Source organism: Xenopus laevis, chromosome 2L, assembly GCF_017654675.1.
Source record: "Xenopus laevis strain J_2021 chromosome 2L, Xenopus_laevis_v10.1, whole genome shotgun sequence".
NCBI lineage: Eukaryota > Metazoa > Chordata > Amphibia > Anura > Pipidae > Xenopus > Xenopus laevis.
In genome coordinates this window covers 148,499,805-148,567,195 of record NC_054373.1, presented here as the reverse complement: position 1 = coordinate 148,567,195, position 67,391 = coordinate 148,499,805, and the positions used below count along the sequence as shown (strand labels likewise).

Sequence of the window (67,391 nt, the reverse complement as noted above, 5' to 3'; positions counted from 1 at the left end):
CTATCCATCAAAATCTATCCATCCACCAAATCTATATCCATCCAGAAGAATGTATACTTGTCCATTTAAATCTGTCCGTCCATCTAAATCATAGAATGCTGCTAGATTTGGCTACACATCTGGCCAGATTGTACTGATGTGCTCAATGCTTGCACTGATGGTTTTAACAAGCAGAACTCAAGGAAATGGACTATCCCCTGTCACTTCAGGTGCTTCTCATTATATCCAGAAAGCAGTTGGCATCAGTTTACAATGTCATATTCCTGCTGTGATTGCACAGATTCTGCTTCTGTGTTTGTGTCTTCATAAATCACAATGCTACACTACTGTGTATGCCCTAACACAAAAATATTGAGCGCTTCATTTTCCAAAGTTGTCCGAAGTTGACTCATGAGGAATCTTCGGGCGACTTCAGAAAACAAAGCGCTCCGAGTGCCATCCCACCGGTGATTTAGATTGTAACTGGCAGGCAGGTAGTTCGGGGAGATTAGTCGTCCGAAGGAGAAGCGATTTGTCGTTGGGCGACTATTCTCCCCCAGTAGCTTTGTGTGCCCCTGCGACAAATGGGTTTTACCACCAGCCATTCACATTATTGTTTATGGGAAAGCTTTTACTGGAGTCGCCCGCAGAAGCAGAGATTTAGCACTAGTGATTAATCTCCTGGAGTGCCATTGCCCTTATTGTGATTGCATGTCCACCATACAGGCAAGGCTCTTATATGACTGCAAGTGCAGTGAGCAAAGGGCAATTTTGAGGCAATCATCAAAGTCCAGCTTTTTAGCTATATGGAATTACAAAAAGTTCATTTTTAAGAAAGTACCTTTAATGACTGGGGATTTACATGCAACTATGCTTGCAGTTGTAAATAGTAGTGATGGGCGAATTCGCGAATTTTTGCCTGGCGAATAAATTCGCCCATCACTAGTAAATAGCTGCTGTTGTGTTAATATTGGAAGTAATGGGAAATATAAAGCTGGCCATACATGTGTTTGTTTGGCAAGCTTGCCATGGTACTAGCTTAATAGTATGCTAGTAAGCGTGAAAGCTAAATAATGCTCCATTAGTGCATATTAAAAGAATATGCAGCAAAAGTTGTATTTATGTTGCTCATGTTCAAAAAAAGGTGTATTTAGCAGTGTTGCATGGATGTAGGACCACAGGTTTACTCACAACTCAGGCAGATCAGGCTGGTGTAACACTTACCTTACTCTGCCCACAGCCCATCCCACCAACAACCTCATGTCACAACATTTCCCCCTAATTCCCTCTACTTGCATACTCTTATACATTCATGCCATATTATGTCTAGGTAAGGTTAGGGTCCATGTGTGTCAACTATTTTTTCAACCACATTACTAGTATGTGTAGGTGCAGTCACTGGAGCTTTGGAATAAACCAAATGTGTTTATTTGATGTAATCTTTTTAGTCCCATACCTGTGGCCAGTACCTAAAGAAGCCCACAGTAAGGTAACTAAATTATTGGGCATCAAATATTGCCTGCATATATGCCTTGCATAACACTGAGTTAGGCAAATGCCACACCAGTCCTGCTGGTGTATGTACTGTATATATAGTTTTACATGAAATTAAGGAGTATGGTTTTATTTACACAAAGTTGTGTTTTTGTAATATGAAAAAAAAAATGCTTTATCTGCAAAACCAAAATGCACTGGGAAGCAAAAATTACAATGATTTAAACTTTTTGATTATCATCTGCACTTGTTTCTCTGTTTTGTGTCGTGGAGTAGAAATTAATTTATTATGAGTCATTTTTGTTGACTTTTACAAGAAAAAATGCACCCAAATATTTTTTTTATGAATTTTTTTTACAGCTGATTTTGCATTGAATTCACTTGGATGGGATCCATAAAGGAACCCCTTGTGTTTTGATCATTTCTCAATGTCTTCTGGCATTCACAGGAAGTTTAATTGCACTCTTAGATACTGGATCCAGACCTGGCAGATAAAAGATTTGATTTGATTCTTTCTTGAAAATGTGGAAAAATTGTCTGGAATGTTTAAACATATTGTTCACATACTGAGCGTGTACATATATAAGTCACAAATAAATGAATGTTCAGTATTCATGTGTGTTCTTACTTTTGTAAAGTACTATTGTTAGCCAGGGCTGGTGTGGTGTTTATACAACTGGCCTGTAGATGTCACTGTGCCCAGACTTATACTATGTATACTTCCTGTCAGCTTAAAAGTGAACTTTACTGTTGTATAATAGCTGCATTAGAGCCTGCTAATAAAGCATTTTTATACTCTACTCATCCTCGGCTACCCAAAACATAACAGCTGGGCCAAGCCAGACGGCACCCTAGGCAGCCCCACTAGCCACCTTGCCCCTTCCCCCACACATACAGTTGAGTCCATAAATATTTGGACAGAGACAACTTTTTTCTAATTTTGGTTCTGTACATTACCACAATGAATTTTAAATGAAACAACTCATATGCAGTTGAACTGCAGACTTTCAACTTTAATTCAGTGGGTTGAACAAAAAGATTTCATAAAAATGTGAGGAACTAAAGCCTTTTTTTAACACAATTGGCTCAATTGTCAACAGTCAATTGACTCAAAGGCTATTTCATGGGCAGGTGTGGGCAATTCCTTTGTTATGGCAGCGGGAATTCACCAGCACACAGGTAATACAAGCAGGATATACCTTGCTAGAAGTTTATTGCAGCATGCTGCAATAAACTTCTAGCAAGGTATATCCTGCTTGTATTACCTGTGTGCTGGTGAACAGTGTCGGACTGGCCCGGCAGGACACCGGGAAAAAACCCGGTGGGCCCCGACCCTCGTGGGCCCCCGCCGGGCCAGACCCCCTCTAATAGTATAAAAAAAATTTAAAAAGTTTTCGGCGATGCGCATCGCATCACCGCTTGCGCATGCGCATCGGCGCTTGCGCATGCGTATCGGCGCTTGCGCGCCGAGAAGTGCGCTCGCGCATGCGCGCAGTAGGGGGGCGGGGGCCCTGGACCAGCAGTCCCGGTGGGCCCCGGTCCCCCCAGTCCGACCCTGCTGGTGAATTCCCGCTGCCATTAATTCGTGAGGTTGCCGTTTCCTCATTTTCGCTGTGCACCAAGGATCTCTTATACTCGTTGGGCCAGGGTGTGCGGGTACTCACTCGACTGTTCTCCAATTCCTTTGTTATGTCATTTTTAATGAAGCAGATAAAAGCCTGGAGTTGATGGGGGGGGGGGAGTTATATGTGGAAGATTTTGCTGTGAACAGACAACATGGGGTCAAATGAGCTCTCCATACAGGTGAAACAAGCCATCCATAAGCTGCAAAAACATAAAAACAACTTTCCGAGAAATTGGTACAATATTAGGAGTGGCAAATTCTACAGTTTGGTACATTCTGAGAAAGAAAGCACTGGTGAACTCAGCAATGCAAAAAGACCTGGACATCCATGGAAGACAACAGTGGTGGATGATCGCAGAATCATTTCCATTGTGAATAGAAACCCCTTCACAACAGCCAAACAAGTGAACAACACTCTCCAGGAGGTAGGTGTATCGATATCCAAGTCTACCATAAAGAGAAGACTGCATGAAAGTAAATACCGTGGGTGGACTGCAAGGTGCAAGCCACTCATAAGCATCAAGAATAGAAAGGCTAGATTGGACTTTGCTAAAAAAAAAAAACATCTAAAAAAGCCAGCACAGTTCTGGAAAAACATTCTTTGGACAGATGAAACCAAGATCAATCTCTACCAGAATGATGGCAAGAAAAAAGTATGGAGAAGGCGTGGATTTATGGGCTTAACTGTACATGTGCGCGCATGAAAGCTTGAGCTGGTAATGAGAGGACAAGGGACAGAACTAGGGGTAAGTGATGGAAGAAGTGTCACTGCTGCTCCCTAGGCACGTGCCTCTTCTGCCTACCCTTATTTCTGGCTGTGATGTTAGTTCTCACTGTTAAATGGAATGCTAGGGAAGGTCACCTCTTATAGTAAATAATTCTGATTTTTAAATATTTGTATTTTTCTCTGTAATAATAACACAATAGCGTGTACTTGACAGTTACTAAGCTGCATGAGTCCGTATTGGTGGCAATACAATCCTATTGAGTTTATTTAATCATTAAATAGTTTTTAGCAGACTTAGGGTATGGTGATACAAATAAGGAAAGGTATGGAAAACACCAAGTACTTTGGATTTTGGATAGTAGATCCTACACAGTGCTTCCCAATGCAGGCAGCACTGTATTCATCATGGAGGTACAGGTTCTTTCTCCCCACTTTTTTTTTATTTTTACATTTAAATACACATGGTTTTTGAGTTACACTTATTTGCTATCCTATCCTGCATTCGTCTTGCAAGTTAAAACATCTGGTAGGGTTAGTGACCAAACATTATTAAAAAAAACTTCCTTTCTTAACTGATCTGTGGCACTATTAAAAGGGCAGAACATCTCTTGCTCAACATGAGTTCAATGAATAGGGCTAGGGCTGAACCTACTTTTTTACCTGCACAAAAATACGTTTTTTTTTGTAAATTCTGGATCTAAACAGGGAAGTTGAAGTTTCTCTATATAGATTATCAGTATACAACATTCTCCCTCCGCCCTTTGTTGTTACTGTTTTGTTAGCAGAAGTCTTTTATGCAGGAGGATTATCTCTGCACTGGTAATCTAATTATCTACCTCACATGAACCAACCATGGAATAGCCTCATTTTTGTTTGCCCTGTTTAGCTCAAGAAATAACAAAAACCATTGTTTTATTGTAATTAAAAAAAAAAAGTTTGATTAACACAAGCCCTGTTCAATGTAGAAAAAGATGATAAACTGCTCCTTTACAAAAGAAATTTAGATGACACCCCTGAGGAATTTAGAATATCTTGTGCAGTATGAAAAGTGCAAAAAATTGCCATACTTTTTTTGCACTATGACCACTGCATGGATATTGTACAAACAGCCCCAGGCCTCTTTGTTTCAGACTGCGCATAGAGTCTAGCATTGCCTGCTTTAGGCCACATTTAAAATGGGTAGGAAGGAGCAAAGTAGCAGCATCCTAACATTGCGCTTTTCACTGAGAATTTGATTTTCTAACTGATGCACAATGCAACAACTCAGGGGCGTGAGTGCTCCAAAAAAATATACCCACTAAACAATGGGCTCTTGAGGCTGCCCAGAGTCATTAATCTCTAATTTTTATTATGCAGCGTGCTTGTTATAGCACTGGGCATCTGTGTATACCAGAGCTGGCACACTGAAGTTATTGTGTATGTGTTCTAGCCCCACACATTGCACTTGGATTGTCTCACACCCTTGCTTCAGCCGAGTTCACTAAGGAATTTTCTCAAGAACAGACATCTGTGTAATATTCTCTCCCCCCCAGGCTGCTTCACATCTTAACTTTTAACTATCCATGTAAGCGCTTGCCCATATTACAATTAAACAAGTTGACTTGTTGATGTGTTTCTATGGAACCAGTATTACTCGTATGTGCCAGCAGTGCCTTAGGCATCCACCACTCAGCACAAAATCTTCTCTGGTCCTGAAAAGGCAAAGCCGTGGTCCCACTCTGCCCTGTTTGCCTTGGTTACCCATAACAGTGCCGTCTGCTTGGATCCGTGCATTAATGTGTTTGCTGGCATTGTTACAACCTTGCCTTTTCTTTCCTTTTTAGGTGACAGCAGTGTCATCATTTAAGGCAATTCAGAAACCCATTACTACACATTTCAGAAATCAGACATTCTGCCTTATTCAATGTAACATATTTGGGGAAGTAGATTTTTTTGGAGGGGGGTCTGGCTCTGAATCTTCCCACTGGTCCTCAAACCTACTGTATTGCTGGTGTAGAACAATACAGTATATGTCCTCTTATGTAAAACAAAAATCCACCCATAAATGGTATAACTTCCTGTCCCACCTCCACCCCACCCACTTACCCACCCCATACTCTGGCTCCTCCCACTCAACGATTCCCCCTCGGCTGGGGGGGGAGGGGGTATTAGAGGAAGCAGACCCCACAGCCCGGCCCTGCTTCCTCTATAGTTCCTCTAAGTGGGGTCTGCTTCCTCTATAGTTCCTCTAAGTGGGGTCTGCTTCCTCTATAGTTCCTCTAAGTGGGGTCTGCTTCCTCTATAGTTCCTCTAAGTGGGGTCTGCTTCCTCTATAGTTACATCACTTAAACTTGTGTATTATAATAAATTATGAACCACCTGATATTATAAGTCACCTTGGAGTTCAGTGACCCTATAAAAAGGTCATGGTCCTGGAACTCGTTAGTGACTTAAAATACCCTTATATTTTACAATAGGGGGTACATTATATAGTGAATAAAGTACCCCCTCTTGTAAAATATAAGGATATTATTAGTTACCGAGGAGTTTCATGACCATATAAAAACACGAGGCCGAAGGCCGAGTGTTTTTATACAGGTCATGGAACTCCGAGGTAACTTCTAATATCCTCATATTTTACAACTGGGGGTACTTTATTTATTATAATACACAAATTTTAGTGAGTCATGTGACAGAAATGACATCACTACTCACTGTTTATAACTGATGACATCACTACTCACCGTTTATAAGGATATAATTTACAGGATATTCATGGCTTTTGTGTATTATAAACAATATAACAGCCTATGTTTGATCTGGTCACGCCTAAAGAAAAACCAAAGCAATTTAAATACATTTAAATATAAATCGGTTCTAGGCCGTGTTTAGAAAATAAATATTTAATAGCAGAAATTCACTTTTTTTTCCTACAGATGCAGCATTGGGTTATTGGAAGCGAGAAATGAAATGATCAGCTGGGATTAACAGCATAGTGGTGGCACTGGACCTAGATGATAAGAGCCGCTGGCCATGTTTTGCTCTGCGTAGCATGCAGCATCATGTACAGTCACAAACACTTGCTCTGCACTTAGATGGTCCATGATCCCACTGCACTGCAACGTCCGGAGCACTTTTTCTGCAACAGGAGAACACTGAGTTTAATGCAATTAAATTAGAGATACAAATACATAACTACCTGAATCAATACTTGCCCCTAGCACCAAATCCCCTGATACTTCCATTGATGTGAATTAGGTACAAAGCATTCAGGACAGTGCATTGAAATACAAAGGACTTTTGTGCTCTCTGTACTAACCATGGACCCAGTAATACCTTTTGTGGCTGTGCACACCATTCTTTACTTTATGAATAATGTAGACATTGATATTCTGAAAAAAATTGCAATTAGTCTTCTTTATTTGTAGTTTTCAGTTGTTTAGCTTTTTGTTCATCAGCTCTCTTAGACGTCATAACTGAGCAGGAGGGGTAGTATTATTATGTAATTGAAACCACAATATGTCTGTTAGGTAATAGCCCACATTCCCCTGATATAAACTGGCCAAATTTGTATTGAAGTTAAGAAAGATTGACTTACCATTGCATCCAGCCAGAAGTAAATACATACCAGCCTTCTGACAATCAGTGCACATCTGTGTTGGAAAAGAAGAAATGTATTGATGACACCTCCAGAGTCAATTATGTTAAAGGGGTTGTTCACCTTTAAATTAACTTTTAGTATGATGTGTAGAGAGTGATATTCTGAGACAATTTGCAATTCGTTTTCATTTTTTTAGAATTTGTGGATTTTGAGTTATTTAAATTTTATTCAGCAGCTCTTCATTTTGCAATTTTAGCAATGTGGTTCCTAGGGTCCAAATTACCATTTGAATAAGAGACTGGGATATGACTAGGAGAGGGCCAGAACAGAAAGATGATTATTAAAAAGTAGCTACAATAATAATACATCTGTAGCCTTACAGGGCATTTGTTTTTAGATGGAGTCAGTGACCCCCATTTGGAAGCTGAAAAGAGTCAGAAGAAGAAAAAGGCAAATCCCTCAAAAACTATAAAAAATAAATAATGAAGACTGGTTGAAAAGTTACTTAGAATTGGCCATTCTATAACATACTAAAAGTTAACCACTCCTTTAAGATTGCAAATGATCTAGAATTAATACAGGGTTATGTTGTATTGCAAGCAAATTGTTCAGTTGTTGTTCACAGAGCTTTAAATCTGTACAGAGCTGGTATAAATGGACGCACATACACCTGAACTAAACAGAACAAAATTTCTATATTATAAGCATTGAGAATGGACAATTCTAAGTAACTTTTCAGTTGGTCATTATCTCTTTTTTTTTATAGTTTTTGAATTTTTTGCTTTTTTTTTACCTTTTCCAGCTTTCAAATGGGGATCACTGACCCCATCTAAAAAACAAATGCTACAAATGTATAGTTATTGATACTGTGGTGTTTATACAAATGGCCTGCTGGTGTCACTGTGCACATGAGTTATACTGTGTATACATAGTACTATCAATACTGCTTGAGAGTGATAGAGTTGGAAGTTACTGTTGTGTAATGGCTGCATGAGTCTGCTAATAAAGCACTGTTATACTCTACTAATCCTCAGCTACCAAATCATAACAAATTGATGATGAGATGGCGCTTCTACCTCTGCAGCCGTCACCTTTTCTTCCAAACCCTGGTGAGCCTACCATACCTTTTACTGCTTGGATCCGCATGTTTAAAAACTACATTATTGCTGCTGACCAAGGGGAGATTTCTGCTGCAAGAAAGCGTGCTTTACTTATTCACTGCCTGGGAGCAGAGGGACAGCGTATATTCTATACATTACCATTACCTGATGATACTTATAAAACTGCTTTAAAGAACTTTTTCGTGCCAAGAGTAAATGTGGTTGCTGAAAGATATAAATTCCGCCAACGTGGACAATGTAATGGTGAATCCACAGAACAATTTGTAGCAGCCTGCTCCTAGAGCAGGATTTAACCCTTGCAAAGGCTATTACAGTTGCTAGCCAAATTGAAACAGCAGTGGTACAGGCTAAAAATCTCAGTCAGGGAACTGCTGGGAATGTACAGATTGTGAATTCAGCACTGTGGCTTAATAATGCACAGTCACAGGCTAAGGAAAGGGATTCACTGCAACACCGTGCAGCCAAGACAAATAGAAAATACTGCTTTCGCTGTGGTTCAACACAACACACTGCAAATTATGTTACATGTCCTGCAAAAGCTGTATGGTGCTGCAAATGCAAAAAGGTAGGACATTTTGCTAAGATCTGCTGTAGTTCTGCTAAAGATGTTCATGTAGTCACTACTACAAATGTCACAGTATTAAGTGTGGATAGAGCTGGTATATTTATTCCAGACAAGTTTATATGCACTGTCAGTGTCAGTACTGCTTCTGCTGACAAGGGACACGCTATTAACCTGATGCTTGATACAGGTTCAGCTGTTTCTATACTACCAAAGGATATTTTCTTGAAATACTTTGCAAAAGATCCGCTTGCCCTGAAACTGGTCAGTTACTTAAATGATCCAATCCCTGTGCTTGGTTGCTTGCCAGTGACTGTACAATTTGAATCAAATACTGCAAAATGTGACTTTTACATTGTGAATAAGGGTACTGCTATACTTGGGAAGGGATCTCTTTGCTGCATTAAACATACAATTAGTTGATGGTCTCATTACTACAGCACCAGTGCCTGTCACAGAGCCAGTGTAAAATTTCACCACCAAGCAACACTTCACTGGGCTGTGCAATGAACTTTGTACACAAAGTTAAGTTGAGACCAGATGTAAAACCAGTATGCCAGAAATTGAGGCGATTGCCCTACTCTATAAGGGAGACTGTCTCACAGGAACTAAAGAAACTGGTAGAGCAAGATGTGATTGAAAAATCAAAATCCTCTGAATGGCTTTCACCAATTGTTGTAACAATGAAGAAAACTGGAGGTATTCGATTGTGCTGTTGTTAAATATAGACAATCATCCCTTGCCACACATAGAGTAAATATTTTCAGAACTCTGAGGAGCAAAATTCTTTTCTACTCTGGATCTTCAGAGTGCTTATCATCAAGTATTACTGCATGAGGAAAGCAGAAACCTCACTGCATTTATCATCCATGATGGTTTGTTTCGGTTCAAGCGTGTACGTTATGGACTGGCTTCAGCACAAAGTTGTTTTCAAAGTCTTCTATACTCCATGGCATACCTGGTGTAGAATGCTACTTGGATGATATAATTGTCTACGCTCCAACTATGGATCTTCACGACAAGTACCTAAAAAATGTTCTGAAATGCATTGATTCTGCAGGACTGAAACTGAACCATTCCAAATGCCACTTCAGACAAACTGTCATTTCTGGGTCATATAATTTCACTAGATGGATTACTGCCTGACCCTGACCATGTCAATGCTGTTACACAAGCACCTACTTCATCTGATTTCCAGACCTTACGAGCTTTCTTAGGTCTTACTTCATGGTATTTTAAGTTTATTCCCAAATATGCTTCAGTTGTGGAGCCATTTAGAGCACTATCACATGGAACTTTAAGTCTGGTGTTGTCAGAGTCTGCTCAACATAGCTTTGCATTATTGAAACAGCTAATTGTGAACAGTCCAGCACTAGCTTTATTTGATCCTGCACTACCCACTATGGTTACTACAGATGCTTCAGACTATAGCGTTGGTGCAGTTCTCACACAGATCCATGCTGATCATACAGAGAAAACTGTTGCATTTGCATCCAGAACACTTACAGAGACAGAGCGTAAGTATTCAACTGTTGAAAAAGAAGCTCTAGGTTGTGTTTGGGCAACAGAAAAATGGAGAACCTACCTATGGGGTAGAGAATTTACCTTATGCACTGATCATAGCCCTTTAACTACACTGCTTACAACAAAGGGACTAGGAAGAGCTGGAATGCGTATATAGATAGATGGTCAGCAAGGCTACTGAATTTCAACTACAAAATGCAATACAAACCAGGTTTGAAAAATGTTACTGCTGATGTTAAGCAGTTTACAATTTGCAGTGGCCTTTGAGGTATTCTTTTATTTCGATTTTCAATAGCTGTTAGTTGTCCTTGGAAGGCATTCATTATCAATTCAAGCAATGTTGGAAGACTGCCATGCAGGGCCGGATTTATATAGTGGGCGCTCCTAGGCCCACTGCCGTTTGGCGCCCCTGTCCCCTCCCCTTTTTTCATGCCAAATTTCCTCATCTAGACCAATGTGGGTGTGGTTGGGCAGCATGCTGCCCCCCTAAAATCTTGCTGCCCTAGGGCCGGTCGTAGGTGGCCTTTCCACAAATCCAGGCCTGCTGCCATGGTATGTAGCCAGATTTCTGTTTGTATAATATAGAATTCTGATAAATATCTATCAGAATCAAAGGAAACATGTAGATACAAATTAATAGCTTGGGGTGCTTTCCTGGGGAAAGGTGTGTTATGCAATGCAGCATTTGGGTTACCTGAATAAACAAGTGCGCACCAGCACTATCAATAAAAATTACACCAGTACAGTCAATGATGAGTGACTTGATTTCCATATCTAAAATGAAAAATATAAAATTAATTAATCGACAGTATTAGCTGTACATATATTGTATCCCAGTGACACCTCTTTAAAGCGAACATATACCCTACCATATCATATTTATATACCGTATCCTTCCCCTTTCTACCTTCAGCTGTAAAAATGCTATCCAAAAAAATTACAGAGCCTCAGGATAGAGAACATAAACATACAAGAACATATATAGTGTAGTATTTTTCTTGTACAGACCGACAGTAGGTAAAGATGCATGGAAATAATTAAAATGTTCTCTTGCAGAGTAGAAATATTAAGACTATATCTATTAGTAGTAGCCATGGGCGAATCTGTGCCATTTTGCTTCGCCAAAAATTGACCACAAAATTTACCAAAAGAATTTACCACAAAATTTGCCGTCAATGGGCGAAGTCAATGGGCTTCAATTTTGTCCAAATGCATTAATGTCAATGGGTGTCCGAATAATTTTGACGTGCGACAATTTTTATGCACGCGCCAATTTTTTTTGATGCAGCGGATTTTTCACTGCCGAATTTTCTCTGCACTAATTCACTTGCAGCGAAACACGAAAATTTGCTGTGAATTAGGGGCCGATTCACTAACTTCGAGTGAAGGATTGGGCTACTTCGACCTTCGACTACGACTATCGAAGGATTCGAAGTAAAAATCGTTCGACTATTCGACCATTCGATAGTCGAAGTACTGTCTCTTTAAAAAAAACTTCGACCCCCTAGTTCGCCATCTAAAAGCTACCGAAGTCAATGTTAGTCTATGGGGAAGGTCCCCATAGGCTTACCTAACTTTTTTTGATCGAAGGATATTCCTTCGATCGTTGGATTAAAATCCTTCGAATCGTTCGATTCGACGGATTTTATCGTTCGATCGAAGGAATAATCCTTTGATCGTTCGATCGCACTATTTGCGATAAAATCCTTCGACTTCGATATTCGAAGTCGAAGGATTTCAATACCCAGTCGAAAATCGAGGGTTAATTAACCCTCGATATTCGACCCTTAGTGAATCACTTAGTGACCCTTAGTGAATTTATTCACCCATCACTAATTAGCAGAGCTAAAAAAACATTTAAATAATACATTGAAATAAAAGGTGTATATTGCACTCACATTGGGTATCTTAAAAACTGATCATTGAGTTGGTTCTTGGGTAGGAGCAGATGCCATTCCTTCGTTCTGGGGGGGGGTGGAAGAAAACTGGATCCACTACACCTAAGCTCCAGCCTGCATATTTCGTTGGCACATGGTGTTGTACCAGTGTGTTTAGAAAATACTAAACTATTAGATGATGTGACTGCTGCCCATGCTAAGAAGCCCTGGCTGCCTCTCTTACCTTGTCTCTAGCTAGTCCTGTGCATGTCCAGCCTGTGCCAACCCACACCTTGCCAGATGAGACCCTTCACTTCTAGTTTTCCACTGTAAACATCCTAGATAGCTACCCATGCTAACTAGCTATTGTTGCCTCTTGCCTCTGAGGTGAGCAATTATATGACTATGTCTCTAGTAGAGATGTCGCGAACTGTTCGCCGGCGAACTTGTTCGCGCGAACATCGGGTGTTCGCGCTCGCCGGAAGTTCGCGAACGTCGCGCGACGTTCGCCATTTTGGGTTCGCCATTGTTGGCGCTTTTTTTTGCCCTCTCACCCCAGACCAGCAGGTACATGGCAGCCAATCAGGAAGCTCTCCCCTGGACCACTCCCCTTCCCTATAAAAACCGAAGCCTTTCAGCGTTTTTTCACTCTGCCTGTGTGTGCTGAAGAGATAGTGTAGGGAGAGAGCTGCTGCCTGTTAGTGATTTCAGGGACAGTTGAAAGTTTGCTGGCTAGTAATCGTTTTGATACTGCTCTGTTATTGGAGGGACAGAAGTCTGCAGGGGTTTGAGGGACATTTAAGCTTAGGTAGCTTTGCTGGCTAGTAATCTACCTTCTACTGCAGTGCTCTGTATGTAGCTGCAGTGGGCAGCTGTCCTGCTTCTGATCTCATCTGCTGACTGCTGCAATAACAGTAGTCCTTGTAAGGACTGCTTTTATTTATTTTTTTGTTGTTTTACTACTACTACTACTACTACTATAAGAGCCCAGTGCTATTAGTCTAGCAGTGTTGGGGAGTGGGACTGGTGTGCTAATCTGCTGCTCCTAGTAGTTCAGCAGCACCAACTTTAATTTTTTTTTTTAATATTCATTTTTTTTTTATTTTACTTTTTTTTATTTTACTACCGCTGTAGTAGTGTATAAGTTGACCTTTTAGGCATTATTTGCCCTGTAGGCATTATTTGCACACTGTTTTCTTCAACCCGCCATCTAGCTGTGTGACCTTGTTCACATTCTGTCTAAATATCCATAATATTACCGTCTCCAGAAAAAACACCGGAGTGACTTTTTTCAAGCAGCCATAATATATTTTACGTAATCCGTATCCACCGCTGTAGTAGTGTATACGTTGACCTTGTAGGCATTATTTGCACACTGTTTTCTTCAACCCGCCATCTAGCTGTGTGACCTTGTTCACATTCTGTCTAAATATCCATAATATTACCGTCTCCAGAAAAAACACCGGAGTGACTTTTTTCAAGCAGCCATAATATATTTTACGTAATCCGTATCCACCGCTGTAGTAGTGTATACGTTGACCTTGTAGGCATTATTTGCACACTGTTTTCTTCAACCCGCCATCTAGCTGTGTGACCTTGTTCACATTCTGTCTAAATATCCATAATATTACCGTCTCCAGAAAAAACACCGGAGTGACTTTTTTCAAGCAGCCATAATATATTTTACGTAATCCGTATCCACCGCTGTAGTAGTGTATACGTTGACCTTGTAGGCATTATTTGCACACTGTTTTCTTCAACCCGCCATCTAGCTGTGTGACCTTGTTCACATTCTGTCTAAATATCCATAATATTACCGTCTCTAGAAAAACCACTTGAGTTACTTTTTTTCAAGCAGCATTCATATATTTTACGTAATCCGTATCCACCGCTGTAGTAGTGTATACGTTGACCTTGTAGGCATTATTTGCACACTGTTTTCTTCAACCCGCCATCTAGCTGTGTGACCTTGTTCACATTCTGTCTAAATATCCATAATATTATCGTCTCTAGAAAAACCACTTGAGTTACTTTTTTTCAAGCAGCATTCATATATTTTACGTAATCCGTATCCACCGCTGTAGTAGTGTATACGTTGACCTTGTAGGCATTGTTTGCCCAGTTTTTTTGGCCGCAGCCACTGAAGCACAGAGGCCAGAAAAAATATGCCATATAAATGCTGAAAATAGTAATTTTTTGCCATACGTTGACTCAACGTATATGGCAAAAAATGACTATTTTCAGCATTTATATGGCATATTTTTTCTGGCAACTGTGCTTCAGTGGCTGCGACCAAAAAAATGCATATTTTCTGCATTTATATGGCATAATTTTTCTGGCCTCTGTGCTTCAGTGGCTGCAACCAAAAAAATTTATATTTTCAGCATTTATATGGCATAATTTTTCTGGCAACTGTGCTTCAGTGGCTGCGACCAAAAAAATGCATATTTTCTGCATTTATATGGCATAATTTTTCTGGCCTCTGTGCTTCAGTGGCTGCAACCAAAAAAATTTATATTTTCAGCATTTATATGGCATAATTTTTCTGGCAACTGTGCTTCAGTGGCTGCGTCCAAAAAAACTGGGCAAACAATGTCTACAAGGTCAACGTATGGCGAAAAATTACTATTTTCAGCATTTATATGGCATATTTTTTCTGGCAACTGTGCTTCAGTGGCTGCGTCCAAAAAAACTGGGCAAACAATGCCTACAAGGTCAACGTATGGCAGTTGTTTAAAGAGAACAGTAGATTACTAGCCAGCAAAGCTACCTAAGCTAAAATGTCCCTCAAATCCCTGCAGACTTCTGTCCCTCCAATACAGAGCAGTATCAAGCAGATTACTAGCCAGCAAGCTTACTATCATCTGTCCCTGAAATCACTAACAGCTCTCCCCCTACACTATCTCTTCCAAGCACACACAGGCAGATTTTTCAGATACATTTTTGCCCTTGATCCCCCTCTGGCATGCCACTGTCCAGGTCGTTGCACCCTTTAAACAACTTTAAAATCATTTTTCTGGCCAGAAATGTCTTTTCTAGATGTTAAAGTTCGCCTTCCCATTGAAGTCTATGGGGTTCGCGAACCGTTCGCGAACCGCTCGCATTTTTGCGCAAGTTCGCGAATATGTTCGCGAACTTTTTTTCCGACGTTCGCTACATCCCTAGTCTCTAGCAATTCCTATGCATAGCCAGCTTGCACCCACTAGACCCTGGCAGATGATGCCTCTAGACTCTAGTTCAAACTACACATAGATGTCAGCTTTGATGGAACTTTAATCAGTGATTTTGGCTACACCCATGGCATGCCCAGGCCATATGCTATTATGCAGAGTACATGCCCCTTGCTCCCCCACATGTCCTTTTGGCTTCCAAAAAATTTGGGAGGCTTGAAAGGTCTGACTGAATGGGACCAAGTCAAAGAGACCTTTCCCATTCCCGTCAACTTTTATAAGTGTCAGGCCAGAAGAACTCAATCCTTCAGTACCATTCTTGGGAAATTCCAGTTAGAGCCAAATTTTGGGGTGTCTGCCGTTCTGTGACCAGTGTAGAAATTGAAGCTAAGCACAACATTGTTTGACAAATATTTCAGCATTTTTGTATAAGAATCACAAGCCATGATCTCAAGGTTTACTGTACCTGCTTCAGGTGTTAGGATGCACCCATCTTGTTGGAACACTGGATTTGCTATTCCTGAATCCTGCAATTGTAAACATGCATTATGTAAATGAATACTAGAAATTTGTCATTTTTATAGACAGTATATTTATGTAAAATACAGTTAAAAGTTATTCCCTTAAGTGATGTAAGATAATACAATCTATAGTACTGACATGTTTGCGGTTTCTGTCTTCCCATAGAATGCATAATAACTCATTATTACATGATACTAAGGGGCCGATTCACTTACTTCGAGTGAAGGATTCGAAGTAAAAAAACTTCGAATTTCGAAGTGTTTTTTGGGCTACTTCGACCATCGAATGGGCTACTACAACCTTCGACTACGACTTCGAATCGAACTATTCGAACTAAAAAATCGTTCAACTATTCAACCATTCGATAGTCGAAGTACTGTCTCTTTAAGAAAAAACTTCGACCCCCCTAGTTCGCCATCTAAAAGCTACCGAACTCAATGTTAGCCTATGGGGAAGGTCCCCATAGGCTTTCCTAAGTTTTTTTGATCGAAGGATATTCCTTCGATCGTTGGATTAAAATCCTTCGATCATTCGATCGCACTATTTGCGCTAAAATCCTTCGACTTCGATATTCGAAGTCGAAGGATTTTAATTCCCAGTCGAATATCGAGGGTTAATTAACCCTTGATATTCGACCCTTTGTGAATCGGCCCCTAAGATGTATTGGCACAGGGTGTGTTGTATGTACTGTGTAATTATTTTATTTGTGTATTACACAAGAGAACATGTACTGTATATCTGTCACTCTCTCACATTAGAAATATAATAAATATAAACTCCAACTCCCAACTGTATTCCTATGGAAAAAAATTCATTTTGACTCCTTCAAACTCAAAATTCTTACTCATAATTCATAATTATGGCTTTTACAAGTGGAGTTTTTTTTATTTTTGAGTTTTACAGGAGAGAAGAGTAAGGCTTTTTTTGGACAAAAACTGCTGTGCAAAATTTTGGGTTTAAAATTCAGAATTTCATTTATAAGATTTGGGGGCCCATTTATTAAACCTCTATTTTTTTCTGGTCGAAGTTTTTAGGGGGAAAATTCAAATTTTTTGTAGGAAAAAAAACCAGAATCCAAAAATTCGAATCCAAATTTTAAACCTGTTGAGGTAATGTAGAAGTCAATGGCAGATGTCCCTTTTACAAGTTGAAGATGTTGTGATCTGCGCTGGATAATCCAAAAAAGTCTAGTTTTCTAGTGAAAATTCGATAAAAACGAGTTTTCAATGAGTCAATCGTACTATATGATTTGCCACTCGATTTTGTTATGATGTTTTGTCGCTTTGATTTTTTCAAGAAAAATTGAGTACAAATCGTGGAAAGGAGTTTGGTTGGATTTTTTTTCATAAAAATATGAGGTAAATTAGAATTTTAGTAAGAATTTTGACTTTTTGAAGTGATAATTATAAGATTTTGGGGGTTAAATACTAAAATCCAAACTTATGCAATTTTTTTAAATAGAAAAAAAAAACCACAACGAAAATCTCATACCCGATTTTACCTTATTTATTATTAAAAAGGCTTGATTTAAACAGTTTGGGTAAAAACTTGATAAAATAGAGTGAAAACCCGAATTGTACAATTGTTTACTGAATCTGTCTATTTTTTCAGGCTTTTTTCCTTAAAGGGGACCCGTCACCCAAAAAAAATATTCAAAATCCTATTTTATCACATTAGTCAAGCAAAAAGAACTTTAATTACACTGTATACATTATTTGAATCTTGTTTCCTTCAATCTGGGAATTCATAATTATAGCAAGCAGTCATTAGACATTTTGTGGACACTGTTATTAAGGCAAGTCTTGCGTCATCTCAGAATCTTGTTTGTGCACCAGAATGTGGGACCTGATGTCCATCCCCATGCCCTGGCTACACAATTAAATGGTGAAGGGAACGGGGGAATGGGTGGAAAGCAGGGACATCTAGGAAGTGCTGAATGGAAAGTGAAAGTAATTATCTTCCCCGCCTCTATGCCTAAGGCAATGTTTGATTGATAGCTGAGATTTGTAATAAAAAATAGAAATTGGATTTTATGTTTAATTTGAAAAGGACTTTTATTATACATATTTTTGTGTCTGTGTGACAGGTCCCCTTTAAAAGCCTGAAATTTTCGAATTTTTGCCCAAAAATCCCAAAATTTTTTGGATTTTCCGGCTAATTCCAGTGCAGACCACAGAAACTTCAAAATAGGTTAGGGGCCTCTGCCATGCCTTTATATCATATCCCTAGTTTTTGCATATTAAAGGTGAAGGAAAGCTACGGAGGCATTTTATTGCCAATAGATTAGATGCAATAGTGCAAGCTAGAATGCTATATTTATTCTGTAGAATGTTTTACCATACCTGAGTAAAAAGCTCTAGAAGCTCTCTGTTTGTTTAGGATAGCAGCTGCAGTATTAGCTTGGTGTGACATCACTTCCTGCCTGAGTCTATCCCTGCTCACTTATAGCTCTGGGCTCAGATTACAGCAGAGAAGGGAGGGAGGGGGGAAGAGGAGCAAACTGAGCATGCTCACGCCTGGGGCAAGGAGGTTTAAGCTGAAGGCAGGAAGTCTGATACAGAAGCCCATGTGTACACAATAGAAGGAAAGAAATGCAGTGTTTCTTTTGACAGAGTTCTCAGAGCAGCACTACTTTGAGGGTTTACTGGTAGGTAGACCTTTCTGATGGGGCTTACTTCATTTTAACCTTTCCTTCTCCTTTAAGTAATAATGTCCCTATGACACTAAACTGAGGAAGCTCTGGTAAAAGCACATTATTAAACGTGAATCATGAATAATAAAACTTCTTACTTTAATGGAGTGCTTGCTAGTAACTTTGTAGATTGTTGCCTAACCATTAAACTTCAAGTGATAGGATATTATTTTGACAGGGAGCTGATTGCTCCAAAGGAAAATATATTAAGAAATGTTCAGGTCCTGACACCCCCCCATTCAAACTCAGTGTATTAGTAAGTTTCCCTGTGCACTAATAACATTTTGTGGCCAAGAGAAACCCTCTTAGACTGGTGACAAAAGCAAAACCCCTTACTGCCCTCTCCTAACACAAATGATCTCCCTGTGTACCAAGATTTTTGATGCCATAACAATGGTATAATTATGTGAATAAGTCCATTTACCACAACTGAGATGTTCATCTTCCTGGCCTGCTCCAAAACAAGTAATGCCTTCTCCCTCTTTCTTATCTTCTCCTGCGTCAGTCCCACAATGCGACTCACAGCTTCCTTGAAGATGTCCCTATTGCCATAATAAATGGGGGAGTTGTATGACAGTATCTTCAAGCCTGGGATTTCATAGAGCTGGGATATACATGGAGACAAAGAGAGATTTTATTTTATATCATATTCTGTTGGTTAGACATGGTTATCAAATACATTTTCTTCATAAACTGTTTAGGGATGGGACATTATAATAGCATATTAGGGGTTCCCTCTGTTTCTTTTTCAAAATCTGAACAAATTAATCCGCAGTGTGAATAAGATCAGAGTTGTATTAATGTATCACTAGCTTTTTAAATAACAATGGGATATAGAGATAGTTCATATTAGGGCAAAGCTTCCTGAGAGTTGTAGGGTTGCCATGTTCTGCAATTATACACTGAAGGCAAGAAAAATTGTTATTTGTATAATGAATCAAAGCACAAACCATTATCCCCTCATTCAAGGTGCACCTTTAGTCAATATCCATGGCATTATATATATAATTATATATAATATATAATATAATGTTGCAATATATGGACAAATAATCACTGTTTCTGGGTAAGATATTTTTTAGTAGTTTAAGGCACAGAATGTTTCAATGTCCTTAATATATTGATAATGGGTTGAGTGCAGAGGATCTCTTGTATTTGCCTTAGCTCATGTGATAAGTGCCCAGTGCACAGTCTCCTGGATGAATCCAGCACATACTGGACAACCTGGGATTTTTAGATATTCTTATATAGTAGCTTCTCTAAACATAAGGTGTGGTACGGTTTAGCCTGGGGCATTGTAGGCAGGAGCCAAGAAATGTGCTCCTCAGATCTTACATGTAGTTTTGTTTTGACTGAATTCAATCTCAGATCTTTCCTATTATTTTTGCAGCATTGTGTTATTTTACGTATACTTTGACAAGTGTTTGCAGTAAACATACATTGCCCTTAGAAAGATAGAAGTAAGATAACGGCCCAGAAACACTATTTTGGCAACATAATACCTAAAATAATTCCTAAATTCCTACTTGACTGCATGCAATTCTCATATGATGTAAAATTTCAATGAATACTGCTTTCCGTTACCTGTGGCTGATAAACAATTCACTCTCGGCCCTAACAATACCAATTATGCAAATATAGCTATGGGAATGTATTGTTCTGTTAAAGGGCACCAATCATAACTAAAATAATTTTCTAAGTAAATACACTGTGTGAAAGTTCAAGAAATCTGATTTTTAAAACAGAATTGTTTGTATAATGTAAATGATCAGCTCACTATTCCTTCTGCAAGATCTCCCCTATCTCCACTGCAGTTCTAGCTGAGGCAGCCATCTTCGATTTCACTGGCTCCTCCTACCTATATCTTCCCAGCCAACTGCAGCTCTGAAATCTCGCACATGCTCAGTTGAAATTCATTGTTGCTTATCAACCCTTCTAAGCTATTTTCAAATCAGCCAATTTTTTAAAACCTGCAGTTTTTTTCAAAAAACTATATATGTAGTTTGATTAAACGTGTTTATGTTGTACTGGTCAGATTGTGAATATGTATTTGATTTTGGCTGTGATAGGTGCCCTTTAATGACAATAAAACTGTCATACAATTCTTACCTTATCATTTTGCTCAACTGGTCTGTATATCTCAGTACTGACTGCTCTTCCCATAACAGTACATTGCGCCCTACATAATACATAAACTCAGTTGTTGAAAACAAAACAACACATATTTCTGTATCACATTTAATCCAACATGCATATTAGAGGTAAGGCATATGCAACAATAGATTAAATTGTATTCATACCCAGATGCAAGAAGTAAAAACATAAGGTTACTGAATGATATGAAAGATTAGCGGCATATCTAGAAACCCCAGCTAGAAAAGCTGCATGGATTGCATTTAATTTAAATCAGCTTGCTCTGCTCAGAAAAAAAGTTCAGAAGCCCCAGATGTCATCCCTTTCCTGAGCAGAGCAATAACAGAACACTTTCTTATTTTCCTTCTGAAGGTACTGTATATCTCTTTAACTGTACAGTTACAGAAACTGGCCAGCAGATGGCTCTGTTGTTATGAAATTCATTAAATTGGCAGTTGATGAAAACATAAATAGCTCTGAAACTGAAAAACAAAAATTGCAAAAAGCACCCAGAATAATTTTACATTCAGATTCTTTTTAAGGTTTACTTATCCTACAAGGCTAAAAAATTTGAAAAAAAAAACCCAGATGAGTCATGGAAGTGAATTCCAGAGAATGGGTGCAGTTAGAGTAGTCTTCAAGTGGCCATGTGAAGAGGTAATAGGGGAGGTGGTTAATAACAGAAGTCTTGAGTGAAAGGAGCAGTCAGTGGAATGCTCACAATGCTCCCCAGAATCATTTCTATGAAGGTTTTGCTGACAAGCTAACTGGTCACAGCTTTTCTATTGCGTTATAATCCCCAACAAAATAATAAATAAACAAGATTAAGAGGGAAAATAGCCCAGTATAAATGGCATGTGTCACAGCCAAATGGAACCATAAATAAAACTTAGCAGGAGAAAAACTCTTGTACTAACTTTCAGGAAAATGTGAGGGTTTGATTCTCATTAAAGTTTAAGCTTACATATGCAACTGTTGGCAGCTCTTTGTATGATTGTGTGGTTTAGTTAAAGGCTAACTATTACTTATAATAGACACTAAAAAACACAATGCGTATCTGCATACAGGAGATATTTTGAATGCGAGAATGGCGTCAACAAGCATGCCTGGAAGGCTGGGTGTGTGTATTGGTGTGTATAAACACAGAAAAGCAAAGAACATGTTCGGGCTCAAACACCCTTTGGTGAAAAGCATCAATACACACAAACATGTATGTCCCTTTATTAAACTTTTTTTGCTGTCAGATGCACAAACTATGATATTCAGTCCCGGGCCAATCGGACCGAGTGCCTTAAGCAAACTGATCAGATCTTTGCACCTCTCATGCATGTGTGAACGAGCGCGTGTACGTTTGTTGTCGATTAAGGGAGGTGAGTAAAATGACTCGAGGGCAGTGGGCATATAAGGGCCTGGACTAGCGGTAGGCTACATATATGCCAAGCACTGTTATGCCCTGGGTGCGTTCCTCTTCTGCATCCCACTAGTTCATACCCTGCTGATTTTTAATTACTCTCTGCTAAAATTTTCTCACTGTTTCACTCCCGGCATGTCATTTTTCATGTAATAGCTGAAATGTACTTTTAATACCACCAGAGTAAATCTATACTGGATTCTGGAGGAGTTATCCCATCCACATTTACAATTATATTATTTATGTGTATATATTTCCCTCCACTTGAGGGAGACAGAAGCTGGCAGATAACCCAATAAGTGGGGGATCACTGTATGCTGAATACCAAGCATTTGTACAAAACCTACAATACACAATGTAAGAAGACTGACTGATCCATTCTGGCTTGCATGGGACCCCCCCCCAACAGAATCGAAAAATGTAAAATGGCGATGTTGCATGCCACAGAACAAAAGCATTATCAATGGCATGAATAATATTAAAGTAGCACTGGGCCCATACCTCTGTGTTCGACAAACAACAGTCATCATTGAGAAGACGACTCCCACGGCCAGACCCACCTCCACATTGAGAACGACAACAGCCATCCAAGTTACTACCCACACTGACTGCAACAGAAGAGAATATTGTTATATGCCACATGCTGAAAGAAGCCTAAGGGACTTTTATACTTAGTGACAACAATTTGTGGAAGTACAGTTTGTTACTTTATGAACAGAGGCAGTGTTGCAATAATTACAAGTTTATGTATATTTTATAAAGATATGTAGGGAGCCATAGGGTTAATGTGCCCCTATGGCTTTAAATCCCTACACTTCCTGATCTCCCTAGTTGTTGGGCAGATGTGCATGTAACTAGTTGTAATTTACATATTCAAGTTATTGGCCAGGAGGCGCTGTGACCACATCCTGTCACACTTTGGTATAGTGAGTGAGAAGGGGTGGGTCTTCATTTTTGGCTTTTGGTTGCTGATCCAGCTGACTGTTTCCAGGGAGCCTGGATACACCAAGGCCCAGTAAAGCCAGTTTGCCCTAGAGGGACCTGAACCTCTATTGTTTAAGTCAGGGAGCAGGGACCCTTTGAATGAGACCAGTGAGTGGCAGATATATAATTGTTGTAGACTCTCTAGAAAAATAAGACAGTGAGGGAAGAGAGAAAGAGCAGTTTGTGCTCCATCAAGGAGGTGTAGCAGGGAGCAGGCCCGGACTGATAATCTGTGGACTCGGGCAAATGCCCGAGGGGCCGCTCTGCTTTGTATATAAGTGGGCCGCCCGATGTCTGATGATGTGGAGCAGCGCTTCACTTGTTTGCTATTAATCACAGCCAGGCAGCAGCATCTGTACCTGTCCTGAACAGAACAGCGGGTCCACTTAATTAGTTTATCTTTAAACTAATCCCTGACCCGCCGTCTGCTTTTGTGTTCTCCTTTCATCCCTCTGCTATTGTCTCCGGTTCCTCCCTCCATGGCAGGAAGAACTCCCACGATTGCAGCCCCTCCCACCTCCACATAGCAGAGCAATGTAAGAGAGCAGAGAGAGGGAGGGGGGAGGACTGCAGAAAAACTTTGAATTTGTGGGCGGGACAGCTGCGTGTCTTCAGCACACGCTGCTTTATTTACAAATAAACTGGGGAGCTGTTTTATTCCTGGGAAGCTATGGAGAAGTATTTTTTTCTGGGGCCAAGGAGAGCTGATACTGAAAGGGGACCTGAGGATTACACTGAGAGTGGAGCAGCAGTGTCAGCAGTGTTTAGAAACAGCACAAAGCTCTCAGGTGAGCAGTATTTCAAATTCTTTGGTGGGGGGGGTGCATTTCTACTGAACATTGTGAGCTGTGTGGCACTTTGAATTGTTTTTAGTCTGCTTCAGCCACAACTTTTCCCATACAGACAACCCTTGATTTTACATGTTCCAGTGGAAAAGGAAAAAAAAGCAAATCTAAGAAAATGTAAAGGAGTTATGTAAAATTATGGTTTAATTGTAATTTAGAAGGGGAGGCAGGGAGCAGTGTTTTTTTATCAGGAAGACAGAAGCTGTGACACACATATTAGCCCTAATGTTCTAGTCATAAGTGTGACATGGAGGCTGCACAGTTTTAGAGGAGTGTTTTATAGAATTTATAGCAACTTTGCAATTGGTCTTCATATTTTAACTTTTTATTAATTATTTACTACCTATCTCTGCTTTCAAATGGTGGTCACTTAATATTGCTCTGAAAGGCTACAAATGTATTATTATTATTAAGTAACTCATGTATTGCTATTCATATGGGCATAATTACAGTAGTGTAACTAGAGGGGAGCGGGCCCTGGCACGGGACGTGCAGCCGGGCCCCCCGCCCCCCTCTGTACGCCTGCAATTACTGAAGAAGTAAGTGGCACATTAGCTGCCGGGGGGCCCTGAGGGGGTGCGGGCCCTGGCCCAATCGCACCCCCTGCTCCCCTGGTAGTTACACAACTGCATAATTATCAAAAAGTGAAGTTAAGAGATCACCACAGTTCTCTAGAGTGAAATTCCGCCACTCTCCATTCATATCTATGGTATTCTTATTTTTCAAAGGGTGAAACTTCACCCTTTGATAAATATGACTTTAAAAATCCTATAGAAATGAATGGAAAGTGGAGGAATATCACTCTAGAGAACTGCGGTGATCTCTTAACTTCACTCTTAAAAAACTCTTAAAAATATGACTCTCTAAATATGCCCCAAGTCTCTCATTCAAGCCACTGCCTGGTTTCTAGGCTAAATAAGACCCTAGCAACCAGATAGCTGAAAAACTACAAATAATGAATAACGACCAGTTGATTTTTTTTAACAAATTATTCTGTATGATCTGTGGAATTATGGACATACTGTACCTTATTATTGGAATTGCCTTTGGCATCTTGCCTTTAATAAATAAACTGGGGCTGATTTACTCACTAATGCTGAATTGCAGTAAAAATTAGAAGTCAGCACTCACCCACAAAATTCAGTAGAAGAAGGTGCAGGTGGCCACTTCCACCTGTTCTGTATACACGATCAGCAAGTAGACAGCACCACATGTGAAGTATTTTCTATTAAAGGCATTTATTGAAAAGGGCTTTTTTGGACAGATATATAGCAGCGACGTTTCAGGCTGCTCACATCAGTCTTTCTCAAATATATATATACAGTGGTGTGAAAAACTATTTGCCCCCTTCCTGATTTCTTATTCTTTTGCATGTTTGTCACACTTAAATGTTTCTGCTCATCAAAAACCGTTAACTATTAGTCAAAGATAACATAATTGAACACAAAATGCAGTTTTTAAATGAAGGTTTACGTTATTAAGGGAGAAAAAAAACTCCAAATCTACATGGGCCTGTGTCAAAAAGTGATTGCCCCCCTTGTTAACACCTGAGTTCAATTTCAAAGGTTATAAAGCCATTTCTAAAGCTTTGGGACTCCAGCGAACCACAGTGAGAGCCATTATCCACAAATGGCAAAAACATGGAACAGTGGTGAACCTTCCCAGGAGTGGCCGGCCGGCCGACCAAAATTACCCCAAGAGCGCAGAGACAACTCATCCGAGAGGCCACAAAAGACCCCAGGACAACATCTAAAGAACTGCAGGCCTCACTTGCCTCAATTAAGGTCAGTGTTCAAGACTCCACCATAAGAAAGAGACTGGGCAAAAACGGCATGCATGGCAGATTTCCAAGGCGCAAACCACTTTTAAGCAAAAAGAACATTAAGGCTCATCTCAATTTTGCTAAAAAACATCTCAATGATTGCCAAGACTTTTGGGAAAATACCTTGTGGACCGACGAGACAAAAATTGAACTTTTTGGAAGGTGCTCGTCCCGTTACATCTGGCGTAAAAGTAACACAGCATTTCAGAAAAAGAACATCATACCAACAGTAAAATATAGTGGTGGTAGTGTGATGGTCTGGGGTTGTTTTGCTACTTCAGGACCTGGAAGACTTGCTGTGATAGATGGAACCATGAATTCTACTGTCTACCAAAAAATCCTGAAGGAGAATGTCCGGCCATCTGTTCATCAACTCAAGCTGAAGCGATCTTGGGTGCTGCAGCAGGACAATGACCCAAAACACACCAGCAAATCCACCTCTGAATGGCTGAAGAAAAACAAAATGAAGACTTTGGAGTGGTCTAGTCAAAGTCCTGACCTGAATCCTATTGAGATGTTGTGGCATGACCATAAAAAGGCGGTTCATGCTAGAAAACCCTCAAATAAAGCTGAATTACAACAATTCTGCAAAGATGAGTGGGCCAAAATTCCTCCAGAGCGCTGTAAAAGACTCGTTGCAAGTTATCGCAAACGCTTGATTGCAGTTATTGCTGCTAAGGGTGGCCCAACCAGTTATTAGGTTCAGGGGCAATTACTTTTTCACACAGGTTTGGATTTCTTTTCTCCCTAAATAATAAAAACCCTCATTTAAAAACTGCATTTTGTGTTTACTTGTGTTATCTTTGACTAATAGTTAAATGTGTTTGATGATCAGAAACATTTTGTGTGACAAACATGCAAAAGAATAAGAAATCAGGAAGGGGGCAAATAGTTTTTCACACCACTGTGTGTGTGTATATATATATATATATATATATATATATATATATATATATATATATATATATAGTGGATAATGTACCCCCTACTGTAATTTATAAAGATATTATAAGTCACCGAGGAGTTATTTGACCATACAATAAAAGCACGAGGCCGCAGGCCGAGTGCTTTTATACAGGTCACATAACTCCGAGGTGACTTCTGATATCTTTATAAATTTCTAGTAGGGGGTACATTAAGCATTATAATCTACATTTTGTGGGGGGTTGGAGGGATCAGTGTCAAAATTTTGGTCGCCGGAGTCAAATTTTGGTCGCAGGCGTTTTGGACGTGCGGCGTCAAATTCCGAGACGCTGCGTCAGATTCGGCGACCTGGGGGCCACTGTTATAAACAGCTTTTATAAGGATATAATTTACAGTCTGGTCCCATAGCGAATATATATATACATATACACACACACTTATGTGTAAGTACATTTCTGTGTGGGCTGCTTTGATTTTTTTGCCAGGGCTGCTTTTTACTCCCAGTCCGGCCCTGGCAGGGAGTAGCTTCCCAGGCTATAAGATTTGCCTACAGTGAAGGCACCACGGTGGATAGGGTGTCAGGCTTTAGGTTCTCCTCCCTGACCACTCCACTGGGTGAGATCCAGACCATGTGTGAGGTTTTTCTGCTTGGAGGTGCTGTACTGCCTTGACTACATCCTCAGGGAATGCACCTGCATCTGCCTCTGATATACTGTCTGAGCTTTGTGCCTATATATTCTGCAAATGCCTCTTACCATTGTAAGTAGCCTGTGGATTATTTGTCTCTGACAAATAAAGTTATTTTGTTGTTTGATTGCAAGAACCTCCTGAAACCCATTTCTTTATTGGTTAAAGCACAGTAGCCTGTGAGAGTTGTAGTTACACTACACCACACCTTAATTTCTTCCACTTTGCAAAGGCCCTGTCTTAAGAGTTAGAGTCCAGTGTAACCCATGTTCTAGTTTACTAGCTGGTTAACCCAGTTGCCTGGATAGTCCACAAACGTGTTACAGATATATAAAGATAACCATGATATATTAGAGGACTCACAAAATCAGTTTTGCTGATTTTCCACAGCTCTGGCAGCTCTCGGAATTGTAGGAACATCTGTCTGAGGCTGACGACATTTATACAGCCCAGCACTGCCTACAGATCAGGAGAGACAAATTGCATCACCTTTCTCATAGAAAACACTGACAAATCATCATTTAATGCTCAGATCATGGGAATATCACTCCACTTTATTCACTGTATTCCTAGAGGCACAGAACTGCGAATGCACCTTACTTTGCATAGATTATTTATAGACTATTGTCAGGGCTACAGGCCACTGTTCAAGCCAAAACTGTAAATCTTCCAGGCTACTGTAAATGAGCACTCTTCTGCTCCTTGATTCTGGTACTACTGTACATGTGCTTCAAGTGCTTTGCACCTCTCTAATAAACATGGCCACTAGATGTCAGTGTTGGTATGTATAGGAAGCACAGAAAGAAAATGAGAGCAGCAATCTAGAATGCTCAGGACCTGGAGTTTTCTGGATAAGGGATCTTTCCGTAATTTGGATCTACATACCTTAAGTCTACTAAAAAAAATCATTACAACATTAATTAAATTAAATAGAATTGTTTTGTTTGCAATTAGTATTAATTATAGCTTAGTTTGGATCAAGTACAAGGAACTGTTTTATTATAACAGAGAAAAATGAAATCATTTTTTAAAAGCTTGAATTATTTGATTAAAATAAAGTCTATGGGAGAAGTCCTTCCCGTAATTCAGAGCCTTCTGGATAAGGGTTTCCAGATAATCGATCCCATACCTGTAATGTATTCATAATAAGTTCGTTCCAGATACATTTTGTTCACAAAAAATACATTCTGAAAGTATCCCCAATACATTTTTGGACACAAAATTGATTTCTCTCAGGATATATATGTGCTGTAAATGTGGTTGTAAAAATATACAAAGGAGAAATTTTATCAAGAATTAGTGATGGGCGAATTTGCGCCGCTTCGCCGAAAAATTCGCAAATTTTGCGCGACGTCGGCGTCCGTTTTTTCCAAAACTGGCGGAAAAAATTTTTTTACGCCGCCGAATTTTTGCCAGGAATTTGCGCGGCCGTTTCGCGAATTTATTAGCTGGCGGCAAATCGCGCAAATTCGCGCCTGCCAAATAAATTCGCCCATCACTATTAAGAATGAGAACAAAATGAACAAAAGGATATTATAATAATACAAATGACATTATGTAAATGAAAAAATGCATTCTGTCTCTCAAATGTATTAAATCCATGTAACAAAACCACTGGTGTGTATTTACTGAACGAATTATGCAAAAAAATTACCAAAATATATAATCTAATAAATAACTAGTTAATGCCAAGGTAGACAATTTGTATATAACCCTAATTTGCTCAATTTAAATGATAAAATAAATACTTATTACAGAAAGCAAGATTTCGCATTACAGAATCCATTCGGTCAACAAAATTCATTCTGTCTTTCAAATGTATTAAATCCATACAACAAAACCAGTGGTGTATACTTTCTGAATGAATTATGTAAAAAATTACCAAAATATATAATGTTATAAATAACTAGTAAATGCCAAGCTACACAATTAATTTATTATTCTAATTTGCTAAATTTAAATGACAAAATAAGTACTTATTACAGAATGCAAAATTTCACATCACAGAATCAGATGATTCTGGATGTTCTGGAGATATTGTGTATAATCATGTGACATAATAAACCTTCATCCCACCTTTGGCAAGTAGTTAAAGAGAGGTCCAATCCAGATCAGTACGATTAGGACCACACCACTGGTGAAGAAACCTGATAGCTGAAAAATAAGAAATTATATTCTAAGCTAGAATTCTAGTTACTGCATGAAGAATGGTTTGTGCACTTTACCAGGTATTGCAAAAACGTTTTAATTAGTGATGGGCGAATTTATTCGAAAAATTCGCGGCAAAAATTCGCCGGCGTCAAAAATTTTTTTTTAGAAAAAACGGACGCCGGCGTAAAAAAACGGGCATCGGCGTCAAAAACGGGCGCTGGCATCAAAAACGAGACGCCGGCGCCGTTTCGCGAATTCTTCGCCGTTTCGCAAAATTTGCGAATTTTCCGGCGAAGCGAAACGGCGCAAATTCGCCCATCACTAGTTTTAATGAGTTGAGGACCCTAAATAAACAGTGGGGCAGATTTACTAAAGGGCGAAGTGGCCATTGCTAGCGACTATTCCCCAGAAATGCCATCCAAAGGGACATCGCCAATTTACTAACAGGCGCTAGCATACCTTCACACCATATAGCCAGGTGACTTTTTGCTCAGGCAAATGAACGTTACTCACCAAATGCAAATTCATCTTAGCACTTTAGACCAGGTGACATCATATCCTGTATGCAGGAAAGTTCGTAAAAGTTGTAAAAAAACACTAGCGTCTTTTTTTTTAAAGCGGGATTGCCTTAAAAAGTCCTCACTATTAAAGATTTTTGTGTAAACAATTTTTTTTAACCAATTGGAGGGGCATGCCACATTTGTTTTGGGATGGACTCATGTCTAGGACATTAGAGGATCTCTTTAATCTTTATTTTGCTTTCTTGGACATGTGTAATAATAAGAGGCCACTTCAAGCATTTGCACCAACATCTCTAATAAAGATGTCTATATGACATATGTACCTGCCTTATTCAAATTGATCTAAACTTAAGAGTATTAACGAGGTTTCGCTAGGCAGAAATGCTAGCAAAAGATCGCTAAGAAATGCTCGCGCTGACAAAATAACGCCAGCGTTCGGCTGCTGAGACGCAACTTTGCATTTTAGTGTATTAGCATAGTGCTCACGAATTTGCGCTTGGCAAATGGTGTGAAGTGTGGTGAAGTGGTCACTGGCGAAAATTCGCCCTTTAGTGAATTTGCCCCAGTGTGTATTCTGGGCTTCTATTTCTTGGCCAACAAAATGTGTTCCAGTACGAGAGAGAAAATGAAACTAAGGATGCTTAATTTAAAGTAAAAATGAGAATCATTCAGGTAATAAAAATATCTAAAGGTTCCTTGACTCTGTGGGGCATATTTACTAAGCTCGAGTGAAGGATTAGAATAAAAAATACTTTAAATTTCGAAGTATTTTTTTGGCTACTTCGACCTTCGACTTCGACTTAGAATCAAACGATTCAAACTAAAAATCGTTCGACTATTCGATAGTCAAAGTACTGTCTCTTTAAAAAAAACGTTGACCACCTACTTCGCCACCTAAAACCTACTGAGCACCAATGTTAGCCTATGGGGAAGGTCCCCATAGGCTTTCCTAGCAATTTCTGATAGAAGGAAAATGGTGCGATCGACGGATTAAAATCCTTCAAAGCGTTCGATCGAATTGCGGTAAATCCTTCGACTTCGATATTCGAAGTCGAAGGATTTAACTTTGATGGTCGAATATCGAGGCTTAATTAACCCTTGATATTCCACCCATAGTAAATGTGCCCCTGTGTATTTACTGTATCATTGAAATTATACTAATGCATATTGCAAAATTTCTCCATATTGGAAACCTCACCTGGGTGTGCCCCCCTGCACTTTCAAGAATGTTAGTTGTAGCCAACGTTGCAGAGCTGGGAAAGCAGGTAAACAAAGAAGAGACAATATTGGATATCCCATGGGCCAACAGTTCCTGGAAAAAAGCATCCAAATTCCTATTTGTACTTACAAAATAAAGTGGTGAGCAGTAATGTCAGTTATTCTGGAAATCCTAAGCAGTCAGGAATGCTCAGAGAAGCCTGTATACAGTGCTTACCTGGTTTGAGTCAATGCTGTATCTGTGCTTTTCCGCATAGATCATGGCAAGGGAGACAGACAAAGCGTAACCCACAAATGTTATGGCTATGGTGTCCCCCACAATCTTGGGAATTACTTTCAATGATGGTAGTTTTGGAGCTGGGAAACTGTAAAGAGATGCATATGTATTGAAGAGGCAGATACATTTAAAACACAAGACCATTTATGTGCATTGAGCAGGTATAGGATTCATTATCCAGAATGCTTAGGTTTCTGGATAAGGAATCTTTCCGTAATTTGGATCTCCATATCTTAAGGCTGCTAAAAACCATTTAAACATAAAATCATCCCAATATGATTGTTTTGCCACCAGTATGGATTCATGAAGCGTAGTTACCATCAAGTACAAGGTACTGTTTTATCAGTACAGCAGGAAATTATTTTTAAAAATTAGAATTATTTGCTTATAAAGGACTCTATGCGAAATAACCTTCCATAATTCTGAGTTCCAAGATAATAGATATCCAGATAAGGGATTCCATATCTGTATTTTCCAAGAAAATACAAGTAAAATGAGTATAACATTTCTTTAAAACATGTATGCTCTATTACACCAAGTCAATGCTTTCTGTGCTCAAAGCACATAGGCTCCAATCAACCAGCTCATGCTTCATGAAGCTATTTTTGACATGCTATGCTATGAATAAAATGCAAATGTTCTGCTTTTTCATTTGTAGTTGTTATTATTTAGGTTACCAGAAATGCAGCGTCTTTCCCATCCCACTGCTATTATTTTGTATCTGTTACGTATCTATAAACCATGTAGTGCGTCCCCTAACTAACTGAGATTGAAGACAGCCTTGAAGTACAAATGATGAGAAGTGAACTGGGGAAAGGTTAGAAAAACAAAATCCAGGGGTTAATGCTTGGAACTTGGATATACTATCCCTTAATTCTCTTCAGTTCCTATATTCATTCTATCAGTGTACATTAGTGATGGGCGAATTTGCGTCAAAAACGTCTCGTTTTTGACGCCGGCGCCCATTTTTGACGCCGGCGCCCGTTTTTTGGCGCCGGCGAATTTTTGACGCGAATTTTCGCTGCCGTTTCGCGAATTTATTCGCTGGGGGCGAAACGCGCAAATTCGCTGAGATCGGGAGTGACAAATCATTTGCTGTTCTAGATAAACTTGGAAGCCCAAACTAAAGGCCAGTTAGGGAGAAGTTTGAGGTGAACTACTACTAGTAAGTAAAACTAGCCCAGGGTGCAAAGGTTAGGACAGGTTGTAAAAGTCCCTGCACTTAGTAAATGAACCCTATTATTTTTGCTGTGTTATGAGGTATGGGTATTTCCCACCTGTGGTCATGTCCAACTAAGTTATGGCTGATAAAAAAAATAAAATAAAATACTTACCCCGCTGGTATGCTGCCAACAATCTGAACATTGTATCGGCTATCCAGAGATGAAGCAAAGGTAACACCTGTAGCAACCAGAACCTATATAATTAATTAAAACAGCCTGGCATTAATAATGTCTTGTTTGTCTTATACCTAGATTATTTTATGTATAGAGTTTTCATTTTCATATAAAATAGAACTTGCAATCCAAGAGATAAAGTTTGGTGTAACAATTCAAACATTTCTATTTGTTAATGGGTGTCTCTTTTTGCTGGGAACTAAACTTTACAATACAGTAACTTCTTACTAAGAAGAAGAAACAGAGGCAGTTGGTTATATCAACCTTTAAAATGGTCAAACTCTATATAAATCTAGATTAGCAAGGGTTATTTGATGGTTTTATATCCAAGACTCAAATAGACCATCAGGTATTTCCAAAGGAGAGTTTCCCGTGAAATATCCAAAGATAAGACATAAATCGCAATAACAGGGGATGGAACAAAGTCATAATATAGTGAATAAAGTACCCCCTCTTGTAAAATATAGGGATATTATAAGTTACTGAGGAGTTTCATGACCATATAAAAACACGAGGCCGAAGGCCGAGTGTTTTTATACAGGTCATGGAACTCCGAGGTAACTTCTAATATCCTCATATTTTACAATTGGGGGTACTTTATTTATTATAATACACAAATTTCAATGAGTCATGTGACAGAAATGACATCAGAACTCACCGTTTATAACTGATGACATCAGAACTCACCGTTTATAAGGATATAATTTACAGGATATTCATGGCTTTTGTGTATTATAGAAAGATATTGCAACTCTATAATAACATGAAACCTAGCTAGATTTAATGTATTTACACTTGATATGATTTATTATGGATTAACATTGTGGTAATAAATACTAATGACCATAATGGATCAACATAATTGTTTATTTGATTAGCAAGTCAACCCTTATAAAGTCTCTGAAAGGATGGGAATGCTAAAAGTAGAGGACCTTACCATAACAATTTCCCCAGGGATTGGAGTTCTCAGCTTGGTACGAAATCGTGCATTAAGTTCCTTTATTGGAATGAGTACTATTAAGCAAAGAATGGATATCACTAGCTCTGTTACATTTGTCTTGGGTAAAGAATGGAAAACTGATGCCAATGTCTAAACAAGAAGAAAAAATATACTTTTATTGTAGGATACTAGCTATTATACAAGAATTTACTACATAAATATACACACACACACACACACACACGCTAAAGCCTTGTTTGTTAAATTATTGTGTAGGGGACTGATAACTAGTTTACCCATTTACTGTGCAATCCCCTAAAGTTTGGCCACTAAAGGGCCCCTTTGTTTATGGAGGGAGTAATACTCCTCTTCCTGGGTCAAAGCATGACCCCTAGCTTTCCCTAGTTTAGCCACAACATGGCAGTGTGTTAATATATATATTGATAAGCCATGTGGTTCTAAGGGCTCTTTGTCAGATGCTTCCTAAAGGGAAGTGAGTGGAGAGTGGAGCCCCAACTCAGTTCAGGATTTAGAGCTCGGCAGCTCTCTAGCAGAGATAGTCAGGCTCAAGACTATTTAGCTGAGCAGCTTTTGGGCTCCACCAAGGAGTGTTGGAAGGGGTTAGTTCCCCAGTGATACTGTTGCATAGAAAGAAAACCAGTGTGCAAGTTCTAGGGACTAAATCTCAAAGAGGAATTGCCTGACAAAGAAGGGAAACTCGGGATGTTCTATAGAAGGAAAGATTCTGTTCACAGTACTGTTTGTGATTATTTATGGATTATTCACTGATAGTGTCTGGTGTTATCTCAGTGATCTCCATTGTGGGTTGGATGCAATAAATAAGTTCTGGTTAAGTTTTCAGAGCCACTGGGGCCCATTCTTGTGAACTACTAAGAATTTCTGTTACATTATATCCTGCCTCCATCCCATTGCCAGGGTCCACACCCGAATGTCTTGAGTCTTGAGCAAATATTGGGTAAAGCTTATAGCTCAGGGAAAAATGAATGAAAAAGGATTGCATAACTTGCTGGTGCTATAGCAATCAGTGATACTGATGCTGATGAACACTACAATTAATTCCATATTTAGCACTGAGATATTGAGGTATATCATTCAATCTGATCTCCAAAAACTCCAATCAATGGCAGTGGACCCCAGAAAATTTGATCATAAACATTACCAAAATTTCTTCATTCAATAATGACTTGACACATTGGTTTCGAATCCCAAAATTGGAGTGCTGTTCCAGGTCTGTATCACCGGATTGGTGTCAGGTGCCTTCAGGTATCGGGCCCAATACTGCCCAAAGCCCAAAAATGTATATCACAAAGCAAGAGACCTGCGGCACAACTGATGCAATTGATTAAGTGATCAGCATTTATTCAGCTCACAAACAAAACGGCAACGTTTCGGTCTCTTGCTTTGTTGACACATTGGTTTAGCACCATATAAGTGATGAGATGTGGTGCCTGGATTCGATCCCCACAGCCATTTCAGTGACTGACTGCCTAACCTTCCCGGCTGCCCAAGGAAACAAGTAGGTAAACGGGGGGGTTTGCATCTGGGGCCTTTGGGGGGGCAGGGGCCCAATGGGGTGTGGGCCCCTGATGTGGCAGCCCCTGTGGGCCTAGACACCCCCCCAGTCCAACATTGCTAATAAGTCAAAGATTTGGTTTGAATTATCCAGTAGTTATCCCTTTACACCAATAGCTGTTTCTTTACAGCTTTTTAATATCCAAAAATATCCAGTGGGTGTTGTCATTGACTTACCTTGAAGATGGTGAAAGAGCCAGTAAAGCGTGGTAGTGGTAGACCCAGCATGTTCTGAATCTGGGAAATGGTGACATGAAAAGCAGCAGCATTGGTAAAGGCTTTCACTATGGGCTCAGATAAATAAGTGGAGAGAAAACCAAGCTGCAGCACAAACATAGCTACCTGCAAAAAAAGAGGTTGGAGATAACACATTGATACAGTATATACAGTATTATTATATATATGACATTGTACAGGTATGGAACCTGTTATCCGGAATGCTTGTGAACTGGGGTTTTCCAGATAATGGATCTTTCTGTAATTTAAATATTCATACCCTGAATCTTTTATAAAAATTTGTAAACATTAAATAAACCCACCAGGCTGGTTTTGCTTCCAATAAGTATTAATTATATCTTAGTTGGGATCAAGTACAAGGTACTGTTTTTCCCATACCTGTACAATAGAAGTAGCCAAATGAAAACACTTGTTAACATGCTCATTGTTAATGTATATAATTTGCATTTTGGAAATGGAAATTTAAATTTTTTGACAACGCACATATTGCGGCCACACACCCTAATTACCATATTCATTTGGCAGGTTATGAAAGTTTGAACACATTTCTCGGGTTTTAATGTGTTATTCAGTTTTGCAAATGGAGGTGAATTGCCCTTTAAGCTGCAAGTCACAGTTTCCCCAAGAGACCAGCTTATCTTAAATTGTTACAAAAGTATCCAAGTGCCCTCTGCCAAAAGCCAATTAAGTTTAAGAAACTTTGTATCTTTTTCTGGCTGTTCAGTGGAGGAGATCAAGGAGAAAGTTGGGACATTTTAGTAACAATCCGGGACTACGGGTTCAGCTGTCATAATCGGGACAGTCCCGTGAAAAAAAGAGACTGTTGGGAGGTATGCATTTGTCTATTATTACACTGCCAGCTTTTAGATGCTTTGAGAACCATTCAGCTTTAAAGCTCACGCTTCAGTCTATAACAGCTGCCTTTTACTTTGGGAGGAGCCCTCCGCTACTAGGATGCCGCCAGGTCTTGAAGTGAGAGAACCAAGGTGAGAGTTTAGGGCAGACAAGGGATCCGTAACGTGCAACAAGAGGAACGGGGTTAGAGCAAAGCTTAATCATAGAACAGGCCAGGGTCAAAACCAACCAGACAGTGCAGTACAGAATCAGGAACCAGAAGTGTAGTCAAGGACACTAGGGATGTAGCGAACGTCGGAAAAAAAGTTCGCGAACATATTCGCGAACTTGCGCAAAAATGCGAGCGAACGGTTCGCGAACCCCATAGACTTCAATGGGAAGGCGAACTTTAACATCTAAAAAAGACATTTCTGGCCAGAAAAATGATTTTAAAGTTGTTTAAAGGGTGCAACGACCTGGACAGTGGCATGCCAGAGGGGGATCAAGGGCAAAAATGTATCTGAAAAATCTGCCTGTGTGTGCTTGGAAGAGATAGTGTAGGGGGAGAGCTGTTAGTGATTTCAGGGACAGATGATAGTAAGTTTGCTGGCTAGTAATCTGCTTGATACTGCTCTGTATTGGAGGGACAGAAGTCTGCAGGGATTTGAGGGACATTTTAGCTTAGGTAGCTTTGCTGGCTAGTAATCTACTGTTCTCTTTAAACAACTGCCATACGTTGACCTTGTAGGCATTGTTTGCCCAGTTTTTTTGGACGCAGCCACTGAAGCACAGTTGCCAGAAAAAATATGCCATATAAATGCTGAAAATAGTCATTTTTCGCCATACGTTGACCTTGTAGACATTGTTTGCCCAGTTTTTTTGGTTGCAGCCACTGAAGCACAGTTGCCAGAAAAAATATGCCATATAAATGCTGAAAATAGTCATTTTTTGCCATACGTTGACCTTGTAGGCATTGTTTGCCCAGTTTTTTTGGTCGCAGCCACTGAAGCACAGTTGCCAGAAAAAATATGCCATATAAATGCTGAAAATAGTAATTTTTCGCCATACGTTGACCTTGTAGACATTGTTTGCCCAGTTTTTTTGGTTGCAGCCACTGAAGCACAGTTGCCAGAAAAAATATGCCATATAAATGCTGAAAATAGTCATTTTTTGCCATACGTTGACCTTGTAGGCATTGTTTGCCCAGTTTTTTTGGTCGCAGCCACTGAAGCACAGTTGCCAGAAAAAATATGCCATATAAATGCTGAAAATAGTAATTTTTTGCCATATACGTTGAGTCAACGTATGGCAAAAATGACTATTTTCAGCATTTATATGGCATATTTTTTCTGGCCTCTGTGCTTCAGTGGCTGCGGCCAAAAAAACTGGGCAAACAATGCCTGACCTTGTAGGCATTGTTTGCCCAGTTTTTTGGCCGCAGCCACTGAAGCACAGAGGCCAGAAAAAATATGCCATATAAATGCTGAAAATAGTCATTTTTTTGGTCGCAGCCACTGAAGCACAGTTGCCAGAAAAATTATGCCATATAAATGCTGAAAATATGCATTTTTTTGGTTGCAGCCACTGAAGCACAGAGGCCAGAAAAATTATGCCATATAAATGCTGAAAATATAAATTTTTTTGGTTGCAGCCACTGAAGCACAGAGGCCAGAAAAATTATGCCATATAAATGCAGAAAATAGTCATTTTTTTGGTCGCAGCCACTGAAGCACAGTTGCCAGAAAAATTATGCCATATAAATGCTGAAAATATAAATTTTTTTGGTTGCAGCCACTGAAGCACAGAGGCCAGAAAAATTATGCCATATAAATGCTGAAAATATAAATTTTTTTGGTTGCAGCCACTGAAGCACAGAGGCCAGAAAAATTATGCCATATAAATGCAGAAAATATGCATTTTTTTGGTCGCAGCCACTGAAGCACAGTTGCCAGAAAAATTATGCCATATAAATGCTGAAAATATAAATTTTTTTGGTTGCAGCCACTGAAGCACAGAGGCCAGAAAAATTATGCCATATAAATGCTGAAAATATAAATTTTTTTGGTTGCAGCCACTGAAGCACAGAGGCCAGAAAAATTATGCCATATAAATGCAGAAAATATGCATTTTTTTGGTTGCAGCCACTGAAGCACAGAGGCCAGAAAATTATGCCATATAAATGCAGAAAATATGCATTTTTTTGGACGCAGCCACTGAAGCACAGTTGCCAGAAAAATATGCCATATAAATGCTGAAAATAGTCATTTTTTGCCATACGTTGACCTTGTAGACATTGTTTGCCCAGTTTTTTTGGTTGCAGCCACTGAAGCACAGAGGCCAGAAAAAATTAAACCAGTAGGGTTTGCACCCTAGTTTGTAACGGTGGCGGAGGGAGGAGGACGCTAAAGGACAGCTGTGTGTGGAGTCATGAGGCTTGAAGAGAAGGACAGCTGCATAGAAGTCAGAACAAGTCTTCCGGCGTGCAGTAACCCTCCGAGATCCACCCCTCATTCATTTTAATAAAGGTCAGGTAATCGACACTTTTGTGACCTAGGCGAGTTCTCTTCTCAGTTACAATCCCTCCTGCTGCACTGAAGGTCCTTTCTGAGAGCACACTTGAGGCTGGGCAAGACAAGAGGTTCATGGCAAATTGTGACAGCTCTGGCCACAGATCAAGCCTGCGCACCCAGTAGTCCAGGGGTTCATCGCTCCTCAGAGTGTCGATATCTGCAGTTAATGCCAGGTAGTCCGCTACCTGCCGGTCGAGGCGTTCTTTGAGGGTGGATCCAGAAGGGTTGTGGCGCTGCCTTGGACAGAAAAACATTTGCATGTCTGACGTTACAGACTGGCCAAAGGGCTTTGTCCTTGCAGGTGTGCTCGTGGCAGGATTACTGGCACCTCTGCCCCTGGAATGTTGATGAGTTCCGGAAGTGACATCACCCTTAAAAGCATTGTACAACATGTTTTGCAGGCTGGTTTGTAAATGCCGCATCTTTTCGGACTTGTGGTATGTTGGTAACATTTCTGACACTTTATGCTTGTACCGAGGGTCTAGTAGCGTTGCGACCCAGTACAGGTCCTTCTCCTTAAGCCTCTTGATACGGGGGTCCTTCAACAGGCATGACAGCATGAAAGACCCCATTCTCACAAGGTTGGATGCAGAGCTATCCATCTCCGCTTCCTCATTATCAAGGACTGCATCATCCACGGTCTCCTCCCCCAGCCACGTACAAGACCAGGGTCCCCAAAAGGTCACCACTAGCCCCCTGGGAAGCCTGCTCCTGTTGGTCCTCCTCCTCCTCCTCCACAAAGCCACCTTCCTCCTCTGACTCCACTTCTGGCACCTCTCCCTGCGTTGCAGCAGGTGCCTGGGTTCGTTCTGGTGATTCCGACCAGAAATCGTGCGCTTCCAGCTCCTCGTCACGCTGGTCTACAGCCTCATCTGTCACTCGTCGCACGGCACGCTCCAGGAAGAAAGCGAAGGGTATTAGGTCGCTGATGGTGCCTTCGGTGCGACTGACCATATTTGTCACCTCTTCAAAAGGTCGCATGAGCCTGCAGGCATCGCGCATAAGCACCCAGTAACGGGGGAAAAAAATCCCCAGCTCTGCAGATCCAGTCCTACCACCCAGTTCAAAAAGGTACTCGTTGACGGCCCTTTGTTGTTGCAGCAGACGTTCCAACATAAGGAGCGTTGAATTCCAGCGAGTCTGGCTGTCAGAAATCAAACGCCTGACTGGCATGTTGTAGCGCTGCTGAATGTCAGCAAGGCGTGCCATGGCTGTGTAGGAACGTCTGAAATGGGCCGACACCTTTCTGGACTGGGTGAGAACGTCCTGGAATCCTGGGTACTTGGAGACAAAACGTTGGACTATTAAATTTAACACATGTGCCATGCAGGGCACATGTGTTAAATTGCCCAGTCTCAACGCTGCCAACAGATTGCTTCCATTGTCACACACCACTTTTCCGATCTGCAGTTGGTGTGGGGTCAGCCACCGATCGGCCTGTGACTGCAGAGATGACAGGAGTACAGATCCGGTATGGTTTTTGCTTTCCAGGCACGTCATCCCCAAGACAGCGTGACAACGGCGTACCTGGCACGTCGAATAGCCTAGGGGGAGCTGGGGGTGCACAGGTGTGGAGGAGGAGAAGGAGGACCCAGCAGCAGAGTAAGAAGAAGAAGAGGAAGAAGACGAGGTAGAGAGCGATGGAGGAGTAGAGGTGGTGGCAGAACCGCGTGCAATCCGTGGCGGTGACACCAACTCCACTGTTGTTGTTGAGCTACCCATTCCCTGCTTCCCAGCCATTACCAAGTTCACCCAGTGGGCAGTGTAGGTGACATACCTGCCCTGACCATGCTTGGAGGACCATGCGTCAGTAGTCATATGGACCTTTGGCCCAACACTAAGTGACAGAGATGCGGTAACTTGGCTCTGCACATGTTGGTACAGGTGTGGTATTCCCTTTTTAGAAAAAAATTGCGGCTGGGTACCTTCCACTGCGGTGTCCCAATTGCTACAAATTTGCGGAAGGCCTCAGAGTCCACCAGCTGGTATGGTAAAAGCTGGCGGGCTAAGAGTGCAGACAAGCCAGCTGTCAGACGCCGGGCAAGGGGGTGACAGTCAGACATTGGCTTCTTACGCTCAAACATGGCCTTCACAGAAACTTGGCTGGTGGCAGATGACTGGGAATGGGAACAGGTGGTCAAGGTGGAAGGCGGAGTGGAGGGTGGTTCAGACGGGTCAAGGAGAGCAGAGGTAGAGCAGTAAGATGCTGGACCAGAAGGAGTGTGGCTTTTAGTTTGCCTGTTGCCTTTGAGGTGTTGCTCCCAAAGTGCTTTGTGCTTGCCGCTCATGTGCCTTCGCATAGAAGTTGTACCTATGTGGCTGTTGGGCTTACCAAGGCTCAGTTTCTGACTGCACTCATTGCAAATTACAATGCTTTTGTCAGAGGCACACACATTAAAAAAATCCCACACTGCTGACTTTTTGGAAGTGTGCGATCTGGCGGTAACAGTAGAAGTTGGCGGCATTGGCGGCAATGGCGGGTGCGTTGGCCGGCTGAACACAGGTGCCGATACATGTTGTTGCCCTACTGATCCCTGCGGGCTGTCCTCCCTGCTTCTTCTAAGTCTTATTCTCCTACTGCCTCTCTGACTCTCCGTCTCTCCATCTGAACTACCCTCCTCTTGCTCTCTTCTACTAGGCACCCAAAAAACATCAATCTCCTCATCATCATTCTCCTCAGATGCATCAATTTCTTCTGACACATCACAGAAGGAAGCAGCAGCGGGGACCTCCTCCTCATCACTCATTATGTCCATCTCTGTCGTGTTCTCTGCCAGAATTAAATCTGGTGTAACGTCCTCATCTCCTTCATCTTCTTCTGGCAATAATGGTTGCGCATTACTCAGTTCAAGAAACTCATGGGAAAATAACTCCTCTGACTCCAGTGAAGAAGGGGCACCGGTGGTGGAGGAAGTGTTACGTGGGGTGGCCATAGCAGTGGAGGATGAGGAGGATGTTGTGGTAAAGTTAGAAACGGTAGAGGATGGGGTGTGCTGTGTAAGCCAGTCAACTACCTCTTCAGCATTTTGGGAGTTCAGGGTCATTGGCTTTTTAAAACTGGGCAATTTGCTAGGGCCACAGGATTGCATAGCAGCACGGCCCCTAGCACGGCCTCTGCGTGGCGGCCTGCCTTTGCCTGGCATTATTTTTAAAAAAACAACAACAACAAAAACTCAGTTGGTTTTTCTGGAAACGATAATACACACAGCTAGATGGCAGTTTGAAGAAAACAGTGTGCAAATAATGCCTACAAGATCAACGTATACACTACTACAGCGGTGGATACGGATTACGTAAAATATATGAATGCTGCTTGAAAAAAAGTAACTCAAGTGGTTTTTCTAGAGACGATAATATTATCAATATTTAGACAAAATGTGAACAAGCTCACACAGCTAGATGGCGGTTTGAAGAAAACACTGTGCAAATACTGCCCACAAGATCAACGTATACACTAATACAGCGGTGGATACGGATCTCGTAAAATTTATTATGGCTGCTTGAAAAAAGTCACTCCGGTGTTTTTTCTGGAGACGGTAATATTATGGATATTTAGACAGAATGTGAACAAGGTCACACAGCTAGATGGCAGTTGGTTGAATAACACACTGGGCAAAAAATGCCTACAGGGCAAATAATGCCTAAAAGGTCAACTTATACACTACTACAGCGATGGATACGGATTACGTAAAATATATTATGGCTGCTTGAAAAAAGTCACTCCGTTGTTTTTTCTGGAGACGGTAATATTATGGATATTTAGACAGAATGTGAACAAGGTCACACAGCTAGATGGCAGTTGGTTGAATAACACACTGGGCAAAAAATGCCTACAGGGCAAATAATGCCTAAAAGGTCAACTTATACACTACTACAGCGATGGATACGGATTACGTAAAATATATTATGGCTGCTTGAAAAAAGTCACTCCGGTGTTTTTTCTGGAGACGGTAATATTATGGATATTTAGACAGAATGTGAACAAGGTCACACAGCTAGATGGCAGTTGGTTGAATAACACACTGGGCAAAAAATGCCTACAGGGCAAATAATGCCTAAAAGGTCAACTTATACACTACTACAGCGATGGATACGGATTACGTAAAATATATTATGGCTGCTTGAAAAAAGTCACTCCGGTGTTTTTTCTGGAGACGGTAATATTATGGATATTTAGACAGAATGTGAACAAGGTCACACAGCTAGATGGCAGTTGGTTGAATAACACACTGGGCAAAAAATGCCTACAGGGCAAATAATGCCTAAAAGGTCAACTTATACACTACTACAGCGATGGATACGGATTACGTAAAATATATTATGGCTGCTTGAAAAAAGTCACTCCGGTGTTTTTTCTGGAGACGGTAATATTATGGATATTTAGACAGAATGTGAACAAGGTCACACAGCTAGATGGCAGTTGGTTGAATAACACACTGGGCAAAAAATGCCTACAGGGCAAATAATGCCTAAAAGGTCAACTTATACACTACTACAGCGGTAGTAAAATAAAAAAAAGTAAAATAAAAAAAAAATGAATATTAAAAAAAAAAATTAAAGTTGGTGCTGCTGAACTACTAGGAGCAGCAGATTAGCACACCAGTCCCACTCCCCAACACTGCTAGACTAATAGCACTGGGCTCTTATAGTAGTAGTAGTAGTAGTAGTAAAACAACAAAAAAATAAATAAAAGCAGTCCTTACAAGGACTACTGTTATTGCAGCAGTCAGCAGATGAGATCAGAAGCAGGACAGCTGCCCACTGCAGCTACATACAGAGCACTGCAGTAGAAGGTAGATTACTAGCCAGCAGAGCTACCTAAGCTTAAATGTCCCTCAAACCCCTGCAGACTTCTGTCCCTCCAATAACAGAGCAGTATCAAAACGATTACTAGCCAGCAAACTTTCAACTGTCCCTGAAATCACTAACAGGCAGCAGCTCTCTCCCTACACTATCTCTTCAGCACACACAGGCAGAGTGAAAAAACGCTGCAGGGCTTCGGTTTTTATAGGGAAGGGGAGTGGTCCAGGGGAGAGCTTCCTGATTGGCTGCCATGTACCTGCTGGTCTGGGGTGAGAGGGCAAAAAAAAGCGCCAACAATGGCGAACCCAAAATGGCGAACGTCGCGCGACGTTCGCGAACTTCCGGCGAGCGCGAACACCCGATGTTCGCGCGAACAAGTTCGCCGGCGAACAGTTCGCGCCATCTCTAAAGGACACAGGCCGGGGTCAAACCAATCAGTAAACACAGTACAAAGAAGAATGGTCAATAACAGACTAAGGGGCACATTTACTAAGCTCGAGTGAAGGATTCGAACTGAAAAATTTAGAATTTGGAAGGGTTTTTTTGGGTACTTCAACCATCAAATAGGCTACTTCAACCTTCGACTATGACTTTGACTTCAAATGGAACGATTCGAACTAAAAATCGTTCGACTATTCGACCATTCGATAATCGAAGTACTGTCTCTTTAAAAAAAACTTCGACAACCTACTAAGGCACTTTAAACCTACCGAGCACCAATGTTAGCCTATGGGGACCTTCCCGATAAGCTTTCTAAGCTTTTTTTGATCTAAGGAAAATCGTTCGATCAATGGATTAAAACCCTTCGAATCGTTTCGAAGGATTTAATAGTTCGATTCGAAGGATTTAATCATTCGATTCAATGGATTTAATTGTTTGATCAAAGGATTTCATCGTTCGATCTAAGTATTTAAGGTAAATCCTTCGACTTCGATATTCGAAGTCGAACGATTTTATTTCAATGGTCGAGTATCGAGGGTTTATTAACCCTCGATATTCGACCCTTAGTAAATGGACCTCCCCATGTCAGTACAGGCAGAGAATCAGCAGTAGTCTGGGACAGGCAAGGGTCAAGAATAAAGAAACCAAACTAGAAGCGCACCCAGGAACTAATTACATTAGACCTATGTTGGGCAACAGGAAGTAGGACGTGACACCTTTAAATACTTGAATTTCTGCCTGAAGTGACGTCATGCACAACGAAAGAAAAGTAAAGTCTCATAGGCTACCAGTCTATAAAGCTACGAAATAACCAGTCACAGCCCTTATTCGGCACCAGCAGGAACTTTTGTCATGCTCTCAAATGTGTAAAACACACAGTCCCAGAACATAGTAAATATGAGATCTGGCATCTTTACTAATCAAAAAATGGACTTCTGGAGATCATTAATATATTATCACAACATCACCTTTTATACAGTAAATAATTATGGCACTACTGTGATATTTTCCCTAAGTCTATTCTTTTATTTTAAAAACTTAGTCTCATCTGAAACAGAATGCTATAAGTTAAGATAAATGGGCATATTTAATCTTTAAATCTTTAGATCAATTTGGCAGTTTATCTTCCCGTGTATGGGGACCTCCAGCGTGCTCACACAACTGATATCTGGGCATAAATCAATGTTGATTGGGCAGGTTTGATTTTTTTCTGTCGGATCGGGACCACATTGGCTTATAGTAAATGACTACCTTTATATAACACTAGAGACTATATTTACAAAATTTCCGAGGGTAAGATTTGTCCTAAAGGCTTATTTGTAGGAATGAGCGAACTTTTAAGCCTGTTAAAGTTTAACAACAAAATTCTTGTTTTTGACAATGATTACTATTTTTGCAAATCTGACCCAGAATATCAACAGATGTTTTGTTTCACAGGAAAAATAACTTTTATTTTACTGGGGGAAAATGTAGACATAAAAAAAACAAAAACATCCATTTACTCTTATTTCTGCAAAATTTCCCCATTTTGCAAATTTTTGCACTTTTGGCCAAAATGGGCCAGTTTGCTCATAGCTACTTATTTGATCTCCTCAAGATTTTTGGAACTGTATCAGGATGCGATACAGAACAGTGGCATCACTTATCTGTAAATATGGTTTAAGATACAGTCCTAACAAATTGTTTGATCACACAATAGGCATTTAAGTAAAAAAAGAATAGCACTAGTGATGAGCGAATTTATTTGCCAGGCGTGAATTCGCTGCGAATTTGCGGGATTTGCCGCGGGCAAATAAATTTGCAAAACGGCCGCGAAAATTCGCTGGCAAAAATTCGTAGGCGTCATCAAAAAATGGACGCTGGCGTCATCAAAAAATGGCAGTTTCGCGAATTTTTCACCATTTCACACGGAATTCGCAAATTTTCCAGAGAAGCGTAACGGCGCAAATTCGCCCATCACTGAATAGTACTGCTAGACAGAAAAGTTAAGAGTTCAGAATTAATAGGCAAGAGATACATTAAAAAGAGGGAACCATCTACAACCTACAACTGTACAACATGTGTATTTACCATTATAATGCCCATAAGAAAGGCGATAGCAGCAGCCATTCCTATGCGTTGTGCATATATATCTGACTGCTTTTCACTTGTGAGGTTTCTGTCCAAGGGATTCTGGGCCAGATGTTCATCAATCACAGAGCCAGTCATAAGGCTCATCACAGCAAAGGTACCTGCAGATAAGCAGTTACTTTAAATATTTGCATTGTCCTGAGCAGCCACAGTTTCTTAAACATGGACATTATACAGCTTTGCAACAAGCAACATTTTTGATGGAATAATGTACTGAGTTATGATCAGTGAAAATCAATGCATGCATTTAATGGACTACTACAACCTCAAATTTCCCTGAAGAACTGCACTTACTACCTGGTGATACCTGGTGATACCCACGTTCACATAGATATGATATCTCTCAAGGCAAGGTATAGAAAAACCTATATGCCAGGGTACTATCTGCAAGGAGTCTGTATGTTTTATATAAGTGGAGAATAATAATAATTATATGGTTAATGCAATTTACAGTACAGGTATGGGGTCTTATCTGGAATACTCTCGGGGGCCTGGGTTTTTCCAGATAAGAGATCCAGATAAAAATTATTTGCTTATAATGGACTTTACAGGAGATGGACTTTACATGAGTCTTGGCAAAAATAAACTCAAAAGAAATAAATAAACATTGAGTTTTTAATACTCCCAATAGACAAATCCAAACAGATAATAAAATATCAAGGTATTAGACTGTACTTTGTACTATGTAATCCTTCTTTGTTAAATCCTACAAGCAGAACTTGCTGGCACTATATAAATAAAAATAAATGATGATGATGATGATGATGATGAAGGTATAGTGGCCCTTCCAGAGAGAGGCAATATCATTCTTATTATACAAACAAAATAATATTAAAATGTTTTTTTGTAGTCCAAAAGTGGATTGCACTAGTGCTATATAGTATAAAATGCTGTACTGTATAACCTTTTGCCAGTTCTACTTTTTATATTAGTTTATAGAAACTAGGGCAAGGGAATATATATATATTTTTTTATTTTTTTATTTCAAAATTAATTTTAGAAGGCATCCCAATGTGCTGCAATGCATGGCAACAGTCAACTGAACAAACAACCCAGATCTGTTCATTATTATGTATTTATTATCCTTTATTTATATTGTACCAACATGTTTATACAGTGCTTTAAATAGATTGACATCAGTACAATGCAGATAATCTAAGGTCACTATCACTCAAAACGTTAGGGTCACTTTCTTCAGGAGACAGTTTGCCTGTAAGCTTTGGGTTTGTGGGAGAAACCTCACATAGACACAGGGACAACATATAAACTCCTTTCATAGATTGTTCATAATCAACCCAAGAACCAAATACTGGTAAACACAAGGTTGTAACTGGTGTTGGCCCTTTGCTCACCTGCCAGATGTTGAATGGTAAAATAACCTGGAATGTACCATAGGATAAATGAGAACGCATCTGCACATGCCCTTAGAAAACATACTAATGTCTATACTAAGGTAGTGACATTGACAAATTCAAAGTTATTTGCAGCTCACCGGTAGAAACATGATGGCCAGTTCCTAGGAGCATATAAAGTACAACAGGGAAGAAGGAGGTGTAAAGACCATGAACTGGTGCCACTGAAGTCAAAAGGGCAAATGCCATGCCTAAAAGACAATATACATTGATATAAACATTGTAATAATTTCCAGTGCCATGAAAAATATTTTTGTAGACTTAGTGTCCAGAGATAATATTATAAATGTTGCATATTCATTAGTGCTATTAAAAGACCCCTTAGTTACCTACATTTAGTCAGAAGTTCTCAAACTGTTGGGCTGACTCTCAGGGGACCAAAAGCAACTGATAGATGGCCCAACCTGGAGGGATGAGATTTTGGGGTGAAGGCTTATTTGCTTTACTAGATATTCCTAGAAACCAAACCTGAAGGGTCCAGTTTACCCTAGCAACCAGGAGTGGTTTTAGTGAGAGACTAGGAGAGAATAGGAGTGAGTAGGAGAGGTCTATATAGAAAGATAGTAATAAAAAGTAACAATAACAACAAAATTGTAGCTTCAAAAATAAATCTTTTTTGGCTGAAAATTTGTATTCAAATTTGAATTTTAACATTTTTTTTATGGTCAAAACTCTCAAATTCGAATTGTGAATAATCCAAACTCGATTTGAATTTTAATTAAATTTCGAGATTTATCAAACCTTGACCCTTGTAAAGATTTGAATTAGATTATTCACCACCTAAAACCTGAGTTTGTGTATAAGTCAACGGGAGAGGTCCAGTGACCATTTTTTCCAAAGAAAAAAATCAATTCTAGTTTAGTTGAATTCGATTCGAATTTTGATTAAAATTTTTGGATAAGTAATGTTACGCTGTGTTGTGGAAGTCTATACAAATCCTGTGATCTCTTTGTTTAAGGTTCTGGCTCCTTATAGAGTGCAGAATCTGCGCAGCTCATGTCAAATAAACGTTGTCTTTCTACCTTAAGTGATCTGCAGTTTCTGAATTTCCACAACTCTTGCAAATGCTTCTTTAAGTTTTGGTGGGGAATTTAACTGATTTTGTTGTTGGGTCCACCAAGTTCTAGTTATTCCAGTCCTATGGTCCTTAAAAGCATGATTCGATTGAAACTACTAGTGCTCTATTATAGATGCTTCGAATTTTCTTTCAAATTGAATTTGGACTATTCCCTAGTCGAAATACACAAAAATAAGCTCGAAATTAGAATTTTACTTCAACCTTTAATAAATCTGCACCCATAAGTCCATTCTACACAAATAATTTTTTTTTTTTTATTATTATTTCCTTTTTCTTTGTAATAATAAAACTATAACATGTTTTTACAGTAATTTTTCTCTAAGATATCTTTAATCGATGTTGAAGGCAAAACAATCCTATTGGGTTTATTTAATGTTTAAATGATTTTTAACTAGACTTAAGGTATGGCAAAGATGCCTTATTCATGATAACAGGTCCCATACCTACACTCATTTTTGTAATTTGAGAATTTGTAACGTAATTTGTTTACATGTTTCACGTCTCAGGTGTGAGAAATAGATTATCTGATATACTAACAAACCAAGGAAGAGATTAGCACAGATGTCCTAACTAAATAGAGAAACAAATAGAGAGACAAATACTTGGTACTGAATCAACATAAATACTGATCACATTAAGGGGCCGATTCACAAAGGGTCGAATATCGAGGGTTAATTAACCCTCGATATTCGACTGGGAATTAAAATCCTTCGACTTCGAATATCGAAGTCGAAGGATTTTAGCGCAAATACTGCGATCGAACGATCGAAGGATTATTCCTTCGATCGAACGATAAAATCCTTCGAATCGAAAGATTCGAAGGATTTTAATCCAACAATCGAAGGAATATCCTTAGATCAAAAAAACTTAGGAAAGCCCATGGGGACCTTCCCCATAGGCTAACATTGAGTTCGGTAGCTTTTAGATGGCGAACTAGGGGGTCGAAGTTTTTTCTTAAAGAGACAGTACTTCGACTATCGAATGGTCGAACGATTTTTAGTTCGAATAGTTCGATTCGTAGTCGTAGTCGAAGGTCGTAGTAGCCCATTCGATGGTCGAAGTAGCCCAAAAAACACTTCGAAATTCGAAGTTTTTTTACTTCGAATCCTTCACTCGAAGTTAGTGAATCGGCCCCTTAATGTATTCATCCCCTTTTTTTCCCTTGATGCAAATCTTTGTTTAATGCCAAGACCTATTTTCCTACTGGAAGAGATAATTGGTCAATAATAGATGGCTTTAATTATTTTTCCCTAAATGTCAAAACAATATGGACCGAAGGTAAAGTGCATCACTGGGTAGAGCAGAGAGTTGTGCCATAACAATTCACTAATTAACTAACCAGAAAGCTGGTGCGAATGTAACTTAATACAACTGTACTGAATGATAATATAGATAGTGACCAATCACTAAGGACAAAGAATTCAGTTCTTGTAATAAACCTCTGCCTCAGCTATACATCCAATCAAGGAAAATAATGTGAAAATAAACTCACTATTTTGTAAGTAGACCTGCAATATTACAATGCTGACTAAACCTGCATCTTCTTTACTGATTGCTATTAAATTCCTTGGTACTGTAATTGTACAAAATAATCCTTACAAGATTACATACCTTGTGGGATGTGGACAATGCCAACAGTCAAGCCAGCAATCAGATCCCCAAGCAGCCATTTCTTTAGTTTGTACTTGGGCAGCCAACTCAGAATGGGCACCCTGCGTTTCAGCAACTGAAGGAAGGCATGAGCAGAGCAAGTACAGCTCCTTGCTAGTCTGTCTCTTAACCTCAAGGGAGGCCTCTCTAGATCCTTAGGGGAGCCATAGGTCTTGTGAAACTGCTCTTCTGTATAGATGCTTCTGCACACTGCCAGTGTGCTCATGCTGAGTGCAGCAATGTAACCTGAGACCATTGGGCATGAAGGCAAGGGAAATCCTTATATATTTCTCTAATCTCTTTTTTCTTCCTGCTTGGGTCAGTGGGCCAATCGTAAGTGTGTCTGTGCTGGTAATATCCTCCCCGAAAACATCCTTTATTAACTACTTATGTTAAAAGGAAACATGGACAGAAAAAAACTATTCTGTTAAAAGGCACAGGACTATACAAAAGGGTTTAAGAGATGTAGAAAATTGAAACGCCAACCAAGTTTATTTAATTAATAAAAGTAATTAGTTTTATGCTTTTATTTACCATGTGAACCACAGCAGATGAATTTTTACTACACAGACTACTCAGTGTACAATGCAATAACAAACAGCACTGCTGAAAAGTAGCAGACATTTCACAAATTTAGCATACACTTAAAGCGATGATTTTTGGATGTGGACAAATTCCAAATCTGATCAAAAATATTTGGCAAAATAATATTTTTATGGTTTGCTTTGTGTGATTTTGTTTTTAACTTGGCTTGAAAAAATTCTTCTCATTCAAATACAATTAAAATAAATAAATAAATATATATAATAGAGGGTATTTAGGAGCACTCACGGATAAAGCTTCAAATGACTTTATTCAAATATTCACAAAATCCCCCACATCGACGCATTTTGGTTCTCCTTAAACCGTTGTCAGGATGGTTCATGGAGAACCGAAACGCGTCAATGTGGGGGATTTTGTGAATATTTAAACAAAGTCATTTGAAGCTTTATCCGTGAGTGCTCCTAAATACCCTCTATTGTATATATTTATTTATTTTAATTGTAATATATTATATAATATATTATAAATACTCTACACTACACTACAATGAGGAGCACCAGGGATTTGATTTACTATACGGTGAGTGCCGGCATACTTCGAGAAATTTGCTTGAGGCACAAGATATGTTTTTTTTCTTGGATACTTTATCTTTATATCTTATTTGGCCCTCGAATCAAGACTCCATTTTCTGTATAGGCACCTGCTAATTCTGGTGTCAGAGCTCAGAAGGAAGAGGGGCAATGCACAACACTTGATGCATGTCCGTTGCAGATGAGTGGCTTAATTCATCCATATAAGCATTTTCTTGCATTTGAATGCAGTATTCGTCAGTACAAGGGTTAGTAGTATGGTAAGTTAAAATATAAATACAGTAAGTTCTTATCTGCACATTGGCCAAAGTGGGCATCCTAGCCCCTATCACTCCAGACTTTCACCATTGAGGGTGAGAGATCAGTGACCTTCTGCCTTCATAATATGAATTACTTGTTGGGATCCATCCAAGGGCACAAATATTCTTAGTAGCAGTTTTGATGATCTGGATTGACTGAAACACAAGAAAATACAGAACTGAAGAGGTTCTTTCCAATACTAAGACAGGCTCAACTTATATATAAGTAAGATATAGCACATGCATATATGTTCTGATTACCAACATGATAGGAGAGAGTGGGGCTAAAGCCTTGGTTTACTTTTCAAACACTCTATGGGGTTGAAAACTACTAAAATCTTGTTGATAAAAGAGTTTTTATATAAAAATGTTACAAAATTAAAGGTTGAGGCATCCAGAATGGGGCAACTATAAAAATGATTGGTATGATTCTAAGGTGGTGGTAATATTTTAATATGCAGCTAAGCCAAACCATATAGCCAACACTATGAAAGCCCTTGAAACCCCCTTGAGTACAATAGAAATAAGAAAAGTTTTCCAAGGGCAGAAGCACAAAGTGTTGAAAAAACTAACCTAAGCACTTTTGACCTTAGACTGATTTCCTTTGCATGAGCATTTGTAGAGTGTCCAAGAATTTCCAGTATTCCTGTCTAAATTTTCATTGCTCACAGAACAAAGAGGTGTGTGCCTCACTAGAATACCATCCAAGACCTTTATTCACTGTCCGTGACAGCGCAGTGTAAGGTCCCATGTGCAATCCCATAAATGGTTCTTGTCTGATAGTTCAAAGTACGACTTACTGAATTTACAGGGCTGCAGCAATTCAGCAATTCAAAGGTTAATAACTGTATCAGGAAGCTTTTTTTCACAAAACCTTTTCTAGACATAGGGTGAGGCAATCCCTTGAGGCTTATTGTCTGCTCTGGCTACCTGCTTCTTAGAACAACATTGGGCTCTAATGCTAATTTTAATACCTTATTTGCTGGGGCGCAACATACAAAAGGTTTTAAAATTTCATTAATGGTCATTCATTTAATGTAAAGAGTCTGTGCTACAATAGAACACAGATTATCATATTCTCACAAGACAAAAGTCATCGATACATCTTCATATTAAACAATTCCCTCTTAAATTTCATGGGCAGCAAATAGTTTTAACCTATGAATAATAAACAAACTATAACCACCTATCAAATGATTTTGCCAATTATCTATCCATTTGAGACGCCTTTATCAGTGGTGGGCTGTCATCTACTCAACATGCCAATTGATTTTAATCTGGAAAAAATATAGTGTTTTGCTGTGTTATTTTGGATTTTAATGGGTTATATTTCAATATGGACTTATTTTTGCGTCATCTACAAATACCTTCAAATAAGGTGTTATCCCAGGGCTTTTGCTTTTAAATAAAGCCAAGTGCTAATAATAATAATTCCTGGATGTCCAAAACAAAGACTTAGATTGAATACACATTCCTGCATCTTGCCTATAAAACAAACTTGTCTTGGGTCTTAAAATATCTAGACATAGTGGAGGTCATCCTTTAGATCAGATCACAAGATGGCCTGACCAAGGAAACTTCCAAGGATGATCTGCCAAAGGCTACAACATACTGTTAAACCAGTGTATACTTGGCCAAGCTACAACAATGCAAGTTAGTAAAACACAGCTCACACCTTAAACAATTAGACAGCCTTTAGAGTACAGCATCTACCACCAAGACTACAGGATATGAAGCTTTTGAATTGAAGAGATTGCATTTTGTATTGCAAGTGGAAGCCATAATATTTACCTACTACAGCAAAGTTACAGCAGGGGAAACTGACACTGGGACTTCTAGGGGGCCAGATAGATTCTTGACTTATATGGAATTTCAAAATATGTTTGTGACACATAACTTCCCAGATTTTTTGGGGTCCTACAAAATTATTTTAAAGGTCCAATAATTTATACATTGACCACTGGTCTGCTACAGACCAACTATAGCAGTGACATGTAACCTCAGGGAGGCGCTCCAGTATTGCAAGCAACCGATTATTTCCTGTAGACCCGTTACATATACACAATTTGAGGCATATTTAGCTTATAACGGCTCCATCTTATATTACTTCCTTCATATAGTTCAAGTTTCTTTGTCTAAGAAACACTTTCTATGCACACAATCAGTAAGTGTCTAGAAGTTGACAGAGCAATGTATATATGGGACACCTGTTTCCTGATATATCAACCTCATTAAGTCAGTGTTTGTGTCTGGCCTTCTCGCTATTTACAGCAATGAGTACTGTCAGCTGGGAATCTCAATCTCTGTCGTATTCTGTGCACAACATAACATAGGGTACATAGAGTGCTGAGTGACTCAGTGACAGCAGCAAGCTATATATATATATATATATATATATATATATATATATATATATATATATATATATATATATATATATACAGATATGTTTATTTTTTATCTATGCTTTTATTTTCCTGGTAGAACAATACTGCAATAACAGTTGTCTATGTAATCAAACAAAAAAGTGAGCAGATATATAATGTCTGAATTCCAAATTCAAAACCAAGTCAAGCAACATCAAATATGATACAGAAGAACTAGATTAACACAAAGCAATACCTAGAGTAGTTGCAAGAGGCAGCAGACCAAAACTGCTGCTGTCAAATTATATATCATTATTATCATTATAATCTGGCACTGCTTGTCATTTTTTATTTGGTACTGTGCAAAGAAGATCAACAGTGATAAGTATGTAACAGGGGCACCCATAACTTGTACTCTTCCAGCCAGGGCACCAGTTAGGCCTTTAGGTTGTGAATTAAGCATTACGATGATCACAAATGACCAGGAACTTACATTAATTCATTATACATTAATGAGTTATTCACATGGACCTCTCCTGAAATCCTCTCACGATTACTCTGTCACACACATTCACACAGCCTGTCTCCTTGAAGCCTCCAGGACCCAGTGACCATGCTTCCTCTGGACCACTGGCCACAATGGTCCCACTGGGTTGCCACTAACCTAGTCCCTACACGTTCTCTTCCCTGACTGGCGCAAAATCACCACAGGGGCATTACCCTACATGTACATTCAATGTTGGGATGCAGTCTGTCCTTGATAGCTAGCCATAACTTAATCTCTCAGCTACTAACACTCCACTACCTAACTATCTATCCCTAGCAAGGATCAAGTACTCACCTGGTCTGACTTGGTATTGTCCGTCTCTCTTGTGGATGGTGTTAGGACAAAACACCCTGAATATAGCCAGAATTATTTACAATTACAAAATAAAATATTGTTTACCTCCTTATAAGCAGCCTTGTCAGATTTGGTCTCCTATACGCTAAATATGAATACCAGGGGTCTGATGAACAGTTTGATGCCCAATGAACATAGGTTTATCAAAGTACATGGCATGTAAAGACCCCAAAATCTACCTCAGTTTTATGTGTGGTAAAAGCAACAAAATTATGGTGACCCCTGAAAACCATATATTTTTTGAAAGTTAACGTTCTGATGAATCCAAAATGGGTAATTATGTCTTCCTACTCCAAAGTACTAACCTGCAAAGCTATGCTAAAGGCAGTTTTTTTATGACAGTACAAAGACCCCCAAAAACCATATATTTTGGAAACTACACATTCTAACGCATAACAAATGCTAAAAAGTAAAGAACAACAATGCAAGCATAAGACCACAATAAAATCACAACAATCAAATACAATTAGGTAATGAAACAAAATAACTGATAAGACAGCATGGTTAGCTGTCAGAATGCTTGATCCAATAGTCACGCTGTGAAATTAACAGTTTTTAGGGGAATAACAAGAGGCAGTGGTAAAACTAAGAAAAAAAAAGTATGTGTGTATTTGTGTATGCATGCGTGTACAGCTCTAAAAAGTGTGTAAATGTAGGTATATGTGTATGTGTAAATATGTGCAAAAGTGTGCAGGGGTGTGCTATGGAAAAAAAAAAGCAAAAAAAAAGTTTTCTTTAGTAAAATGCGTTGTTTGTGTGTGTTTAAATGCACGTATGTGTGTGTAAATGTGTAAAGAAAGGGTACTGTGGCAGTGTTGGAGGATCCAGGATTGTAGAGTTATTGAATGGGCAGCACTGGGGACACTGGAGAATGGGTCCTGCAACAGTTCCTGCGAGGAGGAGGTAAAAGTTGGGTAATGAGATGGCAGCCCCCGTAGCTTGTTGCTTAGGGGATTTGGGGCACATCAGACTTGCTTGCACAAAGGCAAAAGCCGCTAGTGCAAAGAGGGAGCCCTTTACTGTGCAGCACATAGGTACTACATGCTTGGCAGTCAGAGCATTTTCCTGCCGGCATCTGGCATTGGCCTAAGAACATGTCTAACCCCATGTCAAATTTCGAAATTAAATATAAGAAAATCTCTCTTTTGAAAAATGGACTTCAATGCAGGATTCTGCTGGAGGAGCAATATTAACTATCAATTGGGTTTTTCATCTTAGAAAGAATATGTAAAATAAATTTCTATGTGAAAAACATAAATTTAGTCACATATAATGATACAGCTGGGAAGAGAAATGAGAATGGATGTTTTGACATCAGATCAGGAAAGGTTTTTTACTACAGTGGCAGTCACGTTGTAGAATGCTCATCCCTTATTTATAGTGTGACATATTCCACATACAGATTTTATACATCATTCACATCAGATCCCATCCACACATTTGTCATTTTAAAGGAAAACAATACCCCCAAAAAGAACACTTAAGCAACAGATAGTTTATATCATATTAAGTGGCATATTAAAAAATCTTACCAAACTGGTATATATACTTAAGTAAATATTGTCCTTTTACATTTCTTGCCTTGAACCACCATTTAGTGATGGTCTGTGTGCTGCCTCAGAGATCACCTGACCAGAAATACTACAACTCTAACTGTAACAGGAAGAAGTGTTGAAGCAAAAGACACAACTCTGGGGTCCGTTTACTAAGTGCGGTAAATCTGACTTTAAGTTTCCGCATGTTATCACTGAGAATATTTTTCCGCCAGAATATTCGGTGCAACTAATTTTACTAAACAGCGATGTGCTCAGAAGTCATTGCGATCACTTGTGGTAACTATGTTAACGAACCAGCTTACGTTAGTGGTAATTTTAGCGAATTTTAGCCAATTTTTACTGTCACATTTATGGCCAGAAATGCATCTTTTTTTACTTTTTTGACTTTATTGACTGACGATTAGACCATCCAACAACATTACCAGAGTAACACCAATCAAACATTTATGCATCATATAAACCCTTCTGCCAATAGAATCATATGAACAAGAATCATACCAGTCAATCTCTTTGCTTCATAGAAATGCACAGTTTAATGTAGCCAATCACAATGAAACCAAAAAAGGGTAGAGGCTGACAAATCCTTGGACTGTGATGCCGCTGCCAATAATACGCCTCTAAGCTGAAACTGCTGCTGTTGCTACAGATAGAAGCAGAAGCCAAAATATCCTGTCAGCAAAAGCTACAGATCTCTCTCCTGTCAGCAAAGAATGATGGGTAAAAAAAACAGAATTATGGGATATTTCCTGCCCCTTGAGAATTTTCTGGAGGAAAAATACTTTTACGCCACTGCATATGTGGCGGTAAAATTTTGCGAATATTATTGCGTAAATTTTATCTTTTGCACATTTCGCTGTTTAGTAAACCAGGCGTTAATATGTAAGTAGCATTATTTTCAGCGAATGTGATAACTGGCGAAAACATATTTTTGGGCAAGAAAAATGGTTTATTTACATGAAGCAGGGTTTTACATATGAGCTGTTTTATGCAATATCTTTTTATAGAGACCTACATTGTTTGGGGGTATAGTTTTACTTTAACCAGGAGATAATTAACCCTGAAGATAGTGCCCTGTTTGGAATCAAAACTACGATCCCAGCACAGCAAGGCAATGTATCACAAATTATCTACCTTAACAATGAGTGATTTGTGTTAGACGGGTTTTAAATTCAATAATGATTTTAATCCATAGAGCTATCAAGTTGACATTTTAGGGTCAGGAACAGGAAAGAATGTTAAGTTGGCTACTGGGGGCTTTGTTTGACTGTTTGAACTAATAGAGGGTTTAAAGAGATACTGACACCAGAAATTAAACCATTTTTACATCTATCATAGTATTGGCTTTGTTTGCTACTTATAATTTTGCCATGAAGTATTTGCTCAAAGCTATACATTAGCCATCTGACTCCCCATGCTCGCCTATGAGGGGGCTGCCATATTTGTGCAGCAGGACTCCGTTAGCATTAGAAACTTTAACTGACAGACTGAGATGGGACAGTCAGGTTGGCAAAAAAGTCAGATTTAGGAACTTCAAGTAACAATTACTTACAAAAACAAACCTCTCAGCAAAAAAACGATCAACATGACCTATAGGTAACTTTTAATGTTCATTCATATTTCAATAAGTCGTTTTTAGTATCAGTATCAGTTTGATAGACTTGTGTCTTTTTTTTCCAATCTTACTATGAAATTATGTTTACCCATAAAACATTTCATTTCCTGAAATAAAAGAGACTAGTAAAATTGTAATGGCCAGAAGTGTTTTCTGCCCCCAATTTTTGAAGCAACAAATACATTTTTTTCAGAAATATTCAAAAAATGTACATTTTACAGCAGTAAATCTCACCAAACCTAGTGAGACATACAAAACCCCCTAACGAAATATAAATGCCAGATATTTTACAATATTTTATGCTTGCTCTTCTTAGTACTGTTGCATTCTTTACTATGTTTCCAGTTTTCTTCCTGGTGTGAATGAGAACAAAACAACAATAAAAATCAATTTTGGGTTTATGGAAATAATATGGACTAATGTATGCACCAGTGCAGTTAACCAAAACCATCATCAAATCTTTGCTTTCATTATCAACTTTTAATAAATTGATTAAAACAAATTGCTGATTGGTTGCTATGAGTAACATCTCTAGTACAATTTAACACCTATCCTAGCAAATAAGCCCGTATAAATTTTAAATGATATTCATTGTTAAGTAAAATAATCTTGTTTCCATGCAAAATATAAGGAAATCTCAACAATGGAGTCATTATTTCATAATAATATTGCATTGGAGCATATACATATAATAAATCCCAGTCATAAGAATCTAAAATTTGCTTTTAAATAAGATTCCCAGTGCAAAATATCTCATGCCCTATTTTTTTTTTTTTGCAATACATACTGTACGTACTGTAGGTTAATAGAGGAGATATAGAAACTTTTTAATAAATGACTTTGAAGTATGAGGTAAAATAGAAATTTTACACGTTGTACTGTGTTAATTTGCTGTGTGATTATTTTCCTTTTGCAGGATAAGGAAACTTTCTGATCATTATATAGTGAAAAAAGTACCCCCTCTTGTAAAATATAAGGATATTATAAGTTACCGAGGAGTTTCATGACCATATAAAAACACGAGGCCGAAGGCCGATTGTTTTTATACAGGTCATGGAACTCCGAGGTAACTTCTAATATCCTCATATTTTACAACTGGGGGTACTTTATTTATTATAATACACAAATTTCAGTGCATCATGTGACCGAAATGACATCAGAACTCACGGTTTATAACTGATGACATCAGAACTCACCGTTTATAAGGATATAATTTACAAGATATTCATGGCTTTTGTGTATTATAAGTCTATAACTGTGCCTTCTACAAAGATTATAGGCATTTACATCTGGTATTTTAGGTTGTATGAATATAGAAGTTATAGAAGTGACATCTACATCTGAAGAAAGAAGTGTGAGCTTCCTGCTGTTATTTACAACAGGGCTGTGGGGCAGTGAGAAGATCAAACAATGGAGGCCTGGTGGTTCACACTTGCTAAAACATTACAATCACTTTGCCATCTGTGCACACGGTGGTGGTACGGCTAACGGAAGAGTGTTGTTGTTCCAATAACATTCAAATCAAAATTAAGATTTTATATTTTTCTTACCTAAGGTTGCTTTTGGCATGGGCTCTAGTAAATTATATTAGAGTTTTGGCAACAACTGTCAACATTCTCGATGTTTCACAAGCAACAATAACTAATGCCAATTTACACGGGCTGCTAAAAAAAGAATGCCAGCCCAGTCCTGGTGCATTATGAAATACCCTTAGACTCATAAAAGAAATAAAAACTACACATATAATTACTTGTCTCCACTGGGTAATCCCAGTTAATTAGGAGACACATCCTCTCTTTAAAATTCTGTTTTTATAATCTTGGTATTTTAAATACTGAGCAAATAATCTCAGTGGCATTGGGTTTTCTGATAAACAGTTCAGATTCTGTTGATACAGCATCAGCAAGGCTGGGACCCTATTTGTCTAGCTGAATTTCCCTGCTTGCTAGGATTCCCTGTCAAACAACTCTGCTAATCTGTCTGTGGGATCTCTTAATTATAAACAGGACCCTCCCAGGGAAATGCAAACATACTGCCAAGTCCTCATAAAAAGACATGGACAGGAAGAAAATCATCATCTGAAGCGGGTGATCATGTTCAAAATACTCCAGCTTCTTAGCTCTTTTTAATTAAACACAGGAACCATTATTCAAGTCAACTGAATTAAAGTTACGTGCTGGCCTGATAAATTTACTGGGAAGGGCTGGTGAAGAAGAAATCATCTCAATTATCTCAGACACCAGACAATGCTTTCTGGTCAAGAAAATAACCATCTTATATTGCTTAGTCGAAATTTTCAGGGCTATAGCATATGGGAAATGTAGCATCGATGAAATAATAGGAATCTCCTTGTGATAATGGCTGATCAGCACCTAAGATCAACTTTCTCATGTTTTTGAGTGGAAATAATTGGCTAGTTCGGGTCCATATCATTGTAGTCCATATGAATAACTATTTCATAAGTTTTACTTTTGACTGAAAAAAGAGATTCAGTACAGAATCTCTATGCCTGCATGTGCCAAAGCCTTTGGTATTATAAAAGTTGGTGAAAAATTCGCTAAACAGCGCCGTTGTCTCCTTTTTGACGCCGGTGTCCATTTTGATGCCAGCATCCGTTTTTTTGAAGCCGGCGCCCATTTTTCACAAATTTATTCGCCGGCGGCAATTCGCGGGAATTCACCGCAAATTCGCACCTGGCGAATAAATTCGCCCATCACTAGATATTAATGCTGTTCAGTATGGTTGATGAACATTTGTAGATACCTACACCAAGGACAGGAAAATAAAACTTTCATTACATAGTAAGTAACATAGTAAGTTAGGTTGAAAAGAAACACATGTCCATCAAGTTCAACCTTTGAACTCGATTTAACCTGCCTAACTGCTGGTTGCTAATTGCATAGGGTATTAAATCCTCCTCAGATTTTTTTTAAATTTGCCTTAAATAAAATCACTTTATAGACAACCGTTCTGGGAATTTTTATGTTAAAACATTCTGGGCATTGGACTTTGGTTTTCTAAAACACTTGACAAAATTCATTCCAGTAAACTAACTCTCCCACTATGTTCATAAGTAGTAATATGCAAACATCCTTTATAATGAGGTGAAGTCTTTTGATAAAGGAGAAAATATGATCCTGAAGCTCTAGTTTAGTGACAAAAATTACAGAAATATGTATCCATCTATATTTACTGCATGAATACTAAACTAAGGTCTGTTGGGCTGGCTACAGGATCAGGTACAGAGGATGGTTGTTAATGGTACATTCTCTACTTGGAGTAGGTTCTTAGTGGGGTCCCTCAGGGCTCGGTATTGGGTCCACTTTTATTTAACTTGTTCATTAATAACTTAGGGGAGGGTATTGTAAGTAATGTATCAGTGTTTGCAGATGACACAAAATTATCCAGCCCAATTAATTCCATCCAGGATGTGGCATCCTTGCAACATGATCTTAACAAACTGGCAATCTGGCCAGCTAAGTGGCTAAGTGAGATTCAATGTTGAAAAATTTAAAGTCATGCACCTGGGATGTAAAAATATCCAAGCCATTTATACCCTTAATGGGACTGCACTAGGCAAATCCATTATGGAAAAGGACCTTGGAGTCCTTGTAGATGATAAACTTGGCTGTAGTAAGCAATGCCAGTCAGCAGCATCAAGGGCAAATAAGGTCTTGAGCTGTATTAAAAGGGGCATAGAGTCAAGGGAGGAGGGGGTCATTCTTCCACTGTATAGAGCACTTGTAAGGCCCCATCTAGAATATGCCGTACAGTTTTGGTCTCCATCACTCAAACAGGACACTATTGTATTAGAGAGGGTACAGAGAAGGGCAACTAAGCTGGTAAAAGGTATTGAAAATCTTAGCTATGAGGAAAGACTGACCAAATTGGGGATGTTCACGCTGGAGAAGAGGCGCTTAAGTGGAGATATGATAACTATGTATAAATATATAAGGGGATCATATAATAATCTCTCTAATGCTTTATTTACCAGTAGGTCTTTCCAGCTGACACAAGTTCACCCATTCCGATCAGAAGAAAAGAGGTTCTGGCAAAATATTTTTTACAGTGAGATCTGTGAGATCTGTGAAGATGTGGAATTCTCTCCCTGAATCAGTTGTACAGGCTGAAGGGGTTGGATAGCCTTTAAGCAAGTGAAGGAATACAGGGTTATGGAAGATAGCTCATAGTACAAGCTGATCCAGGGACTGGTCCGATTTTGGAGTCAGGAAGGAATTTTTTCCTCCTCTGAGGCAAATTGGAGAGGCTTCATATGGGTTTTTTTTTGCCTTCCTCTGAATCAACTGGCAGTTAGGCAGATATAAAAAAAAAACCTAAAAGGCTGAACTTGGACGTGTGTTTTTTTTCAACCTTACTTACTATATTACTATGTTACTATGAATACGGAGGATGCTGGTTGCTTGTAGTTTTCTACCAAGCACATGAAGATGTACCATGGCGGAGGCATAATTTGCATTTGTGAATCTAATTGAGATGTTATTACATTTTTGCATCGAAAGTTTACACTGTGAGAAAAAGCATACACAAAAATAAGTCCATGCAGTTTTTTGCACATTTTGCATCAAAAAAATCATCAAAAATGACCCTTGACTTCAATGTATTTCGTGGAGAAAAGGACAAACACCAGGAAAGCCGCAATGTATTTTGTGTGAAAAAAGCGCACTGAATTAAATGCATTTTGCGAATTTTAGCTGTGGTTTTTTTCAGCAGTTTCAACATCTCTGAATGAACCCTAGGGCACATATGCTGTATACACATACTTATACAGACCTAGCTATACACTCACATAAACTATATACCGATATATGTACTAATTGGAGATTTAATGTTACAATAGCCTTGGATATTATGCTTGTCCAAGAAATCATCTAAGAAGCCCCTCTTAAAAGCATTAACAGAATCAGCCATCACAACATCATCCGGCAGTGCATTCCACAACCTCACTGTCTTCATTGTGAAGAACCACCTACACTGCTTCAAATGAAAGTTCTTTTCCTCTAGTCTAAAGGGGTGGCCTCTGGTACAGTGATCCTTTCCATAGGAAAAAAAGATCCCCTGCTATCTGTCTATAATAATGTCCTCTAATGCACTTGTAATCATGTTCCCTAACAAGGGTCTTTTTTCCAGAGAAAACAACCCAGCTGTGATAATATGCCCTCATAATTAAAATCTTCCATCCCGTTAATCAATTTAGTTGCACATCTCTGCACTCTCTCCAGCTCATTTACTGTATCAGGATTGCCCATACTTTACTAATGCAAGGTCTACTTTAAGTGATGTTGTGCCAATATGATCTACATCCATAAAAGCATTGTTAGCATTCTGTTCCATGGAAAATATTACTTCAATATTGATTTATGAGAAAATGTAATTTGCTATATTTAACAAATAACTATTTGTTATATAACCTTAATGCAATAAATATATGAATGGAAAGCGTCAAACAGGAGGGTGATTTAGACAAGCTGTTTGTTGACAGTGTCTTGAGATCTACTAATCATCAGCTAAAGGTCAACTGGTAGATCCCGATCTACCTTTTGGACACCCCTGCTGTATAAAGGACTAAAGGACCAGAGTTCAAAACTGCACTGCATACTCAAGGATAGGCCTTACCAGGGACCTATAAAGAGGCAGAATTATGTTTTCATCCCTTTTTATATATATAAGACAATACAAAGTGAAATTGCCTATCCAGACTGTGTTTTCCAAGTCCCACAGAAACATAATCAAAAAAACACAGCTCAAACTCACTTGTTTTGTAGAGGATCCTACAGATAAAATCCGGAAGTAAATTACCAGGTGCAGGTATCCCTTAGCGTCTCACACCATGTAGCATAAGAGGAGAGGAAATCGGAGTACCGCACACCAGATCATTTATTCCTCAAACATTAAAATACATCCATGGCAATTTCAAATATGTATCCATATCCAATAGTTGACATGTAGCTTCAGACATTTAATAAACAGTGTTTAAGACTACTACAGAGCTGCCCTTTTCTGCCTGATGAATAGTGATTTCCTTACCAAAATTGTGAGACCAAAATCTGTTGCTATGGGATTTGTGTATTTCAGGGATCCTCAACCTTTTGAAGGAGTTGAGAAGTTGGGGAGCAACACCTGCATGAAAAATGTTCTTGGGCTGCCAAATAAGTGCTGTGATTGGCCATTTGGTAGCACCGATGTGGATTGTCAACCTACATTGAGACTCTGTTTGGCCGTACATCTGTTTTTTATACAACCAAAACTTGCCTCCAAACCAGGAATTCAAAAATAAGCTCCTGCTTTGAGGCCACTGGGATCAACATCCAAGGGGTTGGAGAGCAACATGTTACTCATGAGCTACTGGTTGGGGATCAGTGGTGTATTGGATACTTTGTATATTTCTGTGAAAGTTCTCATTCATCCAGGTCATGGTATATCTATAGAAATAAGTCAAATCAACTGGATTTGCTTTGTTTTTCTTGAAGACGTTTCACCAGTCATCCATCTGGCTTTCTCAATTCAGGTTGAGAATTCTTCTGAATTGAGAAAGCCAGTTCGATGACTGGTGAAATGTCTTCAAGAAAAACACAGCAAGTCCAGTTGATTTGACTTATTTCTATAGATATACTTTGTACATTTCAGTTCACTTTCACCCATTTAGCAATGGGTGAAAGTGAAAGTTCATCCTTTGATAATTATGATTTTCAAAATCCCATAGAAATCAATGGAGAGAGGCTGAATTTCACTCTAGCAGGCCGTGTCGATCTCTAACTTCACTTTTTGTATAGTGTAGCTCTAAGGCCAGTTGAAAGGATGTTTGACTAAATCTTGAAACCTATCTCTACAGTCAGTTGACATGAGCCTTCCAGCAACCTCATGAATGAAACCATGATGGCTTACCTCCTCTGCCCATCATTTAAGCCGATCCCGGTGTTGATGTAGCTAGCTTTGGAGAAAGCCACATGCTGACAGAGTGGCTTGAACTTAACAATACTGCAACCGGGAGATGTCAAAATATGTAGCCCATGTATTAAACTTCCCATGGTAACAAACGTAGCTTTATATAAGTTGTACACTAACATTAGATCTAGAAAATCAATAAGCAAGTAGTGATTACCAGAATGGTCTTTAAAATAAAACATCCAATGTTTGTTGCATTTGCTGCTAGCAAATTATGGAATCATTTATGTTATTTCACATAATGGGCCAGATTTAATTCAGAGAGAAAAAGATTTATCACATGAAAACTTTGAGATTCAATTTGAGATGCAATTCAATTCAATTCACTTGAAAACTCAACTGAAGTCTATAATAAGAAAATAAAGTGAATTAGGAGAAAAGTTTTATAAACTGTGCACAAAAGTTTAAAATGTGCACACAAAATAATTTTTTGCACACTTTGCAGAGAAGGAATTAGAGGGAACATTGTGTGTACTAATATATGAACGCACAACATAACAATATTACAACATTTTCTATATATTGTTAGATATGCTATCTTATTTATCTAAATGTTCTGTGTAATTTATTTTATAAGCTTACTTATGGCTTTATTTTTCTTATTTAGGGCTTGTTAGATTCACTCAATCAGAATGGGATAATACAAAGAGATAACAATCTTGAAGCAAGGGTTTGGGCCCCAGGGTGATGCAGTATTTCTTTTAGAGCTGACACAATGGTCCCTGCTACTTACAGTGACATAGGTCTGTAAGGACATCTCCTTCAGTTTCCAATTCTAGCTAAGCCTGTTACAGCTGGTTCACTAGGAGTTCTCTCACTGGCCCTATTCTTTAAAGTCTGGGTGGTGTGGGATAAAGCAAGGTCCTATCCCATTCCGTTCATTGTTCATATAGTGTCTTATCTCATGGGTTGGCTGCCTTGTCCCTGTGTCTGTAAGGATCATTGAACCTCTGGGAGCTGTTTCTCTCAAGTATCAGATTGTTCTGGAGGAAGACGGGATCACAGAAGGATGGGCATCTGCTGTATTAAGCTCAGGAGTATACCTGGCCTCTTGCCACTTGGCTTGGAATCCTGTGTTGGGGTGATGTGGGTGATTGTTAATGGCTATGTGTCTGCCTGAAGTAGGCCCAAGTTTCATCTCCTTCTGAGCAAAAAATCTCATTGTTTTCTAACAGGAAGCCAAGTCAGCAGAAGCAGAGGTCTGATGATAGAGAGTTGCTGCGCAGCACTATTGTGACAATGGGAGCTTTTTGTAACCCTTTACGTGAAGTACTGCATCATTAAATTATTTTTCACATAAGAAAGGGATATTGCATTCAGTAAATTATTGAATGTTAGAAGCACAATAATCACTCCATTAAAAAAAAAAAATAATGCCCTCTGGTATATGAAACCAGTCTGAGCTATTTTATTACTATTTTATGTTAATTTAAGGGGATAGTGAATGAAGCCGCATCCAGAAGGGTCCAGCTCCCAAGCATTCGGGATAACAGGTCCCATACCTGTACAAGCAGAAAGGTAGGGAAATAAAGGTGAAAGTGCCACATATAGACACACAGGCATGGGTGGAGGATGCTTGGGACCAGAAGAGGAAGTGCACTTTTTCATATATACACCACAAAGTTCCTTGC

The 67,391-nt window shown here is 39.2% G+C and overlaps 1 protein-coding gene across 1 annotated transcript; it reads right to left on the bottom strand.

Moving 5' to 3' along the window:
* Nucleotides 1-6,690: 6,690 nt before the first annotated feature.
* On the bottom strand, nucleotides 6,691-51,673 carry LOC108708594 (solute carrier family 26 member 10). The gene is made up of 17 exons (XM_041582546.1): nucleotides 50,892-51,673; nucleotides 48,283-48,393; nucleotides 46,731-46,891; nucleotides 35,953-36,117; nucleotides 34,180-34,332; nucleotides 33,180-33,262; nucleotides 31,786-31,933; nucleotides 31,549-31,662; nucleotides 29,755-29,832; nucleotides 28,042-28,137; nucleotides 22,918-23,024; nucleotides 20,982-21,051; nucleotides 19,297-19,476; nucleotides 16,125-16,185; nucleotides 11,306-11,385; nucleotides 7,402-7,456; nucleotides 6,691-6,942 (listed from the first exon to the last, which is right to left on the bottom strand). Exons 1-17 carry the CDS (start codon nucleotides 51,184-51,186, stop codon nucleotides 6,788-6,790), a joined length of 2,112 nt encoding a protein of 703 aa, XP_041438480.1. The 5' UTR covers nucleotides 51,187-51,673; the 3' UTR covers nucleotides 6,691-6,787.
* Nucleotides 51,674-67,391: the final 15,718 nt, after the last annotated feature.

Excerpts from the sequence above, each read along its gene's own strand:
- LOC108708594 (XM_041582546.1), bottom strand. The coding sequence starts at position 51,186 with ATGGTCTCAGGTTACATTGCTGCACTCAGCATGAGCACACTGGCAGTG. Across the intron at positions 34,333-35,952 it reads GCTCTTTCACCATCTTCAAG|ACATTGGCATCAGTTTTCCA; the intron begins GTAAGTCAATGA and ends CTTCTTGTTTAG. Across the intron at positions 31,934-33,179 it reads GTTGGCAGCATACCAGCGGG|TTTCCCAGCTCCAAAACTAC; the intron begins GTAAGTATTTTA and ends ATCTCTTTACAG.